Consider the following 67,068-nt stretch of genomic DNA (forward strand, 5'->3'; position numbering starts at 1 on the left):
ATGCACACACACTCGGCAGCAGAATGCACGTGAAAAACACATGCATGCGCACACACTCGGCTGCATGGAGGTGTGCGCCATCTGCGGCGATGTCCGGTTCGTCGTGCTACGGCGAAGCTCGCACACAACGGCGCCTACGCATCTCTTGCAATACCTCTTTGCCGTCGTTGATCAACGACAAGTCGGAGACAAAGACGACCGCAGCCTCGGCCTTAGAGCTTGCACCGATGCAAAAACTCGCACGCTGCATGCACACGAGCATGTACGGAGTGCCCACGACGTGGTGCGTCCCCAGTCGCCTCTACTCCTTCTTGGCCCAACATATCTATATACCGAAAAGGAGGGAGTAGTAACATAGACTAGTGTCATATGCAGAGTATGGGAGCACATGATATTTCCCCATCCGGACCGATCCCAAGTTGGCTTCTCACCTTCTTGGCCCAACAAAAAACCCTCCCCCCTCCCGCGCACGCTTCCCGCCCGGCGCCAGCTGAGCCCGCCGCTCCACATTGATGGCAAGTCAGGGCGACGCGACCTCTCACTGCTTCCGCCGTTGAAGCGGCACGCCGACCGAGGGCACCGCCTGCTGCATGCCCGGCATTTCAGACTACACAGTGGAGAGTAACTTTAGGGAAAGTACTACAATTAGATGACATAAGCAGGCTATAAGGATTTAAATATAGTATTTGTGCTTAGTTGAAGGAGAGAGAAGAGGAGAGAGAAGAGAAGCGGATTGTAAACTTGTAGCCGGTTGTAGCAGGAGCCCCAACATACTTTGTGAGACAAAAGGTGGGGCCATTATTAATGGTATAGTATTTATACTAAAGGGACTAACGGATGCCTTAATTACTCAATTGTTTTGAGACAAACCTTGGTGGGGCTATTATTAACTTGGATGTGGGGTTTGGGGGCCAAAGGCCTACTATTATACTTGGACTTACTCGCACGACCGACCTGTCATGCTCTACCCTAGCCGCCGCTGTATCATATGGTTTCGCACCATTCCAGATCTTAGTGCCGCCACGCAATTCTTCTCCAGCCCTCCTTTCGGCGTGCACCGCGAGAAGGGACAGCAGTCCTCCGAACCTCGCCTTTCGTGATACTGTACGGGAGAGGGGCGATAAGGTTTTTGGGGAGCACACTCCTGTGACTGCTGCCAGCGACGCCTTCCTCAGCGACAGCCTTCTTCCCCGACCTCGGTAACCTCTTCATCAACGACATGAGTGACAACATCAACCACAGCGGTTCTGCTCCTGCTATACAGTATGTGATTCTATGCTCCTAGTTTAGTCCGCATCATAACTTTGATGTTTGCAATTGTCGTCATGATCTATTTACTGTTGATTCGGATTAAATCTCATAGTAAATTGCTCATATATTCAACAATCCAATCCAAAAACCTGATTATAGGCAATTTACTCCGATCTGTTTGGCTGCGCTTTTGAAGCCGCCTACTTTTAAGGCGGTGCAATATAAAAGGTGGCACACAAGAGCAGTATATTGGTTTCAGATCATGTACTGCTATGACGCCACTAAGGTTAAGCCTGAGGGCGATCTTAATCCTACACAGCAGGAAGCTTTTGAGAACATGGATACCCTCTTCAAAGCTGCCCTGCTGAGTGTTCTTGAGGATTCCATTGTGGATTCATATATGTCGTTTGACAGCGGCAAATACATGTGGGCTGCGCTCGAGGCCACATTTGGGCCCTCGGGCGCTGGCAACGAGTTGTACGTCATGGGGCAATTCTGTGAGTACAAGATGACTGATGAGCGCTCTATTGTTCATAAGACTCATGAGATACAGTCACTCTCTAAGGAACTTGAGTACTTTAAGTGTGTGTTGCCAGACGAATTTGTTGCTGGGACCATCATTGCCAAGCTTCCACCGCCGTGGAACGATTTTGCCACTCCTCTGAAAAACAAGAGACATGATTTTTCTATTTTGGATCTCATTAGCACTGTTGATTTTGAGGAGAAGGTGAGAGCAAAAGACACACGTGCTCGGGTTGCTGAGGGAGCTTCTAGTGCCCACATGGTACACGAGAAGAACTTCCAGCCCAACCAGCCCCAAAACAACAAGACCAAATCTTAGGGGAAAGGCAAGTTTGATGCAAAGAACAAGCCATCACATTCTACCAACTTCAAGAAGAATTCTCATAACGGGAAGGGATACAAAGCTCAATTTTGGTAGCACCGTTTATATGGCTGCATCTACTTGCTGTCAGCTAACCTCATGGTGCTCCAGGTATTCCTACATTCGTAACTAGGTACAATGACCACCGCAAGATGAAATTAGCTTATTCGTATGTTGACTTGCTGACTGCAGTGCGGAACGATCCTGTCATGTGTGGAGGAGCAAAGAAGCAGTGCAGCCGAACGTGGAAATCAACCAAGGACTTATGAAATTATATATAATCTTCCTTAGGCAGGTCAGTATCCCCTTCGTCCAAACGATCGTGTTTTGTCATGCCGAGCTATTGACATGTGCTACTGTTTTGCAACACCGTTTAAGTATCGCTACTGTTTTCCTATCTTCTCAGATTCAGGACAATGAAGATGATTTCAGGGGAACTGCACAATATGGACCCATGTTGAGTCATCTCTATTGCCTCATGTGTTTGCTGCAAATGTGTCAGCATCAATTGCAACGCAAAAGAAGAGAGCGGTTCTTGGGAATAAGCGAGTAGTTAGTGCATCGGGCCTTATAAACACGAACAGCTCACTCTCCCGCTTCCGTCTCAGCCCAATTCCCCCCGCTCCCCAATCTTCCTCACTCGTCCAGAAAACCCCCGCTCACCTTCTTCCTCACTCATACAGAAAACGCCTGCTCCTCTTCTTCCACTCCTACAGAAATCCCCAACCCTCCTTCTTCCCCACTCGCACTGCCACTATGCTCCTCTCTGGCTACTCTGCTCAAACTCGTGAGCTCGGCGCGACGCCCACAAGGAAAATGGAGTCGGCTGGCCCCAGCGCCAAGAAGATGAGGCTCCCGCCAGCGGCGACGCCGGTTGTAGATCCTGCACCCGTTAGCGCTGGGAGAAGCGGCGAGCACCCCCACCCGGATCTGAGGAACCGGTAGAATCTCCGGTGGACCGCATCAGCGATCTCCCGGAAGTCATCCTTGAGGAGATCATCTCGCTTCTCCTCACCAAGGATTGCTGCCGCACACATGTCCTCTCAACTCGGTGGCGCCCTCTGTGGCGCACCGCGCCCCTCAATCTCGACTGTCGTCAGATATTTGTCCTTCCTGAATTTGATCTCCTTAGAGCCATCATCTCTTCTCACCAGCAGGGCCCCATTCAATGCCTCTGCATCCCGACACGCTACCTGCTATCCATACCCGGCATGGTGGATGCTTGGCTGACATCCCCTGATTTCGGAAAACTCCAGCAGTTTGAGTTGTACCATTACCACAAAAGTTCCAGACCACGAACACACCAAGAATTCGTGCCCACACCACCGTTGTCCATCTCGCGGTTTTCCTCCTCTCTCCACACCGCCACCTTCGCCCGGTGCCATCTACCAGACGATCTGGTACAAATGCTTCGACTCCCACTGCTAAAAAAACTTTCGCTTGTGGTGGTTTATCTGTTGGAGGCCTGACTGCACAGCATCATCCACTCCAGTTTCCCTGCCCTGGAGCGCTTGCTGATTGTTTTGGGAATAAAAATCTGTATCAGTTTCTCCAAATAAAGTCGCCTCACCTTAAAAGCATTGGAATTTGTTTTGAAGGACAACAACTCATCATCGAAGATTCCCATTCACTTAAAAGGTTGCTCCTTGATAATTGTTATAGACCTTCACAAATAATTGTCGTCTCTGCGCCCAAACTGGAGACCTTGGGTGTCATTCGTGACCCGTTTAATGATCACAAGGAGTTGGTGTTTGGCTCCTCACTTTTTCAGGTACCGTATATTATCATCTACACATTTGTAATCATAAGCTGCATTTTTCATTTGTGCACATAAGTTTTATATCATCTTGGAGTACACTTTGGGTACTAATATTACGTTATATGCTCAATGAAGAGTTCGTCCATTGATAGCCTATCAATGCTGCTGGATTCTGTCAAGATCATATATATCAGAATGTTTAGTTTTGATCTGAACATAATTATTGGCTTGCTGTGATGCTTTCGATCTCTGGAGAACTTATATATAGAGATGGTGATTTCATACACATTGAGAGCCCGTATATATTGTACTAGAATTAACTGTTCAGTTGTCGTTCTTTCGACATACTCTTTTTTCAGACCTTAACTGTTTTCAATCTTCATGTCTACTTAGGCAGAACCACATGGAGCAAAACATATAACCAATCGGTGGCCTAATAAGCACCAGGATCTTCTCAGTTCTCATGACATTCGTTTGAGGAGAATAACGATGGAAGGATATGCATCCAACCAGGAAAACAGAAGCTTTGTCACATTCTTCCTCTTGAATGCGAGGTTATAATTGTCCATGAGGCTTAATTTTTACTGCAAGAGATTTCTCACGGACGGACATGTTGAACAGCAAAAAAAGAAGTTTCATGTGGACAAATGGGCTTCTAAACGTTCTCGGCTTCTATTTACAACAAGTTGTAGTCATTCTGAAATAATTTTTTTTTGCACACGATATTGATTTTATGGATCAGACCGATCCATTTGTTTGTGACTGCAAAAAAGAGTGGTTGGGTTAGATGTTACTGCCATGTTCAATCTGGGTTTTGTCTAAAAATTTGATGAACAATTAATCCTTGGGCTTTTTGTACCATTTGTATGCTTCAGTTGCATGTTGTTGCCCTCGTACTCCCCTCCACCTGCCACTACACTGCCGCATCTTCCACGGCTGTTGTTCGTTTCCGTCTAAGGCCTCGCCGTCGTTCTCCGCGTTGGTTCGCTCGCTGTGCCCGCCGCCGTCTGGCGTTGTCAACATGGTCAACAACCAAGAGGAATCAGGAGATGACTGTACGTGGAGAGGCTGATGGTAGGGACCCACCAGGGTCATTGCATTTTGCAAGCAGGTGCCTCGTTATTACAAGCCAAAAAAATACTTCCTCCTAATTGTTTCACAACTAGGTCCCACGCCATTGTCAATGTAGCCAATAAACGAGAAAATTACACTACGAGCGGATAACACCAGGGACCCAGCAGCTCGCCCAGTTGTTTTTTAGTTTCAGAGACAGAGCTCAACTGCGCGCTGTGCGGGGGCTATGGCCCGTCTAGCCCACGCTTATGCTTTTATTAAGCACATGACGAGCCCAGTTGATATTTTTTTTCTTTCTGAAAATGGCTAGCCCAGTTCTTTTTTTTTTGGAGAATAGCAAAACCGAGGCCTACTTGATTTTCTCAGCTCTGCTGGGCTGCAAATCTTTCAAGACGAGGAGGGATGTAAGTAGTAAGAAATGGGCCTCCCTAGAAAATGGGCTATAAGTTGTAAGAAATGGGCTGTAAATTTTTAAACCAAAGCCGACCGGCAATTGCATTAAAATATCATTTTTTCAGGATTTCTCTGCTCTCTACTCTTATAAAAACCAAAGCCAACTGGCAATTACATTAAAATATCATCTTTTCTCCCACAAGATAAACTACTCATACAAATGCATCTTCATGTTCCGTGCAACGAACGGGCATCTTGCTAGTCAAGATTCTAAATTTCATTCATTTTTTTGCAGAGAATTGTTTTTTTGAATTTTATTCTTTAAAAATATTTTTAACATGACTCGAAATTTCGTGATTAAAATAGTTCGGACCCCACCGAAATATGCAAAATTTCGTTGAATTTTTTAGCAGTGCCCAGAATATATGGTCTGTAATGCTAATAAAAAGAATATGGGCTTCAAATATCCTTAAGAATTAGCAAATTGGTTGTAAATTATTGAAAATAATGGCTAATGGGCTGTATGCTGTTTTCCACAGATTTGGAGGCTGACTTCCGGGCCTACCAGGTTGACGATGACGCTGTCCTAAATTTTTTTTGACGCGTACGCAAGGCTTTGTCAACTTAGTCAACACACAGCAGTGACTGTTGGATGTCCATCCAACGGCCGCCGTGCTTCTTCAATCTCTGATCTTCTTGCTCCAGCCACCCAAACCAGCGCCGACGGGACTGCCTGCTCCCTCCTCCCGTGGCCGGCTGTGCCGCCGCCAGGCCATCCCTCTAACTACCCACACATCCTCTTATTTTCCGGCGATGTCAGCCTCACCCCGCAGCCGACCAGTCAGCGCTCGTACTCCCCTCAGCGTGGGCATCCGCTGCGGTGGCTTCGCCGGCTCTGGGTGGTTCCCTTCCTGGGCCTCGCCCTCGTCCACCGCGTTTGTGCTCTCGGCATGGCGAGGTCAACATAGTCAACAAACAACACCCATCGGAAGAGGCTGACAGTAGGGGCCCACACAGGGAAATACCTCCTTATTACGTGCAAAATAATGATTCCTCCACCTGATAGCTGGGACCCACCGAAAGGGCCTCTATATTTCGTGAAAAAATGTTCCCCTCGCTATCAGCTCGGACCCACCGGAAATGCCTCCTGATTACGCACAAAAAAATGAATACTCCCCCTGCTAGCTGGGACCCACCTTGGTGGGACGCTAACTTGTGGGCCTACTAAGTTGACAGGGACGGAGGGCTTTGTCAACTTAGTCAATATGAACGATTCTAGCGCCAGTGATCGTACGATGTCCATCCAACGGCCGTAGTGCTTCTTCAACCTCTGATCTTCGTGCTCCAGCCGCCCAAAGCACCGCCGGTCGTGCCGCATGCTCCTGCCTCCCGTGGTCGGCTGTGCTGCCGCGGAGGCCTCACCGCACCTACTATTCCCACCGCTGGCCAGGCCCTGCGGTAACGGCAGCCTCACACCGCAGCTGAACCAGTGAACCCTCGTACTCCTCTTCGCGCGGGCTTCCTCTGTCGCGTCTTCCCCGGCTCCGCGTCGTCCCCTTCCTAGGCCTCGCCGTCGTCCACCGCCCTGGTGCTCTCGGCGCTGCGTGGTCAATGTGGTCAAGGAATGACTTCCATCTGAAGAGTACTGTACGTGGAGACGCTGATAGTTGGGTCCATGGTGGCCGCAGGGAAGTGCCTCCTTATTACGCGCAAAATAATTATTCCTCCACCTGACAGCGGGGACCCACCGGACGGGCCACCATATTTTGCAAAAAAAACATTTCCCCCCTGACTGCTGGGACCCACCAGCACCATCTTCGCACGCAAGGAAGTGTGTCCGGGCAAAAAAAACGATTCGCCCCTGACTGCTGGGACCCACCAGCTACATCTTCGCACGTAAGGAAGTGCCTAATAGTCAGGACTCACATGGTCGAAGCGTACGTAGTGTTGTCATTCTGGTCTCGAACATGTACGTACATACTGGTCGATGTAGAGGTGCGCACGTGTTGTAGTAGAGGCGTGCACGTGTCGTAGTAGAGGCGCGCATGTAGCATGTACACGTACGTACAGCGGCCAGTGTGCAAGAAAGAAAATACGGCCACATACGTACCTACAGGCGGGGTCTCGAACGCCTACTCGCGCATACGTACGGCCAGGGCTCGTGTACATGGCTGGGTCGGAACGGAGAAACTGCATCATCGTCATGTTCATGGGGAGGCAACGGAATGCGTCGTGTTCATCGGGAGGCAACGGAATGCGTCGTGTTCATCGGGAGGCAACGGAACGCGTGGGAGCCAACTGGCTTGGACGGAACAGGCGATGGAAACGAGGCCTGGCATATCGCAGAATGGAGGAAACGGCCTTGTGTTCGACCGGCCACGTTCGAAACGGGATCCTGTTCATCGGGAGGGGTCTGGCGTACCGCAAAACGGAGGAAACGGACTTGTGTTGGACCTCCTAGAGTCGAAACGGGGTCCTGTTGAGCGGGAGGGGTGTGGCGTACCGCAAAATGGAGGAAACGGACTTGTGTTGGAGCGCTACGGTCGAAACGGGGGTCCTGTTCATCGGGAGGGGTGTGGCATACCGCAAAACGGGACTCCACGGGATACTGTTCATCTCCATCGTCGACCTCCTCCAGCCTCCACGGGATACTGTTCATCCACCATCGACCTCCTCTATCCTCCACCTGCGACTGTTCATCCACGGGCTCCTGTTCATCCAGCCTCCACCGCGCGCTACTCCACCGGCTACTGTTCAGCCAGCCCTCTCCACGGGCTCCTGTTCAACCACCCCTCCACGGGCTACTGTTCATCCACCCCTCCACCGTCTACTGTTCATCCAGCAGTCCACGGGGTCGTCCTGTTCATCCAGCCCTCCACGGGGTCCTGTTCATCCAGCCCCAACCGGCTCAATTGATCGGGGTCCTGTTCATCCAGAGGCAACACAACAGGGTCCTGTTCATCCACCCCCACCGGGAATTGTTCATCCAAACCCCCCAGCAACGCTCACTGTTCATCCAGAGGCAGCATCAACCAGCTTCAGTTAGCAGCAGTAGCGAAGGAATCACTCGATCGGGTTCAGTTAACAGCCATTGATCGATCGCTCAGGTTCCGTAACGCGTAGCCTGCAGTACAATCGCTCGGGTTCAGTAGGCGAACGCCTCGCTCGGGTTCAGTTAGAGCCCAACGCCTCGCACCCACGCATGTGCATGTACGAGAGAAACGCGCAAACCTCCGTGCATCGCTCGGCCCCGACCACGCACCGTAACCGGGAACACCCCGATATTTTCCTCACCCTCGCTTCTACCACGGTTTTTTCTGTCATGGACGGCCCAAAGAATGTCATGCAGCTACGTCTACGGCCCGCCCAGGACGAAAAGCCCATTTTCTGTCATGATTTTTTGCCATAGAAGTAGGAGCCCACCACATCTATGATGATACCGGGTTTTGTCACAATTATCGTCATAGAAGTTTCATTAGTATGACAAAAAATTTCGTTCGGCCCAAAATGTCACGGATGTGTCTTTTTTTGTAGTGTTGTTCAAACCGAGAGGACTGTGTTCTCAGATTGTTACTAGAATTGCAACTGCTCATTTTGTATTAAAGCTAGGATTTATGGACAAATCTTGCTATTTCGGATGCATGATATTAATCTACCGAAATGCTGCCATGGCCATGCTGTTATGTTAACTTGATGATGTTAATTCATTGCTACCATGCTGCTATGTCGACAAAAGTTAATTTGCCCATGCCCATTGCCATGCCTTCCTTTTGTTAACTTAATTTCAGTTTACTTGATCGTGCAGGTGGTCGTGCTGAAGGTGTCCCTTCACTGCAAAGTGTGCGCCGGCAAGGTGAAGAAGCACCTCGCGAAGATGGAAGGTGAGCACCAACATCTCTGAAAGTTTGGTGACAAAATAATGCATCTTGAATCCCGGGAACACCAGTTACTTACTAATAATCTTTCATTGAAGGATATGGTACAACAATGTAGCAATTTGAATTGATATTCACATTCAATTAATGACTTGTCTTGTTGTATGCAATTGAAACATACCCATATAAAAGAAGTCTGTTCCCTGCTGCATTTTTACCGTTTTACTCAACTTGTTTTCTTTGTTACTTGATACATACTACCTCCGTCCCATAATAAACCATCAAATGTACTCCTGGGAGGGATAAACATCTTTTTTAGAACATGGGTTGAAGCAGACTGTACTTGCTTACTGAGAATATGAAAATGAGATATTCTGTTTGCTAATATGAAGATAGCATTGTGTTCAATCCAGTACTGATGATTGTTTTCATTCCCATATAAACTAGTTAATGATGGTGATTTTGTACTAGCATATAAACTTGTTTTTGTTGTCACTTGATACATACTTAGCTTGTACTTGAAGTTGTGGGTTAATGCTGACAATTTTGTTCTAGTTGTATGCATTGGTACCAGCATCATCGAGCGCACGGATGCAATAGTGGCAAGAAGATCATGGTCGTGTGCATCATCAAGCACACCATGGTGAGCATCCACCTCCTCACAATGGCAAGAAGAGCAGGTGCCTAGTTTGTAATCGCTGTCGAAGGAGCTCCATCCTGAAGAACATGACACTTGTAGAGATTGTAAAGTACCATGTTATTGAACTTGTGGAGCATGTAACTATGATTGCCATACTGTTGTTACACTTGTAGAGCTTGCAAAGTGTATGTTAGATCTTATTACGTGTTATTTGTACAACAGCAGCTCTGTACTAACTCTAGTTGATAATATTTGAAGTATTTTGTGTGTTTTCTATGTGCCAATTTAAATATTGTGTATTTATTTACGTTAAATTGGAAAATGAAGAATGTGACACTGACAGCAAGGACCCACCTGACTAGTGAACCCATTTTATAAAAAAAAGTGAACTGAAACTATTGAGACAAAAAGCCCACGACCCAAAAATAAAAAGGCTGCAATGTTGGGCTTGGTCCATGAAGCTGACAAAAAATTCATAGGAAAAAAAATATAAATGGGCTGAATTAATGGGCTCGGCCCATATAGGCATCAAATTGGACTAGGCTGATTCTTATCCACGTCAGCTTGCCACGCTGGATCCTACGTGGCCTGGGGAGGCTGCTAGTGACCAAAAATTTGGTCAAAGAACCAACGACCTTTTACATATCACAAAGAAGGTCGTGAATTTCAGTTTACGACCGTCAGCTTTTGACCATCTGTTTTTGGTCACAAAAAAGTCACAAATGAAAAACAATGACCTTTCAGCGACCAATAGTGATGGTCGCAAGTTGACATATTTCTTGTAGTGAGTTCTCGTACAACAACAGTTACCAAGCCAGTTTGAAGATGGCCCCTTTCGAAGCCTTATATGGAAGGAGGTGCAGGACACCATTGATGTGGGATAAACTTGGAGACCGACAACTGTTCAGGCTAGACTTAATCAGAGAGTCTGAGGAGAAGGTCAAGTTGATTCGAGATAGACTCAAGGTAGCTCTTTCCATGCAAAAGAGTTATGCCGATAGTAAACGCAAGGAGGTAGCCTACAAAGTCGGAGACAGAGCATATCTTCGTGTGTCACCACTTCAAGGAGTTAAACGGTTTGGAGTCAAAGGAAAGTTAGCCCCATGATTTGTAGGACCATACCGAGTTTTGAAACGTATGGTTGAAGTTGCCTACAAGTTGGAGTTACCCGAAGGTTTGTCAGGAGTTCATGAGGTGTTTCACATTTCCCACCTGAAGAAATGCCATGCAGAGATGGACGATATTCCTCTGAGAGATACAGTGCCCCTGGAAGCAATTCAGTTGGAGAGTGACCTAACCTATGAGGAGAAACCCGTCAAGATTCTCGAGTTTGCCAACCGAGTTACACGCAGCAAGGTCATCAAGTTTTGCAAAGTTCAGTGGATCCACCATACCGAGGAGGAAGCCACCTGGGAGCGAGAAGAAGACCTCCGAAAATACCACCCACACCTTTATACTAGCCAACCCAAATCTCGAGGGCTAGATTCATCTTAAGGGGGGTAGGTTTGTAACATCCCAATTTTCAAGATGGATGTTATTCGTTAGGTCATCATATGCATTCATAATTTATGCATCTTTGAATTCGTTTTATTTGGAGTTTTGGTCCTAGAAACCTTAAGCAACTCAAGGACCAATTGAGAGAGTTGGAGGTTTTCACAAAAATCAATTTTTTAATTTTCAAATTTGGCAAATTGGATCAAAGAGATTTTATTCAAAATTATTTTTCCAATTATTTTGAAATAAATAAAATAATGAGAGAAGATAATATGACTTCTTCAAAACAGCGGGAAATATTGGAAATTTAATTTTTAAGAAAATATATTTTATTTGAGTTTTATTTGAATTTTTATTCGGTTGCATTTTACTAAATTAGGTTAAAATGTGCATTTTTAAAAATTGCATTTAGCCTAGAAAAATGTTCACGTTGTCCCAAATATAAGGAGGGGATGGTGAAGTTTATTTCTGCAATTTTTAGGAAATATATTTTATTTTATTTGGATTTTCTTTGCGGCACGATTACAAAAGAATTTCTCCGAACCGAACTGGGCCGAAGGCCGAGCCGGCCCGTTGCGCCGCCGCCTTTCCTGCCGTGCGGGAGCCGGACTCGCCGGAGTCCGAGCCGCCGTCACGCACCCCGACCCCCTCCCCAAGTCGGATGCCGCCCCCCTCCTAATAAGCCGCCATCCCGCCACTCTTTCCCCCTCATCAGCCGCCGCCGGCCCACGCAGCAGCACCCCGCCGCTGCCGCCGCAAGCACCGCCACCTGCCGCGCCGCTCGTCACCGCCTTTCATCGCGTCGCCTGCGGCGCCACCCCGCCCCGCAGCCGCCGTCGGCCGTTGCGCCTCACGCCGGAGCCCGATCTGCCGCTGCAACTTTTTCTCACCGAACCGGTATAAATCGGCAAAACCCGACCCGGGTTTTTTAGTTTTAGGTTTTTCTTTTTAGATCGGTCTATTTTATTAGTTTAGTTTAATTAGCAAACGTTCGTTCGTTTAGATCTGTTAGTGAATGTTTTCGTTCGTTAGTCTCTGTTAGCAAACGTCCGTTCGTTAGATTTTTCTTTTTTAGTTTATTTTCAGCCAGGAACCCGTTCGTAATTATTTTCTTCGTAGTTTAATCCCTGATCTTCAAACCCTCACAACTTTTTGCTCGTTTATCCAAATTCAATGAAACCAACGCCGAATTCTTCGTTACGATACCCTCTGTCCAGATAATCAACTTGAACATATTTTTGAAAAATTAAAATTTGGTTTCAAATAGATTTGTATTTGAACTTCTTTTGATTGTAATTCGAGTTTCGTAGTTTCGATTTGATCGATTCTTTTTGCAAATCGAAGCCCTTCGCTTGAACTTTCTGTTTAGACCTTTTATTTGGTTTTACCTTTGCATTTTTGCTTGAGTGCGAAGCTTGCTACTATAAATCTCTAGGGTTTTTCGATCATCAACAAGGCAAGTTACACTTTGATCATATCCCTTTATTACCCAGTTTTTATGCATTAGTTTCAACCCTCAAACATTGCATGAGTAAGATTGGTAACATGTGGTATGTCTATAGTCTATGAGGTAGGAACCTATTACCTTTGATCACCCCGGGAATATACGCTTTGTTACTTATTGCTTAGCCATGCTCGTAGGCGTGAATTGGTATGAGAGAATCATGCAAGTTGTGAGAGATAATAACTAAGGGAAACTTAAGGTGGCTACTCTAATACACATCTAGGTGGATTGGTTGTGGGCACCTGGAGAATCCAGTGTTGTCCTAGGATATCCCGGAGTACCCGTGTGATCATCCTATGGAATGCCACCCAGGCTCAAAGGGATCCTAAGATTATTCATGCTAGAAACTTTCGTGTGATCCACAAGACATTATGGGCTCTGGCATAATTGAGTATGTTGTGTGACCTCTTTCAGTGGTAGGCTAGCAGATGTAGGGGAAAGTAGGTGGTACTGTCTAACTAGAGTAATGAGTTAATGCTTCGGAAAGACTGTGTCTCAGTCATCCATTTCTCAAACATCATGTAGTGCGAGAAATTCAACGGAGGAGATCGAGTCTTGTGGGGAAAAGTGCGCAAACCTCTGCAGAGTGTACAAACTAATCATGATTAGCCATGTCCCCGCTTATGGACATCTTGAGTATCTGGTACTTGAATTATTGTTTGATATCATCACTTACTTAATAAACTTGTTGGGTTATTAATATTCTTTTGGGATTGAGTTGGAGGAACCTTCTCATTAATGACATAAAACTAGTAGATAAATAAAATCTATTCCATTTGTTGTAGGAAAAAAATTGTCTTTATGCAAATGATAAACTAAGAGCCTCCACCAGCCATATACTACATGTAGTGATAGCTGTTATTTGTTCATTGCTCTATAGTGTTATCTTGCCATCATATTCCATGTGCTGACCTGCACGGCTGCTATGTATCATGTTGCAGAATTTTCAGACGAAGAGTAAAAGGTGCGCTAGGTCGTTGTCGTGCACTCAGATTTGCCATGGAGTTGGATGGACTCATTTATCTTCGAAGTTTCCGCAATTATCTTATTTTAGATGGCCTTCAGCCATATTATTGTAATAAGTTCTCTTATGAGACACTCGATGTAATAAGTGTGTGACTGAACTCTGTTATAATTCCTCGAGTATTGTGTGTGTCAGCAATACCGATCCAGGGATGACACTTAAGCACAGAGACTTCGATCCATTGGGATCGGGTCGCTACAGTAGGAGTATCGAACCCAACGAGGAGCAGAAGGAAATGACAATTGGTTTTCAGCAAGGTAGTGTCTACAAGTGCTGAAATTGTAAGTAGCGAGTAGTTTGATAGCAAAATAATTTGTAACGAGCAAGTAACGGTAACGGTAACAAAAGTGCAGCAAGGTAGCCCAGTCCTTTTGAGGCAAAGGACAGGCCAAAATGGTCTCTTATGATAAGCAAAGCGCTCTTGAGGGTACATGGGAATTTCATCTAGTCACTTTCATCATGTTGATTCGATTCGTGTTCGCTACTTTGATAATTTGATTTGTGGGTGGACTGCTGCTTAGGTGCTGCTCTTACTTGAAAAAGCCTCCTACTTATGATTAACCCCCTCTCAAGCATCCGCAACTAGGAGAAAAATATTAAGAATAAGTTCTAACCATATCATTAAACTTTTGGATCCAATCAGTCCCTTACGAAATAGCGCATAAACTAGGGTTTAAGCTTCTGTCACTTTCGCAACCCATCATCTAATAACTACTCCACAATGCATTCCCTTAGTCCCAAATATGGTGTAGTTGACGTTCACATGACACCACTAAGGGAATCTCAACATACATACTATCAAAATATCGAACACATATCAAGTTCACATGATTACTTGCAACATGATTTCACCCGTGACCTCAAGAACAAAAGTAACTACTCACAAGTGATAAACATGCTCAAGATCAGAGGGGTATTAAATATCATATTGGATCTGAACATATAATCTTCCACCAAATAAACCATATAGTAATCAACTACAAGATATAACCAACACTACTAGTCACCCACGAGTACCAATCTATAGTTCTGGTACACAAATTGAACACAAGAGACGAACTAGGGTTTGAGAGGAGATGGTGCTGCTGAAGATGTTCATGGAGATTTCCCCTACCCAAGATGGGAGAGTTGTTGGTGATGATGATGATGATGATTTCGCCCTCCGGGAGGGAAGTTCCCCCGGCGGAATCGCTCCGCCGGAGGGCAAAAGTTCTCCTGCCCAAGTTCCGCCTCGAGACGGCGGCGCTTCGTCCCGAAAGTCCACCTCCGATTTTTTTTCTAGGTCAAAATGACTTATATACCAGAAGATTGGCACCTGAGGTGGGCCCGACTGAGCACTACCCACCAGGGCGCGCCTGACGGGCCTGGCGTGCCCTGGTGTCTTGTGCTCACCAGGTGGCCTCCCTCCGGTGGTTATTTGCTCCAGTATTTCTTAAATATTCCATAAAACATCCTCGTAAAGTTTCAGCTCATTTGTAGTTGTGGAGAATAGGTGGCCTTACGTAGCTTTTTCAGGTCCAGATTTCCTGCTGCCGGAATTCTCCCTCCTTGAGTGTACCTTGCATATTATGAGAGAAAAGGCATTAGAATTACTCCAAAACGCATTATTATGCATCAAAACATTACAAATAACAGTAGGTAAACATGGTACAAAATGGACGTATCAACTCCCCCAAGCTTAGACCTCGCTTGTCCTCAAGCGAAAACAGAAATCTAAAAACATGTCCACATGCTTAGAGAGAGAGGTGTCGATAAAAACAAAATACGGACATAGAAGCATCATGTGAATTATTATAACAACAACAAACTTTAACATAAAACTTTTATCATAGAACTTTTATCACATACTTCTCGTGAATAAGTAGCAATTCATCACATTATCGAAGTATAAAGCATAAACTCTATTGGAAACCAACAAACTATGTTCTCAGTCAACTCTGAACTACAATTCATCATCTTTTCAGGAACGTTCACATATCGGAGACTTTAGGCAAGTCCACATACTCAACCATCATATAGTCTTCTATGATTGTTAACACTCACTGCATACACATGAGCAAAACATTTCAACCGGACACATAGAAAGATAGGGGCTTATAGTTTTGCCTCCCAACATACTCACCTCAAGGGTGATGTCAACAATAATAACTCATGCTACACATATTCAACTGGATATATGTGCCTAGATCTTTCCTCACCACATGATGCTTGCCAAAGGAGAAAAATAGGAAGGAATAGAGAGAACACTTTGACTCTTGCATAAAAGTAAATACATAAAACTAAAAGATAGGCCCTTCACAGAGGGAAGTAGAGGTTGTCATGCGCTTAATTGTTTGTATGCTCAACTCCTTAGTGCAAAAGAACGTCACATTATATTGCCCCTTGTGATGGCAACCTTTATTATGTAGTCTATCGCTTTTATTCTTTGATATAACAAGTCCGTAAAATGCTCAATTTTCTCTTAACTAAATGATCTCACACTTTTAGAAGCAATTTTTATTGCCTTATTGCGCCGATGACAACTTAATTGAAGGATCTTACTCAATCCTTAGGTAGGTATGGTGGACTCTCGAAAATAAGATTTGGGTTTAAGGGTTTTTGGATGCACAAGTAGTATCTCTACTTAGTGCATAATTTTTGGCTAGCAAAGATGGGGGGCAAGCACCACATGTTGAAGGATCTATGACAATATAACTTCTATGTGAATATGAACAAACATAAATCATTACGTTGTCTTCCTTGTCCAATGTCAACAATTTTGGCATATAATATTTTAACTGGGGCTCACAATGTAACATCCCAAATTTTCAATTTGGAATGTTATACACTAGATCATCATTGCATAGCATATTTATTTGCATTTTGGCAAATCCTCGATAAATCCTAAGCAACTCAAGGACCCTCGGAGAGAGTTGGGGATTTTCCAGGTTTTTCATATTTGATTTTTATCAAATAATAAAACGAGGATTTTGGTTTTAATTATTTTTCTCTCCGAAAAATATTTCGTATTAAAATAAATGAGAGGAGAAAATATGACTTCTCCAAAATAACTGAAATATTGGAGGAAAATATTAAAATCAAATATTTGATTTTATTCGGATTTTATTTGCAATTTTAATTGCATTAAAAAAATTGCACGTTTTAAAACTGCATTTTTGGGCCAAGGAAATGTTCACCTCGTTCTAATTATTTTAATTAGACGGGAAAAATTTGTTTTATCATTTTTGGATTTTTATTTATTTTTCTGTGATTTTTTTAGATTCGGCGAATTAAAAAAAAATGCCGAGCGCGCCGACTGGGCCGAAGCCCAGCCGACGGCCCAGCCTGCCCCGCGCCCGTCTCCCTCCCGAGCACGGCTGCCGCCGCCGCCGAGTCCGGCTCGAGCACGCCGCCCGCCGCCGCCTTGCCCGGTCCCCACGGCACCCCCTCCCCCTCCTATAAGTACCCCCTACCCCGCCACCTCTCCTCACCCCGCCGCCCCGACCCGCATCCGCCGCTGCCGCCAGGAGCGCCCGCGTCGCCGCCGAAGACGCCGCCGCCCGGGAGCCCGTGCGTCGCCGCCTGAGCCCCGCCACCTCGCCGCCCCTCGCCCGATCCGCCGGAAGCCCCGCCGGAGCTGCTCGCCGAGGTAGCCACGCCGTCGCCGTGCCTGGTTTCTAAAAAAAAACGGCCCGGTTTATTTTTTTTTAAAACCCTAGTTTTTTTATATAGATCGGTTTATTTTTTTGGTTTATTACATAGTGAACGTTCACCGATCCGTTCATTTTAATGAACGCGTTCATCGGTTCAACGCTGTTAACGAACGTCCGTTCGTTTAACTGTTCGTCATTTTTCTTTTTCGTCGGATTTTCCGCGATTATTCCAGATCACGATTTTTGATCAGATTTTCGTTCTGGTTTAACTTTTCGCTCGTTTATCGGAATCAGGTGATTCAAGCGCCTAGAGTTTCATCTCGAAATTCTCTTTCTGTTTAACCTACTCAAACAAGTTTTTGCTACTGTAAAATTTGACTTAGATCTAGATTAGTAAATGAAGCTTGTTTCTTTCGCCGTTTGACCTTCGTTGCTTCGTTTGAGTTGAATCTTTTTGCAAGCCGGAATTCTTAAGTTGAACTTTCTGGTTAGATCTTTATTTGAGTTTTACTTGTGCATTAGATGAGTACTTATTGTTTTCTTGTTTGTTCGCGATAGAGTACCCGGAGTGCGCCGCTTGCTACTTCGAATCTCTAGGTTTCACGGATCATCAGCAAGGCAAGTAACACTTTGATCATACCTTTTCACTACCCAGTTTTATTGCATTAGATCAATCCTCAAACATTGCATGGTTAGGATCTAATTAAATTGTGGGTATTGGGAAGTAGTTGAGGTAGTACCTATTACCTGTTTATTATCAAACCCTTGGGAGTTACTTCTACGTTGCTTATATTGCCATGCTATGCTTGTAGACGTGGATTGGGTTTGAGAGATATTCATGACAGATGTGAGATTGTTATTAATGGTTTACTTAAGGTGGCAACTAAAACTCACATCTGGGTGGATTGAGGTACCTGGGTATTCCAGGATTGCCTGTTTTTCTTTTGGACCGCCACCAGGTTCAAAGGGATCATGAGATTATTCATGCTAGAACTTCCGTGTGCAGCCGCAAGCTATTATGGGCTCTAGCATAGTTGATTAAGTTGTGTGAACTCTTACAGTGGTAGACTAGCAGATGTAGGGGATGTAGGTGGTACGGTCTATCACATCGTAAGGTGCAAACGCTTCTGAAAGACTATGTCTCGGTCATCCGTTTCTCAAACATCATGTAGTGCGAGAATCCAAGCGGAGGCGATCGAGTCTTGTGGGGAAAAGTGCACAAACCTCTGCAGAGTGTATAAACTAATCATGGTTAGCCGTGTCCCCGGTTATGGACAACTTGAGTATCTAGTACTTGGATTATCATATGAATCTCATCACCATGTTACTTTAATTAATTTTGTTGGGTTAATGATGATACTTAATTGGGATTGAGATGCTGTCAACCATCTCAATGTTTAACAACCACCATGATAGTTAAATAAAATTTATTCCTTTGAAGTAGGGAAAAATTGGCTTTTCGCAAAACTGTAACCATAGAGCTTTCTACCAGCCATATATGCATGTAGTATATTATTATTCTGTTCATTACTCTCTATGTGTTACATTGCCAGCATATTCCATGTGCTGACCCGTTTTCGGGCTGCAACGTTTCATGTTGCAGACTTTTCAGACGACGAGTAAGGTGCCTTAGGTCGTGGTCTTATACTCAGTGATGCCGTTGGAGTTGATGGACTCACTTATCTTCCAAGCCTTCCGCTGTTATCGTATTAGATGGCCTTAAGCCATATTTATCATACTTATTCTCTTTGAGATATTCGTTGTAATAAGTGTGTGATTGCCACTCTGTTATAAATCCTCCATTTGTACTGTGCGTGTTAGCATTACTGATCCAGGGATGACACTAGTGCACAGCAGCACAGATTGTTTTAGGTCTGGTCGCTACAAAGGTGGTATCAGAGCACACGCTGACTGTAGGACACGACCACTAAGTTTAAACCCTAGAACACTACTCTCTTCTCATTTCTGACTCCTCTCCACTTTCTACTCTTTTAGGAATGGCGGATGCAAGGAACAAGTTCATGCAACCAGATGAAGATACGCCTTTTGGACGACACTTGAAGGAAGTCACTAAGTACTTGAACATTGGAATACCAAGCATCACCGGAACCTACAACGCCACATTACCAGAAGAGGATAGCTGGAAGATTCAAGTTCAAGTTCCAGGAAGGACGTTTACGCCAGTCACTGAGCCTATAAAGTTGTCTTTTGAAGCACCAACCTGGAGTTTAGGGAAGAGCATGGCAGCCCACATCTCTATGGGACGCATTGGAGAAGTCTACCACAGGGAGCTTAAGGATACTATTTATCAGATTTGTGGACGCCGAGACGAGCAATGGGAGATGATTAGCACCAAGAAGGATGGATCAATTGCAGCTTTCATCCAGGAGCAAAACCAACACATTCGTCGCCAGGAGAACCAGATGTGCTCAGACAAGATAGATCTGAAGAAGGCATTGACGAAGATCAAGGAGTTGGAGGAAGAACTCAAGGCTACACGCGAGGATTATTTGGAGGAAATCGTCGCACTAGTAGGGAAGAATGACGACCTGGAGAAGAAGATTGGAGTATTCATGGGAAATCCAGTATCAAAAGCAGAAGATGATGAATGCGCTTGCCCGGATAACTACATCATCATCGACGACACCGACTCGGACCCCAGTGAAGATGACTTTGTTGATGAAGCTGGAGCAGATATCATGGAGTCTTCGACTGATCAAAATTTCTAGTAGACCACCATATCAGTAGTAGTATTCCCCATATATATAGTATAGTTCGAGCACTTTTGTAACGCTAGTTAGATCGATTGTATGCCTTGTTTGAATTGATTGAGTGATATTGATTGTGTTTGTCTCATGAGCATATGGGTAGTGTTTTCTCTCTAGACCTCATTCTATTCTAAACTCTCATCTTTTCTAACCTATCAGATGCCTCCGAGACGCGACACCGGATTTGTTTTCCCACCGGAGATCACACAGTTGATTCAGCAACAGAATGCCCTGATGCAAGTGTTAGTACAGAACCAAGGCAACAACAACAACAACAACCCACCACCACCACCTGTTGATCACCTAGCCCGTTTCTTGAGGCTAAATCCGCCGGTGTTTTCCAGCAGCACCGAGCCGATTGTTGCAGATGATTGGCTCCGCAAAGTTGGAAGGGAGTTGACCACTGCAGGATGCACAGATGCGGAAAGAGTGCGTTTTGCCGCACATCAGCTTGATGGACCCGCAGCATCATGGTGGGAGAATTACACAGCCACACACCCTATTGACACTGTCACATGGGACCAGTTTCAGCAAGCTTTCCGTACAGCCCATGTTTCAGCAGGAGCTATGGCTATGAAGAAGCGTGAGTTTCGCAACCTACGCCAAGGAGGACGCACCGTAGGCCAGTATGTGGAGGATTTCAGTAAGTTAGCACGTTATGCACCAGATGACGTTGCTACAGATGCAGCCAAGCAGGAGAAGTTTTTGGAAGGACTGAATGATGAGCTGAGCATGCAGCTAATGGTAGCAACCTTCAACAACTACCAGGAGTTGGTAGATAGAGCACTCATGATTGAAGGGAAGCAGCAGCAGATTGAAAACCGTAAGAGGAAGTATGGACAAGGGAAGTATAATTCTAGAGCCCAGCAGAAGCCACGTTTTACCCCGAAATCGGGAGGACAGTTTCAGCATACCCATGGAGGAGGTAGTTCGCACAACCATAATGGCTCCAAGAATGGAAATGGGAACGGAGGAAGCAACGGACAGAACCGTACCAACCCTTCAACCCCAGCTAAGAGAGACCTGAGTCAAGTCACTTGCTTTAAATGTCAGAAGACTGGATATTATGCCAATGAATGTCCTGAAGCCCAGAATGGTAATGGAAATGGAAGCTCTGGGAAGAAGCCGAACCCTTTCAGCAAAGGACATGTCAACCACGTTAGCGTGGAAGAGGTTGAAGCACAGCCTGATGCAGTAATAGGTAAGTTTTTGGTTAAGTCATTTACTGCACTCGTTCTTTTTGATACTGGTGCATCGCATTCATACATATCAAGGGGATTTGTGGATAAGTATAAACTGCCAATCCCAGCCCTTAGGCCACCCATGTTAGTAACCTCGCCAGGAGCAGAGTATATGGCTAGTTTATGGTGTGATCGGTTACCATTAAGGATTGGTAACTACGTGTTTCCCTCAGACCTAATAATATTGGAATCGCAAGGATTGGATGTGATATTAGGCATGGATTGGTTATCAAAGTATGGAGGGAACATCGATTGTGCCAGTAAGTCGATTTTGCTTACCACCCCAGAAGGAAGAAGGATTAAGTATGTATCCCGGCATGTGCCGAAGAGGACTCAAGTGAATTCCTTATCAGGAGTTGTACAGGAGGAAGTACCAGTGGTGAAGGATTACCCGGATGTATTTCCAGAAGAGTTGCCAGGCATGCCACCGGATAGAGACATTGAGTTTCTGATTGAACTTTTGCCAGGCACAGGACCGATATCTAAGAGACCGTACAGGATGCCCGCAAAAGATTTGGAGGAAATTAAGAAGCAGATTAAGGAGTTACTGGATAAAGGCTATATTCGCCCAAGTTCGTCACCTTGGGGATCGCCTGTACTTCTAGTGGAGAAGAAGGATGGATCGTTAAGGATGGTCGTTGATTATCGTGGATTGAATGAAGTGACCATCAAGAACAAGTACCCACTGCCGATGATTAATGATTTGTTTGACCGCTTACAAGGAGCTAAGGTATTTTCCAAGATCGATCTACGATCAGGATACCACCAGTTGAAGATTCGAGAGCAGGATATACCTAAGACGGCTTTTACCACCAGGTATGGGCTGTATGAGTATACCGTTATGTCATTTGGTCTGACTAACGCACCTGCCTATTTGATGAACTTGATGAACAAGGTGTTTATGGAGTTTTTGGATAAGTTTGTCGTAGTGTTCATTGATGATATTTTGATCTACTCAAAGAATGAAGAGGAACATAAGGAGCATTTGCGTTTGGTACTTGAGAAACTCAGAGAACACCAGTTGTACGCCAAGTTCAGCAAATGTGAGTTTTGGCTGAAGGAAGTTGGATTCCTCGGACATGTTATATCCAGAGAAGGAATAGCAGTAGACCCCGCCAAAGTTGACACAGTAACAAGTTGGGAATCACCCACGTCAGTTGGAGAGATCCGGAGTTTCCTTGGACTCGCAGGATACTACCGGAGATTCAGTGAGAATTTCTCAAAGATTGCAAAACCCATGACTGAGCTATTGAAGAAGGACACCAAATTCTATTGGACTGAGGAATGTGAAGCTAGTTTCCAAGAGTTGAAGAAACGATTGGTTACATCACCAGTGTTGATTCTGCCAGATCAACGCAAGGATTATGAAGTTTATTGCGACGCTTCTCGTCGAGGACTTGGAGCAGTGCTTATGCAGGAAGGAAGAGTTGTGTCATATGCTTCACGACAACTTAAACCCCATGAGAAGAATTATGCCACGCATGATTTGGAATTAGCAGCCGTAGTGCATGCGTTGAAGACATGGAGACATTTTCTCATCGGAAACCATTGTGAGGTGTACACGGATCACAAGAGTTTGAAGTACATTTTCACGCAGAAGGAGTTGAATCTCAGGCAGAGGAGATGGTTGGAGCTTATTAAGGACTATGATATGAGATTGCATTATCACCCAGGGAAGGCTAACGTAGTAGCAGATGCGTTGAGCCGCAAGAGCCATGTCAACACACTCATGACAGGAGAGTTACCCCAGGAGTTAGCCGAGGATCTTCGCGAGCTATGTTTGGAGATAGTTCCAAGAGGCTATTTAGCAACATTGGAGATTCAGTCTACCCTGATGGAAAAGATCAGAGAAGCTCAGAAGACAGACAAGGAAATTAACGAGATAAAGGAAAAGATGAGCAAAGGAAAAGCCAAGGGATTTCGTGAGGATGAGCACGATACCTTATGGTTTGAGGACCGCGTTTACGTGCCCAATGATCCGGAGATCAGGAAATTGATCTTGCAAGAGGCCCATGATTCACCGTACTCGATTCACCCAGGAAATACCAAGATGTATTTGGATTTGAAGGATACTTTCTGGTGGACCGGTATGAAGAAGGATATTGCGGAGTATGTAGCAGTTTGTGATGTATGTCAGAGAGTGAAGGCAGAACATCAGAAGCCAGCGGGATTGCTACAACCATTGCCGATACCCGAATGGAAGTGGGATAAACTAGGCATGGATTTTATCACGGGATTGCCCAGGACTCGTTCAGGCTATGACTCAATATGGGTTGTAGTCGACCGTTTGACGAAAGTAGCTCATTTCATCCCAGTGAAGACCACTTACACCAGTGCTAAGTTGGCAAAGATATACATGACCAGAATCGTATGTTTGCATGGAGTTCCGAGGACCATTGTATCAGATAGAGGAACCCAGTTTACCTCGAAGTTTTGGAATCAGTTACATGAAACCTTGGGAACCAGGCTAGAATTCAGTACAGCCTTTCACCCACAGACAGATGGACAGACCGAGAGAGTCAATCAGATTTTGGAAGACATGTTGAGAGCTTGTGCGCTAGATTATGGATCTAGTTGGGACGAAAATTTGCCATATGCAGAGTTTTCTTACAACAACAGTTATCAAACCAGTTTGAAGATGGCCCCTTTCGAAGCTTTGTACGGAAGGAGGTGTAGAACACCATTGTTATGGGACGAAGTTGGGGACCGTCAGTTGTTTGGACCAGATTTGATTAAAGAGTCTGAACAGAAAGTGAGGTTGATTCGCGATAGGCTCAAGGTAGCCCAGTCCAGGCAGAAGAGTTATGCGGATTCTAAACGTAAGGAGACAGTTCACGAAGTCGGAGACAGAGTTTATCTTCGAGTATCACCACTTCGAGGAGTGAAGCGCTTTGGAGTTAAGGGAAAGTTAGCGCCTCGTTTTGTAGGACCATACAGAGTTTTGGAGCGTATGGGAGAAGTTGCCTACAAGCTGGAATTGCCTGAAGGATTGTCAGGAGTTCATGATGTATTTCACGTTTCCCAGTTGAAGAAGTGCCACGCAGAGATGGCTGAGATACCACTGAGAGATACAGTGCCACTGGAAGCGATTCAGCTGGAAAGTGATTTGACCTATGAGGAGAAACCAGTTAAGATTCTTGAGTATGCCAGCCGAGTCACCCGCAGTAAGGTTATCAAGTTTTGCAAAGTCCAGTGGAGTCACCATACTGAAGATGAAGCCACCTGGGAGCGAGAGGAAGATCTACGGAAGAACCACTCTCACCTATTTTCTAGCCAACCCGAATCTCGAGGGCGAGATTCATCTTAAGGGGGTAGGTTTGTAACATCCCAAATTTTCAATTTGGAATGTTATACACTAGATCATCATTGCATAGCATATTTATTTGCGTTTTGGCAAATCCTCGATAAATCCTAAGCAACTCAAGGACCCTCAGAGAGAGTTGGGGATTTTCCCGGTTTTTCATATTTGATATTTATCAAATAATAAAACGAGGATTTTGGTTTTAATTATTTTTCTCTCGAAAAATATTTCGTATTAAAATAAATGAGAGGAGAAAATATGACTTCTCCAAAATAACTGAAATATTGGAGGTAAAATATTAAAATCAAATATTTGATTTTATTCGGATTTTATTTGCAATTTTCATTGCATTAAAAAATTGCACGTTTTAAAAACTGCATTTTTGGGCCAAGGAAATGTTCACCTCGTTCTAATTATTTTAATTAGACGGAAAAAATTTGTTTTATCATTTTTGGATTTTTTATTTATTTTTCTGCGATTTTTTTAGATTCGGTGAATTAAAAAAAAAAGCCGAGCGCGCCGACTGGGCCGAACCCCAGCCGACGGCCCAGCCTGCCCCGCGCCCGTCTCCCTCCCGAGCACGGCTCCCGCCGCCGCCGAGTCGGGCTCGAGCACGCCGCCCGCCGCCGCCTTGCCCCCTCCCCCACGGCACCCCCTCCCCCTCCTATAAGTACCCCCTGCCCCGCCACCTCTCTCTCCCCGCCGCCCCGACCCGCATCCGCCGCCGCCGCCAGGAGCACCCGCGCCGCCGCCGAAGACGCCGCCGCCCCGGAGCCCGTGCGCCGCCGCCCGTCGTCGCCGCCCGAGCCCCGCCACCTCGCCGCCCCTCGCCCGATCCGCCGGAAGACCCGCCGGAGCTGCTCGCCGAGGTAGCCACGCCGTCGCCGTGCCCAGTTTCTAAAAAAAACGCCCCGGTTTTTTTTTAAACCCTAGTTTTTTATATAGATCGGTTTATTTTTTTCGGTTTTATTACTTAGTGAACGTTCACCGATCCGTTTGTTTTAATGAACGTGTTCGTCGGTTTGACGCTGTTAACGAACGTCCGTTCGTTTAACTGTTCGTCAGTTTTCTTTTTGTCGGATTTTCCGCGATTATTCCAGATCGCGATTTCTGATCAGATTTTCGTTCTGGTTTAACTTTTCGCTCGTTTATCGGAATCAGGCGATTCAAGCGCCTAGAGTTTCATCTCGAAATTCTCTTTCCGTTTAACCTACTCAAACAAGTTTTTGCTACTGTAAAATTTGACTTAGATCCAGATTAGTAAACGAAGCTTGTTTCTTTCGCCGTTTGACTTTCGTTGCTTCGTTTGAGTTGATTCTTTTTGCAAACCGGAGTTCTTAAGTTGAACTTTCTGGTTGGATCTTTATTTGAGTTTTACTTATGCATTAGATGAGTACTTATTGTTTGCTTGTTTGTTTGCGATAGAGTACCCGGAGTGCGCCGCTTGCTACTTCGAATCTCTAGGTTTCACGGATCATCAGCAAGGCAAGTAACACTTTGATCATACCTTTTCACTACCCAGTTTTATTGCATTAGATCAACCCTCAAACATTGCATGGTTAGGATCTAATTAAACTGTGGGAATTGGGAAGTAGATGAGGTAGTACCTATCACCTGTTTATTATCAAACCCTTGGGAGTTACTTCTACGTTGCTTATATTGCTATGCTATGCTTGTAGACGTGGATTGGGTTTGAGAGATATTCACGACAGATGTGAGATTGTTAATTAATGGTTTACTTAAGGTGGCAACTAAAACTCACATCTGGGTGGATTGAGGTACCTGGGTATTCCAGGATTGCCTGTTTTTCTTTTGGACCGCCACCCAGGTTCAAAGGGATCATGAGATTATTCATGCTAGAAACTTCCGTGTGCAGCCGCAAGCTATTATGGGCTCTAGCATAGTTGATTAAGTTGTGTGAACTCTTACAGTGGTAGACTAGCAGATGTAGGGGATGTAGGTGGTACGGTCTATCACATCGTAAGGTGCAAACGCTTCTGAAAGACTATGTCTCGATCATCCATTTCTCAAACATCATGTAGTGCGAAAATCAAGGGAGGCGATCGAGTGTTGTGGGAAAAGTGCACAAACCTATGCAGAGTGTATAAACTAATCATGGTTAGCCGTGTCCCCGGTTATGGACAACTTGAGTATCTAGTACTTGGATTATCATATGAATCTCATCACCATGTTACTTTAATAATTTTGTTGGGTTAATGATGATACTTAATTGGGATTGAGATGCTGTCAACCATCTCAATGTTTAACAACCACCATGATAGTTAAATAAAATTTATTCCTTTGAAGTAGGGAAAAACTGGCTTTTCGCAAAACTGTAACCATAGAGCTTTCTACCAGCCATATATGCATGTAGTATATTATTATTTGTTCATTACTCTCTATGTGTTACATTGCCAGCATATTCCATGTGCTGACCCGTTTTCGGGCTGCAACGTTTCATGTTGCAGACTTTTCAGACGACGAGTAAGGTGCCTTAGGTCGTGGTCTTATACTCAGTGATGCAGTTGGAGTTGATGGACTCACTTATCTTCCAAGCCTTCCGCTGTTATCGTATTAGATGGCCTTAAGCCATATTTATCATACTTATTCTCTTTTGAGATATTCGTTGTAATAAGTGTGTGATTGCTACTCTGTTATAAATCCTCCATTTGTACTGTGCGTGTCAGCATTACTTATCCAGGGATAACACTGGTGCACAGCAGCACAGACTGTTTGAGGTCTGGTCGCTACAAAGGCAATCACAAAATATTCCCAGGATAGTGTATTTATATGTGAATCTTCTCTTGCCTTATTAATTCTTTCATGAATTGCATCATTGACCAATGCTATGTTTGTCAATCTCTAATAAAATTTTCTACTTATACTTTTCATTATGTGATGTCATTACTTACCATAAGATTAGCATATGATCTTTTTCATTTATTTCCTTTCTTTTTATTGGAACATGAAAGTAGAGAAAGCAAAAGCTCAAACTAAACTTTATTATATATCTCACACACGATTACAAGGATATATCACTAGGCAAACTCTCAAAAAGAAAGGATCAAACTAAACTTTTATTCATCTAAAGCAAATGATAACTAAGGATCGCACTAAAATAAGTAAAGGTAGAAGATAATGGAGGGGATACGATACCGGGGCAGCTCCCCCAAGCTTGGTGGAAGCCAAGGGGAGTTCCCATACCCGATAATCAATTTTCTTTTGGTGATGAAGAAGATGGTGGTGGTGAAGTAGAGGCAGCGATCATGTCCTTCATGATAAAGAGATTATCCAATCTACGGATGACGCTCCGGAGGAAGATGATGTGCTCTTGATGCAGAATATTTTCACGAGTGAGATATTTATTTTGCACTCGAACCGTTTCAATGATCTGAAAGGCTTCAATCTCAGTAGGTGTAAGATAAGCATAGTAAGGTTTAAGGATATCTTCTTCTTCCTCCTGAGCAGGCCAGGCCAGCTCAACCACCGGTGTTTGATCTCCGATGGCCTCCTTGCTCTTGTCCCCTTTGACCGATTCTACAGGCTCTTCTTTCTTCAGCTCAATCTTCATCAACCAGGCATCCTCTTCCACGTTATTGGAGGAAGAACAAGACATGATGTCTCGCTCAGCAGATCTTACCAAAAAAAACAAGAGAAGAAACCGAAGATTTCTCCGTGATACGGTGGTCAATAGGTTCGGGGGGTATATAAAGATATTTTATCTTGGGAAACAAGCAAACGGAAGAAAAACGGAGTCCGGAAGGTACCCGAGGTGGGCACAACCGACATGGGCGCGCCTGGCAAGCCAGGCGCCAGGCGCGCCCTGGTGTCTTGTGCCCACCAGGTTCACCTTCCCGGTAGTTTCTTATTTTCCTAATTTTTAAATATTCTAAGACTGACAACAAATATTTTTGCGGATTTTTCATAGTTCGTTTACTTACCGTATCACGTACCCCCTCTTTTTCACAAATCTGGAGTGTTCTGGAAGGTCTCTTTTATGTGTTCTTCCGCTGTCATAGTTTGGATAATATTTCTTTCAACATTAATGGGCATACTTGAGATATAATGTTTTATTCGTTGCCCAGTAACAACCGTAGGGTTAGTACATTCGGCATTATTTATTTTGATAGATCTAGACCGATAAACCTCCTCGATAACATAGGGTCCTTCCCATTTGGAGAGGAGTTTGCATGCAAAGAATTTGAAACGAGAGTTGTACAAAAGAACATATTCTCCAACTTTGAACTCACGCTTTTGAATTGTTTTATCATGCCATCTTTTAACTTTTTCTTTAAATAACTTGGTATTTTCATAAGCTTGGGTTCTCCGTTCTTTTAATGAGCTAATATCGAATAACCTGTTCTCACCAGCAAGTTTAAAATCATAGTTCAGTTCTTTGATTGCTCAGTAAGCTTTATGATCTAACTCAAGAGGCAAATGACAAGATTTTCCATAAACCATTTTATAAGGAGACATAACCATGTGATTTTTATATGCTGCTCTACAATCCCAAAGTGCATCATCTAATTTCGTAGACCAATTCTTTCGGGACCTATTGACAGTCTTTTGCAAGATTAATTTTATTTCTCTATCGCTAAGTTCAACTTGACCACTAGACTGAGGATGATAGGGTGATGGAATTCTATGGTTAACATCATACTTAGCAAGCATTTACCGGAAAGCACCATGAATAAAGTGTGAACCACCATCAATCATTAAATATCTAGGGACTCCAAACCATGGGAAAATAACTTCCTTAAGCATTTTAATAGAGGTGTTGTAATCATCACTACTAGTTGGAATAGCTTCTAGCCACTTAGTAAAATAATCAACAGCAACCAAAATATGTGTATACCCATTAGAGGAAGGAAAAGGTCCCATGTAATCAAAACTCCAAACATCAAATGGTTCAACAGCAAGTGAATAATTCATAGGCATTTCTTGACGCTTACCGATATTACCTATTCTTTGACATTCATCACAATATAAGACGAACTTACGTGCATCCTTGAAAAGAGTAGGCCAATAAAACCCAGATTGCAATATCTTGTGAGCAGTTCTGTCTCCCGCATGATGCCCTCCATAAGCTTCCGAGTGACATTTCCGTAGGATTTGTCCCTGTTCATGCTCAGGTACACAACGTCTAATAATACCATCTACTCCTTTAAAAAGATGTGGGTCATCCCAAAAGTAGTGTCTTAAATCATAGAAGAATTATTTCTTTTGTTGGTATGTAAAGCTAGGTGGTAAATATTTAGCAACAATGTAATTAGCATAGTCAGCATACCAAGGAGTATTATGAGAAACATTTATTGCAGCTAACTGCTCATTAGGAAAACTATCATCAATAGGTAGTGGGTCATCAAGGACATTCTCTAACCTAGACAAGTTATCGGCTACGGGGTTCTCTGCTCCTTTCCTCTCAGTGATATGTAAATCAAATTCTTGTAGCAAGAGAACCCATCGAATAAGCCTAGGTTTAGCATCTTTCTTTTCCATAAGATATTTAATAGCAGCATGATCGGTGTGAACAGTAACTTTAGAGTCAACAATGTAGGATCTAAATTTATCACAAGCAAACACCACTGCTAAGAATTCTTTTTCAATTGTAGCATAATTTCTTTGAGCATTGTCTTGAGTTTTACTAGCATAATGAATAACATTTAGTTTCTTATCAACTCTATGTCCTAGAACAGCACCAACAGCATAATCACTAGCATCACACATAATTTCAAAAGGCGAGTTCAAGTCAGGTGGTTGAACAATAGATGCAGTAATTATGGCTTTCTTGAACAATCATCATCAAAGACGAAAGGAACATCCTTTTGCAAAAGATTTGTAAGAGGCCTAGAAATTTTAGAGAACTCTTTGATAAATATCCTATATAAATCTCCTATAGAAATCCGTGTTGTAATATAACTTTTGTTGACCATAGTTGAAACTTTAACATGTTCCTTCATCGTAACAGGGAAAGGTGGTTTCTCAATATAAGCAGTAGGAACAACTGGATCAACATTATAAATGATAGTTTCCTCTTTAGCTAGTATCGGTTCTTCAATTTCTTCTTTAATAGGTGGGTGATATTTAAACCACTTCTCCTTAGGGAGATCAACATGAGTAGCAAAAGATTCACAAAAGGAGGCTACTATCTCAGAGTCAAGTCCATATTTAGTGCTACACTTTTGAAAAGCATCGGTATTCATAAAAGATTTAACACAATAAAACTTGAGCTTAATACCTGACTCTTTACCTTCATCGAGTTCCCAATCTTCAGAGTTGCGTTTAATTCTTTCCAAAAGATCCCACCAGAATTCAATAGTCTTCTTCATAAAAGAACCAGCACAAGAACTATTAAACATGGATCGATCATTACGAGAAAGCCAAGCATACAAATTCTGCATAATTATTTCTCCTGACAGCTCATGATTGAGGCATGAATATAACATTGACTTAAGCCTCCCCAAGCTAGAGCAATACTTTTTCCTTCACGAGGCCAAAAATTATATATGTAATTCCGATCATGATGAACTAGATGCATAGGATAATTGTTTTGGTGAAACTCCAATTTCAATCGATTTCAATTCCAAGATCCAATATCATCGCATAGCCTATACCATGCCAATGGTTTTACCTTCAAAGATAAAGGGAAAACCTTCTTCTTAAATTCATCTCTGGGTAAACCTGCAATCTTAAACAATCCACAAGTTTCTTCCACATATATCAAGTGCATATTTCAGGATGTTCGGTTCCATCTCCTGCATAAGGATTAGCTAGGAGTTGTTCTATCATACCCGAAGGAATTTCATATTCAATATTTTCAGTAGGTGCGGTAGGTTGAGGAGTAACTAATTGTAGTTCCGGTCAAGGTGAAGATACCCCGAACAAACCCCTCAAAGGATTGTTTTCCATAGTAACAAGTGACAATAGATTTCAGCAAGTAGTAATAATTTTTCCTTACAAATTTCCACTTACCAAGAGCACTTCACTCTCTGACAACGGTGCCAGAAAAGAGCCTTGATGACCCACAAGTATAGGGGATCAATCGTAGTCCTTTCGATAAGTAAGAGTGTCAAACCCAATGAGGAGCTGAAGGAAATGACAAGTGGTTTTCAGCAAGGTAATGTCTGCAAGGGCTGAAATTGTAAGTAGCGAGTAGTTTGATAGCAAGATAATTTGTAACGAGCAAGTAACGGTAACGACAACAAAAGTGCAACAAGGTATACCAATCCTTTGAGGCAAAGGATAGGCCAAAAAGGTCTCTTATGATAAGCAAAGCGTTCTTCAGGGTACACGGGAATTTCATCTTGTCACTTTCATCATGTTGATTCGATTCCTGTTCACTACTTTTATAATTTTATATGTGGGTGGAGCGGTGCTTAGGTGCTCCTCTTACTTGAAAAAGCCTCCAACTTATGATTAACCCCCTCGCAAGCATCCGCATCTAGGAGAAAAAATATTGAGAATAAGTTCTAACCATAGCATTAAACTTTTGGATCCAATCAGTCACTTACGAAATAGCGCATAAACTAGGGTTTAAGCTTCTGTCACTGTCGCAACCCATCACCTAATAACTACTCCACAATTCATTCCCTTAGTCCCGAATATGGTGAAGTTTCATGTAATCGACGTTCACATGACACCACTAAGGGAATCACAACATACATACTATCAAAATATCGAACACATATCAAGTTCACATGATTACTTGCAACATGATTTCTCCCGTGACCTCAAGAACAAAAGTAACTACTCACAAGTGATAAACATGCTCAAGATCAGAGGGGTATTAAATAGCATATTGGATCTGAACATATAATCTTCCACCAAATAAACCATATAGTAATCAACTACAAGATGTAATCAACACTACTAGTCACCCATACCAATCTATAGTTCCGGTACACAAATTGAACACAAGAGATGAACTAGGGTTTGAGAGGAGATGGTGATGTTGATGGACATTGCCCTGCCCAAGATGGGAGAGTTGTTGGTGATGATGATGATGATGATTTCCCCCTCCGGGTGAGAAGTTCCCCCAGCGGAATCGCTCCGCCGGAGGGCAAATGTGCTCCTGCCCAAGTTCCATCTCGAGACGGCGGCGCTTCGTCCCGAATGTCCTCCTCTAATTTTTCCTAGGTCAAACTGACTTATATACCAGAAGATGGGCACCTGAGGTGGGCTGGGCTAAGCACAACCCACCAGGGCGCACCTGGGGGTGGTGTCTTGTGCTCACCAGGTGGCCTCCATCCGGTGGTTATTTGCTCCAGTATTTCATAAATATTCCATAAAAAATCCTCGTGAAGTTCCAGCTCATTTGGAGTTGTGCAGAATAGATGGCCTGACGTAGCTTTTTCAGGTCCAGATTTCCAGCTGGCGGAATTCTCCCTCGCAAGGCATTAGAATTACTCCAAAAAGCAGTGTTATGCATAACACATTATAAATAACAGTAGGTAAACATGATGCAAAATGGACGTATCACTTCAAGAATTTTATTTCCATATCACTGATAGAAAAGGAGCAGAGAACCCCGTAGCTGATAACTTGTATAGGTTGGAGAATGTTCTTGATGACCCACTACCTATTGATGATAGTTTTCCGGATGAGCAGTTAGCTGCAATAAATGTTTCTCATAATACTCCGTGGTATGCTGACTATGCTAATTACATTGTTGCTAAATATTTACCACCTAGCTTTACATACCAACAAAAGAAATAATTCTTCTATGATTTAAGACACTACTTTTGGGATGACCCACATCTTTATAAAGAAGGAGTAGATGGTATTATTAGACGTTGTGTACCTGAGCATGAATAGGGACAAATCCTACGGAAATGTCACTCCGAAGCTTATGGAGGGCATCATGCGGGAGACAGAACTGCTCACAAGGTATTGCAGTCTGGGTTTTATTGGCCTAATCTTTTCAAGGATGCTCATAAGTTCATCTTATCTTGTGATAAATGTCAAAGAATAGGTAATATCGGTAAGCATCAAGAAATTCCTATGAATTATTCACTTGCTGTTGAACCATTTGATGTTTGGAGTTTTGATTACATGGGACCTTTTCCTTCCTCTAATGGGTATACACGTATTTTGGTTGATGTTGATTACGTTACTAAGTGGGTAGAAGCTATTCCAACTGGTACTGCTGATCACAACACCTCTATTAAAATGCTTAAGGAAGTTATTTTCCCAAGGTTTGAAGTCCCTAGACATTTAATGACTGATGGTGGTTCACACTTTATTCATGGTGCTTTCTGTAAAATGCTTGCTAAGTATGATGTTGACCATAGAATTGCATCACCCTATCATCCTCAGTCTAGTGGTCAAGTTGAACTTAGCAATAGGTCCCGGAAGAATTGGTCTAAGAAATTTGATGATGCACTTTGGGCGTATAGAACAGCATATAAAAATCCTATGGGTATGTCTCCTTACAAAATGGTTTATGGAAAATCTTGTCATTTGCCTCTTGAGTTAGAACATAAAGCTTACTGGGCAATCAAAGAACTGAACTATGATTTTAAACTTGCTGGTGAAAAGAGGTTATTTGATATTAGCTCATTAGATGAATGGAGAACCCAAGCTTACGAAAATGCCAAGTTATTTGAAGAAAAAGTAAAAAGATGGCATGATAAAAGAATCCAAAAGTTTGAGTTCAAAGTTGGAGAATATGTTCTTTTGTACAAATCTCCTTTCAGATTCTTTACATGAAAACTCCTCTCCAAATGGGAAGGACCCTATGTTATCGAGGAGGTTTATCAGTCTAGAGCTATCAAAATAAATAATACCAAAGGTACTAACCCGAGGGTTGTTCATGGGCAACGAATAAAACATTATATCTCAGGTACGCCCATTAATGTTGAAAGCAATATTATCCAAACTATGACACCGGAAGAACACATCAAAGAGACCTTCCAGAACACTCCAGAATCGTCAAAAAGAGGAGGTACGTGATACGGTAAGTAAACGGACTCCAAAAATCCGCAAAAATATATTTTGTCAGTTTTGGAATATTTAAAAATTAGGAAAATAAGAAACTACCAGTAAGGTGACCCAGGTGGGCCCAAGACAGGTGCGCCCAAGACTACCTTCTGGAATCTGTTTTTCTTCCGTTTGCTTGTTTCCCAAGATAAAAGATCTTTACATACCCCCCGAACCTATTGACCACCATATCGCGGAGAAATCTTTTGTTTTCTTTTCTTGCTCTTTTCGGTCAGATCTGTTGAGCCAGACATCATGTCTTCTTCTTCCTCCAACAACGTGGAAGAGGATGTCTGGTTGATGAAGATCGAGCTGAAGAAAGAAGAGCCCGTAGAAGCCATCAAAGGGGACAAGATGAAGGAGGCCATCGGAGATCAAACACCGGTGGTTGAGACGGCCTGGCCTGCCGAGGAGGAAGAAGAAGATATACTTAAACCTTACTATGCTCATCTTACCCCTACTAAGATTGAAGCCTTTCAGATCATTGAAATGGTTCGTGTGCAAAATAAATATCTCAGTCCTGAAAATATTCTGCATCAAGAGCACATCATCTTCCTCCGGAGTGTCATCCGTAGATAGGAGAATCTCTTGATCATGCAGGACAGGATCGTTGCCTCTACTTCACCACCACCATCTTCTTCATCACCAAAAGAAATTTGAGTATCGGGTATGGGAACTCCCCTCCGCCAAGCTTGGGGGAGCTGCCCCGGTATCGTATCACCTCCACTATCTTTTACCTTTACTTATTTTAGTTCGATCCTTAGTTATATTTTGCTTTAGATGAATAAAAGTTTAGTTTTATCCTTTCTTTTCGAGAGTTTGCCTAGTGATCTATCCTTGTAATCGTGTGTGAATTATATAATAAAGTTTAGTTTGAGCTTTTGCTTTCTTTACTTTCATGTTCCAATAAAAAGAAAGGAAATAAATGAAAAAGATCATATGCTAATCTTATGGTAAGTAATGACATCACATAATGAAAAGTATAAGTAGAAAATTTTATTAGAGATTGACAAACATAGCATTGGTCAATGATGCAACTCATGAAAGAATTAATAAGGGAAAAGAAGATTCACATACAAATACACTATCTTGGAAATCTTTTGTGATTGTGAGCGCCCATTAAAATATTATATGCCAAAATTGTTGACGCTGGACAAGGAAGACAATGAAATGATTTATGTTTGTTCATATTCACATAGAAGTTATATTGTCATAGATCCTTCAACATGTGGTGCTTGACCCCATCTTTACTAGCCAAAAATTCCGCACTAAGTAGAGATACTACTTGTGCATCCAAAAACCCTTAAACCCAAATCTTATTTTCGAGAGTCCACCATACCAACCTAAGGATTGAGTAAGATCCTTCAAGTAAGTTTTCATCGGTGCAATAAGGCAATAAAAATTGCTTCTAAAAGTGTGAGATCATTTAGTGTAAGAGAAAATTGAGCGTTGTACGAACGTGTGATAGCAAAGAATAAAAGCGACAGACTGCATAATAAAGGTTGCCATCACAAGGGGCAATATAACGTGACATTATTTTGCATTAAGGGGTTGAGCATACAAACAAATAAGCGCATGAAAACCTCGGTTTCCCTCTGTGAAGGGCCTATCTTTTACTTCTATGTATTTACTTTTATGCAAGAGTCAAAGTTTCTCTCTCTATTGCTTTTTACTTTTCTCCTTTGGCAAGCATGGTGTGGTGAGGAAAGATCTAGGCACATATGTCCAATTGAATATGGGTGGCATGATTTATTATTGTTGACATCACCCTTGAGGTGAATACGTTGGGAAGTGAAACTATAAGCCCCTATATTTCTATGCGTCCGGTTGAAATGTTTTGCTCATGTGTATGCGATGAGTGTTAGCAATCATAGAAGACTATATGAAGGTTGAGGATGTGGACTTGCCTAAAGGCTCAGTTACGTGACCCTTCCTGAAAAGATGATGAATTGTAGTTGCAAAGTTGACTGATAACATAGTTTGTTGGTTCCCAATAGAGTTTTGCCTGTATACTTTGATAGTGTGATGAATTGCTACTTATTCATGAGAAATCTATGATAAAAGTTCTATGATAAGATTTTATGTTAAAGTTTGTTGCTGTTCTAATAATTCACATGATGCTTCTATGTCCGTATTTTTTTTATCGACACCTCTCTCTCGCATGTGGACATGTTTTTCGATTTTGGTTTTCGCTTGAGGACAAGCGAGGTCTAAGCTTGGGGGAGTTGATACGTCCATTTTGCATCATGTTTACCTACTGTTATTTATAGTGTCTTTATGCATAATAATGCTTTTTTGAGTAATTCTAATGCCTTTTCTATCATAATATGCAAGGTTTACACAAGGAGGGAGAATTCCGGTAGCTGGAAATCTGGACCAGAAAAAGCTATGACAGGCCACCTATTCTACACAACTCCAAATGAGCTAAAACTTCATGAGGATTTTTATGGAATAAATAAGAAATACTGGAGCAAATAACCACCGAAGGAGGGCCACCTGGTGAGCACAAGACACCAGGGCGCGCCAGGGCCCCCAGGCGCGCCCTGGTGGGTTGTGCTCAGCCCGGCCCACCTCCGGTGCCCATCTTCTGGTATATAAGTCATTTTGACCTAGAAAAAACTAGAGGAGGACTTTTGGGATGAAGCACCACCGTCTCGAGGCGGAACTTGGGCAGGAGCACTTTTGCCCTTCGGTGGAGCGATTTCGCCGGAGGAACTTCCCTCCCGGAGGGGGAAATCATCGTCATCATCATCACCAACAACTCTCCCATCTTGGGGAGGGAAATCTCCATCAACATCTTCAACAGAACCAACTCCTCTCAAACCCTAGTTCATCTCTTGTGTTCAATCTATATACCGGAACTATAGATTGGTACTTGTGGGTGACTAGTAGTGTTGATTACATCTTGTAGTTGATTACTATATGGTTTATTTGGTGGAAGATTATATGTTTAGATCCAATATGCTATTCAATACCCCTCTGATCTTGAGCATGTTTATCACTTGTGAGTAGTTAGTTTTGTTCTTGAGGTCATGGGAGAAATCTTGTTGCAAGTAATCATGTGACTTGATATGTGTTCGATATTTTGATAGTATGTATGTTGTGGTTCCCTTAGTGGTGTCATGTGAACGTCGACTACATGACACTTCACCATATTTGGTCCTAAGGGAATGCATTGTGGAGTAGTTATTAGATGATGGGTTGCGAGAGTGATAGAAGCTTAAACCCTAGTTTATTCGCTATTCCGCAAGGGACCGATTGGATCCAAAAAGTTTAATGCTATGGTTAGAATTTATTCTTAATACTTTTCTCGTAGTTGCGGATGCATGCGACGGGGTTAATCATAAGTAGAAGGCTTGTTCAAGTAAGAGAAGCACCTAAGCACCTAGCGAACACAAATCGAATCAACATGATGAAAGTAACTAGATGAAATTCCCGTGTACCCTCAAGAATGCTTTGCTTATCATCAGAGACCGTTTTGGCCTGTCCTTTGCCTCAAAAGGATTGGTCTACCTTGATGCACTTTTGTTATCGTTACCGTTACTCGCTCGTTACAAATTACCTTGCTATCAAACTACTAGCTACTTACAATTTCAGCGCTTGCACACATTACCTTGCTGAAAACCACTTGTCATTTCCTTCTGCTCCTTGTTGGGTTTGACACTCTTACTTATCGAAAGGACTACAATTGGTCCCCTATACTTGTGGGTCATCAATTAGCGCGGGGCACCATGCTACTGATAAGGCGCTACAACTAACGTTTAGCGGTAGCATGTTTTGATTCGCGATACTGCTATATCTACTTAGCAGTAGCGCTGTCCATTCCAACGCTACTGCTAAGTGGCTTAGCAGTAGCGTTTTCCTATCCAGCGCTAAAGAGTGATACTACTATATTTTCACTTATCTTTTTTTGGTACGTATTTGTGATGTTTTTGTACAGGTTTTATACAGTATTCTAATCATATCATAAACATGCAATATGCTCATCATATCATACACATAATTGTCTCATCATATCATTGAACACAAATCATGTCATCACAGCATAACCACGATATAGCGATACAAGTTAACTCACATTTCTCATCATACATAATGTAGTACTTCTTGAGGCGCAGGTTCGGATCCCTCTCACACACTAGCGTGAACCTAAACTAACTATTTACCGCTTCGACTCTTCTGTCGAACCCTCTCTAGCTGTCGCTCGAAAACTGGTACACTTGGGCCTGACACTCAGGCCACTCATCGTATATTCCTGGCGTAGCACTTCTTCGCCATCGATGATCTATGTACCTACATCGTCACATTAGTCGATAATATGCAACATATATAGTTGAGCAACAGAAAGAGACAGAGTTGGCAAAAATAGAAGTAACATATCATAAGTATAAATAACAAAGTTCATCATACCCAAAATGCCCTAAATAGAGTGATCTTCGCTAGTTGAGGAGGAAGGTTTAATTACATCACAAAGTTTCGTCGTGCATAACTCAAAGTTTCGTCATAGAGAAAGTATGGACTAAACGGACACATTGTCATATATCGTCAATCACTCCAACATGTCGTGCCATCCATCCAAATAAGGGAGATAGTCCCCAAGCGCAGTGAAAGGCTTTAGGTCGAGACGTTGAGCGGCTACGCGTGTTTGGACGTCTTCCCGCGACATTTTCCCTTCTTCATAGAACAACCCTGTTTGTTCGAGGACCTCCTTCATGATGATTTGGGCAAGTTCACGCTGTATGTGAAAGAAATCAGCTCGGAGTCGATGATCCGGGACATCTCCTAGTTTCTTGGCCCATTGTAGAATATTGGCATCGCCAGATCTAGGTGACATGCGAAGGTGCTGGTGATCCTGTCGGTACTCCAGCATGTGGTGGAAGACCTATAATCCATCACTGAGAGTACCACTCGGTTGCTGGATGTAGCAGAAGTCGGTCTTATGGCCGAACGCGGGCGCGCGGTTCCTTGTCTTCTTGACCGTGAACTCTCCACCCCGTAGGTCGTAGCTTAAGATAGCACTGTCGAGAACACACTTGATGTGGGTGTAATCCTTTTTCTTCATGTTCTTTGACGATTCCAAGTAAAGAGCATGGGAGAATCGAGGGTAAAGGATGATGAGGACGGCACGCCCGTCGCTGTGCAAAATAATTGCACCTCAAATTATCCTCCACGCATGCAAATGAATGATTGAAATTGAAGGAATGATAAGGCATGAGAATCGTCTCCTTGTCCTTATTGCCGACCATGAAATCGGTGATGTACTTACTCGGGTATTCACGGTGCTCTGGGCAGACTGCCAAGAAGCCCTCGTGCATGAAGTATGGGTCAGCAACACAGATATAAGGTATCTGCTCAATCCTGATGATGTACTTCATGTACAAGGAAAAAAGGCAGACAAACGTAAAATCTAGCTTTTTCAAGTGAAACATGTACTGGCCCCCTTTGGAAGAGAAGGGAGCTGGACCCCACACATCTGAATGTGCTAAATCAAAAGGGCGCTGAGACACTGACTCGCTAGCAGGATAAGGTAACTGAACTTGTTTACCAAGCCTACAACCCTGACACTGTAAGGAGACATCTCCTGAGACAGGCCCCAGAAGACCACGACGAACTAAAGACGATAGTCGAGAACCACAAAGGTGACCAAGTCGATGATGCCACTGCTGGAAGGAGCTGGTAGCTCAAGCGACGAAGGTAGATGAACTGGCGAGTGTGGTGGTAGCGGAAGGAACATTAAGACAGTCCAACTCCCAAAGCCCGTGAGAATCATGGCGGCGCGGGCCAGCCCCAACCAGAGCCTTCATGTGGCGATCCTGGATAGTGCAAGAATCAACATCAAGAATGACACGACAACCAGAATCAGTAAGCTGAACCGCAGAAAATAGGTTCATGGTGAGGCGAGGCACATCAGAAACATCTGGAACATAAAAAGAAGAAGTGGCAAGAATGACTCGACTAGCAACAGGAAGAGGAGTACCATCGGCAGTAAGAACATTAATAGGAAAATAGAGAGATCTATGAGAGGACAAGATAGAAGAATCAAAGGACATATGAAATGAAGCTCCAGAATCCAAAACCCATGGGGATGTACCTGACTGTGTAAACAGTGGTCGCTCAGCACAAGAAGCACCAGTCACAGAGCCTGCAGTACCTGTCGAAGAACCTGAAGCAGCAAGTAGACGCTTGAGCTTCACAACATCTTGCTCAATCAAGGAGAGAGTAGACAACGTCGAGGAAGAAGCACGAGTCCCAGAAGAAGAATTGTGCTCCCTATTACGCATATCACCACTACTGGAAACAGAGATTTTGCCGTCAGCTTGCTAACGGCAAAGAAGGTCGTTGCCGTCAGCTCACAAATAGCGGACGATAAAGATCTGGCGAACGGCAAAGAGGCAGCTTGCCGTCAGCTAGTTCTTTGCCATCCGCTAGCTGACGGCAAAGATACCGGTGGGCCCAGTGGAGAGCGGCCACTCTGACGGCCCGTCCCCCCACCTCTTTGCCGTCCGCTAGCTAATGACAAAGATACATTGCAATCAGCTAGCGGACAACAAAGAAAAATCTTCCTAACGTCGCTAACGCGCTGCCCCGCCGCCCCCACCCCCTTTCCTCTCTCTCTTATCTCTCTCTGTCTACCACCTCTCTCCTCTCTCTGTTTCCCACCCCCTTCTCTCTCTCCCCGACCGGAACCTGCCTCCGCCCCTACCCCACACCACCCTGCCCCGCCACCCGCCGCCACCGACGCCCCACCGCCCGCTGCCACCGACGCCCCGCCACTAAGGCCCCGCCGCCTGGTGTCCCACGCACACATAGTCTAAATTAAAACTTAGATATATATATATTTATATATTTAGATTGCATTTTCATTCCACATAGTCCAAATTAAAACTTAGGTAGATATATTGTACATAGATAGATATATTTTACATAGTCCAAACTTAAAGTTAGCGACGATGCTAATCGTCATCACTAGGGGCCTGCAGGTCGATCACGACGGCGACATCGCCCTCCATCGCGGCCTCCTCGTCCTCCGTCGGCGCCATCGCGGCCTCCTCTGCCGCCATGGCCGCGGCGGCTTCGATGGCAGCTCCAACCTCGGCAGCCTCCCTCGCCGCCGCTTTCCACGCCCGTAGGGCGATGTGCCAGCCCGGAATGTCGTCCGGGTCGCCGTCCTCGCGGAGGACAACCTGCTCCGGCGGCAGCTCCACGATGGCTCTAGGCCAGGCCGGCCACCGGTGCCGGGGCGCGAAGGCGACCGCTCGCGCTCGTGAGGTCGGGGGTGACGCCGGCCGCCGCCAGCCGGAAGGCGGCAATGATCTCGTCATACACCTTCCCCTTCCATTAGGCGTGACGGCCGACGATGTTGTGGCGGACGCCGATGTGGGTCCGAAGCTCCTCCACCGTCGCGCCGGGACCGAGCTTCGGGTACCCGTCGGTGGAGATGTGCCACTGCCGGGGAAGACGGTAGCCCGGCGGCACGAGCAGGCAGTATCAGCAGAGCTCCGCCGTCTCCGGGTTGCCGAGGCTCGACGGCCAGGAGCTCGGGGCGTTGTCGTCGCCACCAGCACTGCTGCAGCCATGGTGGTAGCCCATCACCGGCGCTGGTTCTCGTCGGCGGCAGGAGTCGGGTTGTGAGGTCGGGTGTGGGGGGACGGCGGCCGGGGTGGGTTCTTATAGCCGTCCGGGCGACGGGTGTCGGGCGGTTGGGCCGGCGCTGGCATTACTGCTCATTAATGCCGGCGCCTTACGACGGGACGGGGCGGCGGGGGGGAGGGTGGAAGGCGAGGCAGCTGTCGACGGGACAGGTCATCAAGGGGGTGGCAGACGCTGTAGTTTGACCGGGCAACGCGCATCTGTTTCACCGAGCGACGCAGCTGGATGGCACATGTCATGCCAGGCACGTGGGGTGACGTGTCGGAGCATGTTTTGTCGTCAGCTGGCAAAGGGAAAAGGCTATCGTTAGCCACCTGACGTGGCTAACGCACGGTTTTTGCCGTCCATATTCTTTGCCGTCCACCACCGACGGCAAAGTGCCTTTGCCTTTTGCTTTAAGGAAGCAGACGGCAAATAACCTGGTTACAGTCGCTCTCTTTGCCGGGCAGGTTTGCCGTCGGTGACAGACGGCAAAGGCCTTTGCCGTCCGCTTTTGGGGCCTTTGGCGTCTACCATGGCAGACGGCAAATAAGCAGATTCCCGTAGTGCACGCTTCTTCTTGAAGCAGTCAGACTCGAGGTGACCATCCCTGTTGCAGTAGTCACTATGAGTACGAGTATGAGAGCGGCCTTCACAAGAGCGGGCCTCACTACCCGAAGGAGTGGGCAGTAACGGCGGAGCACTGGAGCGAGAAGACACTGGTGGAGTAGCAGCTCGAGCAGCGAGCACAAAGGGAATATGAAGCTAACAAGCACCACGGAGGCGAGTCTCCTCAACATGAAGCTGAGAAAACACCTCGGAAATAGGAACACGGCCACGAGCAAACAACTGAGCACGTCGAGGCTCAAACTCCCCACGGAGCCGTGACAAGAACTCATAGACGCGCTGAAACTCCAAGTCTGACCTCATAGTCTGGCAACACGAGCAAGTGCCACAAATAGTAGTGCGAAGCGAGTCAAGCTGGCGCCAGAAGCAGAACTCTGAGTGTAGACCTCATCAATAGTGGAGTCTCCCTGCTGAAGAGCATGCTCCTGAAGGACCACACACAAGTAGAGAGCATCACCAAAGGGCTTATAGCGCTGACAAAGATGAGTCCACATCTGAAAGACAGTACCGAGGCCTATAAACTCAGAAGCAAACTAAGGCAAAACACTGGAAGTGAGAACAGTCGCAGCACGAGCGTCATCATCACGCCATTCAGTGTAAGAAGCCAGATCGTCACGATAAACATAAAGAGCATTTGAATAATCCAAGACCTCCTGGTCATAAGCGGCAGTCGCATCATCAACAGCAACCCTGGTTGTAGCCCTATCAGCATCAGAAGCGTCTGCGTCAAGAGCTGGTGGCGTCGGCGGTGGGGTAGGAGCCACAGGAGGTACTGGGCGCGGAGGACGGGGGACCTCACCAGAAAGAACACCCGAGAGATGAATGCCATGCATGTGAATGCACATAAAGGCAACGAACTCAACATAGTTAGCCCCATCGAATATCACCGGGCAGCGCGGGATGGCAACATAGCCCGATGACGCCAAAGACATGGTGCTCCTTTTTTGTCTTTTTTTAGAATAGCAAAGGTCACCCAAGACTTATCTGGCCAAGATGAGAGCGGCCAGAACCAGCAGCAGATCAATCAGACGAAAAGCCAGCCGAACGAGGACCAAATCGATTAGACAGAGTCGCGATCTGGAGCAGTAGACACCCGGACAAGAAACGACAGCAGCCACTCACGTAACCACGTGAGCGCCCCGCAGGCAGCCGCGGAAGACAGCAGCGCCGCGGACGGGGCCGGCGGCCGGTAGCAGCAGCGCAAAGGGGGCCGGCGACCGGTGGCGCTGCAGAAGGCAGCAGTGGCACGGACGAGGCCGGCGGTCGGCAGCAGCGGCGCAGACGGGGTCGACTACTGGTGGCCACAGAAGGCAGCGGCGGCGCGCGGACGAGGCCGGTGGCCGGCAGCCACAGAAAGCAGCGGCGGCGCGGACGAGGCCCACGGCCGGCAGCGTCCTTGGAGGAGGACGAGCGGCCAGCGGCTGGATCGATTGAGACCAAGTCCGATCGGATCCAATATTATCCAGCCGATTCCACGCGAGAATTTTTGTTCAAAAAGACTACCCGACGACTGCAATAGACAAAAAAGACCATCACTGGATCAAAATGGCACAAAAAACCAGCTAAGTCGTGGCGGCAAGCCCACGTGCGACACGTGTCACCCCATATATCACAAGATTTGAAATGATGCGGGAACGGAAAACGGGAAATGGGTATAGACATGGCACCTGCCGCCGGAGGCTGTGGCAGCAGGCCTGTTGCTGCATGCTGCGATGTGTGTGAGTGAGAAGGTATGTGCTAGGAAAGAAAGAGGAATGCGCATGTAGCAAGAGAGAGAGGAAAGTATGCATGATAGGACTAGACATACACGAGGCAGACTGCACATGCATGCATGCTATAGGACTGGACGTGTATGCGCTTCATGACGTACAACATGCAGCAACCTGCCGCCACATGCCTAGCCGGCAGGTGCAATGACAACGCCCATTCCCGTTTTCCGTTCCCGCATCACTTCAAAACCTGTGACATAAGTGGTGCCGCTACACGCTGCAGCGGCAGGCCCTGCCGCTTTTGGCTGTGGCGGCAAGTGACACGTGTCGCTTGTCGGGCCTGCTGCCACGGCTCAACTGGTCTTTTGTGCTATTTTGATTCAGAGGTGGTCATTCTTGTCAATTGTACTTGCCAGGGCCAAATCGATCGGGACCAAATTGATTAACAATGGATTCCGCGTGAGGGCAACAACTAGCCAGCTGCTGGATCAACAAGCTAACTTGGATGGGAAGTTCCTGTAGCTGAAGATGGACGCAGGCAAAAACAAAATCACGACCGGAAGGAATGAGAACAACGGCGGCCGTGTAGGAGTTTGGATCGGGAGCAGCACGAGTTGCGTGTGCGGAAAAATAATACTTAGAGCTCTAATACCATGTTGGGAATAGCAACTTATATTATTTGTTTTTGCGGGATAAACTTCCAATCTATTCATCATCTTCAAAGCAGTACAAAGAACACTAGAATTACATCCAAGTCCATAGACCACCTAGCAACGACTAAAAGCACTGGAGCGAGCCGAAGGCGCGCCGCCATCATCGCCCCTCCCTCACTGGAGCCGGGCAAACCTTGTTGTGGTAGATAGTCGGGAAATCGTCGTACTAAGGCCCAAGAGGACCAACGCACCAGAACAACAATCGCCGCCGATGAAGAGAAGAGTAGAACAGAAGGATCCAATCTAAAGACACAAGAACACATACTAACTAAGGCCAGATCCATGTGGATCCACTGAAGACAAACACCGACCGAATCCTGTGATATCCGTCGGAGACACATCTCCACATGCCCTCCGATGATGCTAGACGCGCCACCAGAACGGGGACTAGGCGGGAAGAATCTTATTCCAACTTCAGGAAGCCGCCGCCGTCTCGTCTTTATAGAAAAACACAAACCCTAAACGCACACAGAAAAACCTCCAAAAACAAATGAGCCAACATATATACACATACATGAGGATGCCAAAAGGCTACAAGAGGATGCCAAGAGACTAGAATGCAATAGGCCAAAAGACATCACTTAATATAACTCTAACAAAGAAAACACTTACATTATTGTTTCCTGTGCCCGCAAAGTCTCCCATTGGCCTTATTATAGATGGATCGAAGAAGTTGAAACCTCCTGCGGCTAGTCCGCTAAGGGCATCTACAACGGGGGCGCTTAGGCTAGGCGTCTGGGTTCTATTCCGGGCAGTTTTGGGCTAATCCTATTCGATCCAGGGATTGGGGCTGGCATCGATGCTAGTTCGGTCGTCGGGCGCTTGTTTCCTTTCTGTTCGTATGACCCCCTTTAACCAGCGATAAGGATATTCTTTCCAAGAAAAATAAATTCTATTAGCGCTCAGTTAGGCGCTCGTGCGTTGGCCCAACAGACGCCTGCATCAACTCAACTTTAGTAATTATATTTTCCTATTACTAAGCGCCTAAATAGGCGCCTCTCCATTAAAGATGCCCTAACAAGGGCACCACAAGAATACGAGGACTCTGATCACACTAGAAGAAAAACGAAAAACATAAAAAACGGCACGGCAAGGCGCGTGTATTCTTCTAGTCCTAATGATTACTAACTACGTCTCAGGACACAAACTTCGCTAATTAATAAATAAACAGCTCTGTTTCTTCTCTTTCGATTACACAAGGCCTGGTTGCTCGTGTGAAGCCGCCTTGAGCTGGTCCAAGGCATCGCTCTTGAGATTCTTTTTTTGCGGGTATCGGTCTTGAGATTCTGAAACGATTGCACCGCATTTTGAGGTTCAAACGACAGCGTCGTTTCATTCATTTGTGTGCCTATTGCGTCAGGTGTAGACGTTGAAGTCTGGGCACCTTTTCTACTCCGTCAGTGTCTCGCCAGGTTTTTTTTTGCCTCATAAGGATGTTCGTCGCCAAGATAACGCGCGTTTTAGTGGGTTTTTCCTAGCATTATTGGAGGCTTCTGATTTCCCATTTGTTGCGTTTTGTGTGTGTGTGGTGTTGTTTCCATTAACAGTGTCAAATGGAAGCTGGACGAGCCCCAGTTCGAAAGAAAAGAAAAACATGTTTCTCTTGTTCAGATGTATTGCAGAATGGAGCAACGGATTAACATATTTTGAAAATCCAAGACAATGTATGTAGATAGTGCATAACCGAATGTGTAATGAACTAGAAAATCATCATGTTGTGGGCACAGGCAATTTGTTCCCCCTAAATCACCTGAGGTTCAAATGTCAAAACTGAAAATACTCCCTGATGAAACTGCAAAGGTGAAGATATTCCCCGACTGGATGTGTGGTGCCAGGTTCTCTCTTTCTTTAGCAGAACCGAAAATATTCCCGGACGAAAGTGAGGTGCCAGGAAAATATTCCCCGCACGAGTTCTCAAAAGAACTCTTCGCTTTCTTCTTCCTCTGATCAGTTTATGCTAGAGTGAGGTGACAGAGAGGGAGAGGTAGACTCGAGGAAGAGCTAGGGCAAGGTTTTGCCCCAACAGATTTCCTCTGTGATCCTGCACAGGGTGGTGTAGGCCGACCACAAACTAAAGGGCACTTTCTTGATCCAACTCCTTCCGCTGGTCTTGAGTTGGTCGAAGGCATCAGTCTTGAGATTCTGAAATGACTGTGTTTTGAGGTTCAAACGACTGCATCATTTCATTCATTTGTTTGCCTATTGCGTCAGGTATAGACGTTGATGTTTGGGCACCTTTGCTACTCCGTCAGAGTCTCGCCAGGTTTTTTTCACCTCATAAGGATGTTTGTCGATACGATAGCGTGCGTTTCAGTGGGTTTTTCCTGTTATTAGTGGAGGCTTTTTTTCTAGACATCGCATGAATGTGTGTATCATGTGTTAAAGGAGGAGAGAAACGACCCCATCCACAATATTCTTACAAGATGGTTACATGCAAGAACTCCACATCCACACGGCCCAAAATGCTAACTACGTACTCGCTTGTACCCACCTTGCTAGCCCTCCCAGAAAGGTGTCAAAATCACCTTTTAGTAGGCCCGCGTGTGGAGGCTTCTGATTTACCATTTTGTTGCATTTTGTGTGTTTATGATGTTGTTTCCATTAACAACATCAAATGGAACCTGGATGAGCCCTGCGGGAAACGTCGTACCCTAGCTCTGGGCGACGCTTGCATGTTATATAACCTGGGGCGCCACTCCTTGGACAGCATACAAGTTGTTGGGGTTACAGACTTGGGAAGGAAGGAAGAGGTATCTAGTTACAAGAGATAACAGAGAATATAAACTACCTATATCTCTATCCCTATCTGTAGTCTTCGGTTACAAGGAGTGGAGCCGGCTATCACACGATGCAATATGTGTCGTTTGGCACCCTCCCTTAATCACAACTTGGTTAAGTTGAGATTACGCTTGAATTCCTCAAGACTCCTTGTAGGTAATGCCTTTGTGAATCCATCTGCAACCTGATCTCGTGAATGCACAAAACGAATCTCCAATTGCTTATTAGCTACCCTTTCTCGAACAAAGTGGAAGTCTATTTCAATGTGTTCCGTCCTGGCATGAAAGACTGGATTAGCAAATAGATAAGTAGCACCGAGATTATCACACCATAGACATGGAATTCGAGTGTGCTTCACACCAAGCTCTTTCAACATGGACTAAACCCATATAATCTCTATTGTCGCATTAGCTGGTGCTATATACTCAACTTCTGTACTTGACCTTGACACCATGGCTTCTTTCTTTGCACACCAGGATATCAAGTTTGGCCCAAAGAATATTGCAAAACCACCAGTGGAGCGTCTGTCATCTGGACATCCTGCCCAGTCAGAATCAGAAAAAGCACTAACAAGAGTGGAAGAGGACTTGTTGAAGGTAAGACAAAGATTCATAGTATCTTTCACATATATCACTATGCGTTTTGCAGCAGTCCAATGAGTTTTGGTGGGAGCATGAAGAAACGGACGTACTTTGTTGACAGCAAAAGAAATATCAGGCCTTGTTAAAGTTATGTACTGAAGTGCTCCCACTAAACTTCTATATCTGGTACTATATATCTTCCTCACTCAAGGGTTCTCCCTCACCAAGTGACAGTTTTTCTGTACTAGATAGTGGTGTTGGTGCATGCTTATATCCTTGCAACCCAACTCTCCTTACCAGATCAGTGGCATACTTTTCCTGAGAGAGATGAAGACTGTCTCCATGTTTTTTAACTTCAATTCCTAGAAAGAAATGTAGGTCTCCCGGATCCTTAAGGGCAAACTCAGCACTCAGATCCTTTAACAAACCTGTCACAGCTTCATCAGATGAACTTGTGACAATGATATCATCAACGTAAATAAGAACAAATATAGTGGTATTTGACTTATTGTAAATGAACACGGATGTGTCGGATTTTGAAGGAACGAACCAAGTGTTTGCAGTTTCTGACTTAATTAGTCGTGAGTACCATGCCCTGGGAGCCTGTTTCAGTCCATATAGAGCTTTGTCAAGCTTGTATGGTGTTGTTTCCATTAACAGTATCAAATGGAAGCTGGATGAGCCCCAGTTCGAAAGAAAAGAAAAACATGTGTCTCTTGTTCAGATGTATTGCAGAATGGAGCAACCGATTAACACATTCTGAAAATCCAAGACAATGGGCCGGTATAGATAGAGCATAACTGAATGTGTAATGAACTATAAAATAATAATGTTGTGGGCAGAGGCAATTTGTTCCACCTAAATCACCTCAGGTTCAAATGCCAAAGCTGAAAATACTCCCTGATGAAACTGCAAAGGTGAAGATATTCCCTGGCAGGATGTGTGGTGCCAGGTTCTCTCTTCCTTTAGCAGAAACGAAAATATTCCAAGACGGAATGTGAGGTGCCAAGTTTTCCTATTTGGTAACGGGTTCTCAAAAGAGAAAAAAATGTAACAAGAAATTTTCGCACTGGGCTACCACTTCTTTGCATAACCCTCTTGTGTAATTTTAGCGGTACAGTTGTTTTTCCCCAACCGGACTGGAAATATTCTGTTTATCCAAACCGCGGTGCATCGGTCTTGAGCCGGTCGAAAGCATCGGTCTTGAAAATAATAATAAGACTAAGCGCGATTGCCTCCGTGGCTGTGGGGATTATAGATGCCCTATTTTTTCTCAGCCACCATGTTTTCGCGTGCGAGTATTTCCTAGGAAAAACTGTTTAATTTATGTGGTTTCCTGGTGTTTTCCATTTCTTCTTTTACAACGCACAGGCAACTTACATGATGTTTTTAGGAAAACATGTGAATGCCAGGGTGATAGTTTTTTAGATATATATGAACAACATTTTCTGAAAAAAGGTGCAACAACTTGCACGGATACTTTTCTAGAATATGCGTGCCTAAATTGTTGTTGAATGTAGACGGATTGTTTTCACACATCCTCAAGTTTCCAATCCTTGTTGCATGCAGATAAAATAGGAGAATATGGCATTAAAAAGGAAGCAAGAATCTTTATTATTATGTATCCACATCAATGGAAAACCATTATACATGAGTAATCTCGACAATAAAAACAGAGAAAGGGAGTCACTGGAACAAGCATGTCGTCATAATACAAAAGACGGTCTGTTAACAAAGAGACAAAAATGAAAGAAACCAAAAAATATGGGATGCAACCGCGACAATTTAATAGTAAATAAATAAAACATCCATAGACACCATAACAGCAGCGACACTGATAGACAAAAGAGCGCGCACTCACACTCACGGGGTCACGGCTTTATCGCTGAGGACTTTGGCACGTTCTAAGTAGGTGGTAGCTTCATTCTTGAGTTTAGTGGCCTGTTCTGGAGAGGCAGTTTTGGCCTCCTTGAGTTTATCGCCAGCCATCTTAACATATTCTCCGGCTCCAGCTTGATACTTGCAAAAGTCAATGCACTTTTGGTTGCACACTTCCATTGCCATTTTTGCCTTGCAGTCCTTGAAACATTTGTCCCAGCAGTCCTCTTGGGCAGTTACTGCTGGTGTTGAGACCGCCACGACCATCACGACGAGGAGGAGAACGGCAACGATTGCATTCCTAGTATTCAGCGCCATTCTTTCTTGAGACTACTTCCACAAGGTACGTGTGACGGGTTGAGAAGGAGGTTGTTGATGAGGAGATGATGGTTTCTGGATGGAGTTCTGGCCATTGTCCGGTTAAATAGCATGCTTAGGAGAAAAAAGTGTGGCCGTGAGAGATACATGGACAACCCCACGTTGTAAGTGACATACATGTCGATCTGGGTGCACGGTGGCCATTCCTCCTTATTTTTATCCAACCACAAATTGGTGCCAAGGGATTAGCTAGAAAGCTTTATTTTCGATGGTTCAAGTAAATGTTACGAGGAATGCATGCACGGGGTCATTCCTGATAAAATTCTACTGATCTACTTCTGACATGGCCATGCATCATGGAGGACCATCAGTACTTTTCTTTTGAAAATCATCTGAACTAGAAAGGTTGGACGCGCTTTGTTACGTCATTCGTGTTGTTGGGTTTCTCAACAAATAATCACTCTCTTTAAACATATAAGGTATATTGCCTTTTTGAAAAGGCAAACCTTTTCTATTTGATTAATTTATACAAAAATATGTCAAAAACCATAATATCAAATCAGTATTTTTAGATTCATCACGAAATGAATTTATATACCTTTTTTGTTTAATATTATGGATGTCGATATTTTTTCTCTAAACTTGGTCAAAGATAAATAATTTTCACTTTCTAAAAAACTAATACCCCTTATATTTGAAACTGATGGAATATTTAGTTTGGCGGGTGCGGGAGATGATAGTGTGTTTTATTTTTATTCATAACGCGTTGATTTGGTGGGCCTTTCCTGGTGTGATTATGTGTTATACACTAACCAAGCTATATTTATGTGGGGAAATTTTTGTGTCGATGGCTGCATATATACTATATTAGTGCTACAATATCACATGATGAGGCTTCTTTTTTCCAGGTGGTGGGAAGGTGCACCGGATTATTATGTTGTTATAAGCCGGTTGCTGGTGATTGACTTGAAAAATCATTGGCACAGTTAAAATCGTAAACCAAATACAAAATTGAATACCTGAATGAAAGAGCTTCAAAATCAGGGAACATAGTGAACTAAAAGAATTGAATGGGGTAGCTTGAGAAATTGTTGACCAGGTCAAAACTGGATGACCCAAATCTAAATTGAATACCTCAATTAATTATGGGCCTTCAAAAATTAAGAAGCATAGTGTATAGAATAAAAGAATTGGATGAGAGAGCTTTGAGAAATTGTTGACTCGGTCAAAATTGGATGACGGAACAATGCACTCTAGCAGCTAGTTTTGCTTCCGGGAGCTGTGAAAGACTTAGAGCATCTCTATTAGACCCCGTATAACGCCGACACACAAAACACGTTTACAGTTCGTCGAAAAACGGCTTGCCGGCCGGGCGGGGCGCAGAGTCAGACCCCGCAAAACCGAACTGTAAAAAGGAATATTCGCTGATATTCCATTTTACAGTTCCGCTATGCGGTGTCTTACTCTATGCCCAACCGCGCCGGCTTGCAAAGTCGTTTGCGGTTTTATCTGAATTTGACACATATGCACATATTCAGAATTGCTAATTTGCAATGTAAGGAAAAATGTCAATTTGACGATACAACAATTATCCAAATTACAATAATTATTCAAATCACCGAAGCAAACTGAATAATTCAATACAAAACTTGTCCCGAATACAAATCACAAATGAATTAAATGAAAATGAATGGAAAAATGGAATGTGTTACTGGCCAGCCCTTTGCCAATGGTACTCAATGAGATCCTCCTAAAGCTAAAAGTGGGTGTTTGCATGTTCAATCTCCTTGTAGGTCTGAAGAAAAGCTCTAGTGCGGTTAGGGTCTCTAACTGGTTTGACACGGCTACCCACATTGTAGTAGAAGAACTCCAAGTTCATGCCTATCTCATCTTCGATTATCATATTGTGAAGAATAACACAACATGTCATGATGTTTTTCAAGGTTCGCTTGTCCCAAAAATGAGCAGGACCACAAACTATGGCAAAACTAGATTGCAAAACCCTGAATGCTCTTTCAATGTCTTTTCGGGTTGCCTCTTGTACCCTTGTGAATTCACATTATTTCCTAGTTTGGGCCTCTCTGATGCTCTTGACAAATGTGCACCAAAGAGGGTATATACCATCTCTAAGATAGTACCCCTTTGTGTATTCATGCCCATGGATAGTGTAGTTGCAAACAGGAGCATCACCACGAGCAAGCCTAGCAAACAAATGAGACCGTTACAACACATTGATATCATTGAGAGTACCCGGCATAACAAAAAAGCAATGCGAAATTCATAAATCCTCGGATGCTACGGTCTCTAGCAAAATTGTTGCATCACGAGACTTGTCACAATACATTCCCTGGCATGCCTTTGGGCAATTTTTACATGTCCAATGCATATAATCTATGCTACCTAGCATGCCAGGCCAACCTCTTCTATCATTAGCTGCCATCAATTTTTTTGTGTCTTCCTCGTTGGGTGCCCGAAGATATTCAAGACCAAAGACACGGATGATCACTTGGCAAACCTACGCACTGACTCAATTGTAGCATCTTCACCAATGCGAAGGTACTCATCGGCATAGTCAGCCGGAATGCCGTATGCAATTACCCACATAGCTGCCGAGATTTTTGATATGCACTAAATCCCTTCAAGCCCGCAGCTGTTGACACACGAACACGTCACGTGTACCCTCTACGCAGGGGGTGATGCACCACAACTCACGTCGAAGGAGACCCGACCGACAGCGCGATACGCAGGACAGTCGGCGGGCGCTTTTGAAGACCCGAAACCCCACAAGCCCGGGAGGGACCCCGTCAGGGAGTGCGGCGGCTATGGGCTGCCCTAGGTTGATTCGCTCGCCCCTAGAGCCTCATGGATCGCTGCCCTCCAATGCGAAGAACGAATGAAGAACGAGAAAGAAAGATACAAGGGTAGGCGATAAAGATAGATGAACACAAAAGTGTAATAGATTGATTGGTTCGATTGGTTTTGTTCAATCGACCATCACCCCAACATATATAAGAGGCGGCTGGACTTCCCGTACAAGTAAAGGATTCATCTAGGATTTCCTTACAAAAAATTACATCAATTCACGTCCTAGAGTCCTAGTTCTATTCCAACTCGGATTCAGTCTGAATCTGGCCCAACTTCTGTCTTCCTCCTTGCGCGGGCCGTCGAGCTTGCATATGATCTCCGATCAAGACGACCCAAATATCAAACTTGTGCGCCTTGACGATACGAACAACTCTCATGTTGATCACTTTTTCAAATAAGGCCATCTTGAATACTTTTCGAGGTCAACTTTACCTTCCAGTCGGACTCGGTCTTGCAGCAGACTGGATTGTCCGAGTCTCGTAGTGAATTTGCAGGCCATATACTATCTCTGATGATGATGACTCCAAAACCAAAGTTTACCGTTTTGACAATATGCACAACTTCCGTATTGAACACTTCTCCATCCGAGGTAATCTTGATAAACTTTCGGGCACATGTTCAGTTTCCCTCGGATTCGAGCTCATCCACTCGGATATTAGAGTCATTCACTCGGATCGTCCGACTGGACTTTTTCACTCGGAAGGCAAAATTTTCACTCGGAAGACAATCTTTCACTCGGATGACTATATTTTCACTCGGAAGGCAATCTCTTACTCAATCGGCAAGCTTTCATCCCGATGGTAATCTTTTCACTTGGATAACAATATTTTCACTCGGATGAAAATAAGTTCACCCAGACGGCAAACTTTCACTCGATCGGTAAGTTTTCACTCGGAATTCCCGACTGAAAACATAGCCTGATCTTGATTTGTCTCTCCAGGTCTCATACGACCTCGAATTGAGACATATTATATATGAAAATCGATCTTCTCGACGAGACGAAACTTTTCCGTGTTGAAGGATTTTCGATTCAAGGCCATCTTGAGGGCCTAATTGCTCACGCGACCCATCAGACAGGGTGTCTGGTACTTCGCGCCATATTTTCGTTTAGGTTCGGTCTGTAGTGTATTGTCTCTAACTTTTGCATATGAACTAGGATTGAGATAATTTATATATCAAAATCGATTGCCTCGACAAGACGAAGACATTTCCTTTAGAGTGCTCCTTCATCCGAGGCCGTCTTGAAAGTGTGATCGGCCGAAAACCACTCAGAACACTAAATCCTGCCACTCGGAGTACAATTTCGGTCCCTAAGATAAGGTCGGATGACGATAACCGAAACAACAAAGTTGTTCCACTCGGCGACGTGAAACTTTTCACGCTGAAAACCCTTTCACTCGACGTCATCTTATTTGCCTTTTATGTCATGCCAAAATGTGGTGTCAACAGCAGCATTTCTTCTTTGAGTAAAATACCGACAATTGGCCTCGCAAGCTTGCACAATTTTCACAAAGAGGGATCGGCGCATTCGATACCTTCTTCGGGAGAGGTGCGGCGGATATGTTGGACTGTCCGTGAAGTAGTCTTGCATCAATATCTCGTTTTCGAGATGGCGATTTTGAGGAATGCAAAGACGTCCGACGGTCGATCATCGCCGCCTCTTTCGGTTCTCATCTTCGTGCTCCTTGACAGCAAGGGCCATCACCAACATCTGCTGGCAGTAGTTGACAAGCAGCGTCTCAACATCCGAGTCGTCCGAATCAGACGAATCGTCTAGTAAAAACTTCTCGCACGGGCTCAATTCCATCTAAATTCACAAACACGCATGCCGCGTTAATTAACAACGCATACCGATCGGCACTAGCACAAGTACATACACACCGGCTGCTCGGGGCGGTGGCTCTCCGACAGGGGATGCGGAGGCGGCGGCGACGACTAGGGGTGGCTCCTGGGCAGCGGATCCCGGGTGGCGACGGCGGTTAGGGGCGACTCGGATCGGCGGATCCGGGGAGCCGGGGCAGCGGCTCGGCGGAAGAGGGTAGGGGCGCCCCCGTGGCCCGCTTGCGTCCGCAGGTTTGGCCGGAATCACCGTCGGCGGACGGGCGGAACCAATGGCGAGCGGCGGCGGAAGGGGGTGGGGAAAGAGCGCAGGCTGAAATGTCCCTCCCGCCAACCGCTTTCCTGGGATACGGGGCACCGTAGGGGCGGGGCAAAAACCTGCGTTTTCGCGGGTTGAGGATGGGATTTTGCCGCGCCCCTCAAAAAACATACGGGTCGAACGTGTTGCTGGGTCTGGTCGGGCGGGATTTTCCGCGCCGACTCGTATTTTGGCGGTTATTTTACGGTCGCGGCTTTATACGGGGTCTGCTAAAGATGTTGTTAGGACTTGGCCTTGGCGTCCGCTCTCATCCTCGGACCCCGGCATTTGGCTCCTTGCACCCAGAATAAGGTCGGTCGTTCCAAAACGGGACAGCGTTGTGTGCGAGAAATAGCGACACATTTTTATTCACAAGCAGGGGTGAACCCCGGATACACTGCTTGTACGGCAAGAAGAATGAGCCGGTGCACAATCGGAATGAGCTGGTGCAGAAGGCTTTTGTGAGTATTATTTCATACATAGACACAAAATCCTCTGCAACATGATTCACAATACAAATCAACAACACACATGTTCCCCTATGATTACAACTCGTCTACAAAGCCTAAATCACCGCCACATTATTTCAGTTTCTCATAGAAAATTTGAATCCATAAAGAACTAGCTAGGGTTTCACCCAAATTAACTTGCACAAGGATAAACAATGGCAAGGATTTTTCACATGAAAAGGAGGGATGCGGCGGAGAATACCTTGTGGTAGGGACTAGAGTTGAAATCCACGGAGAAAAAAAATTCAAATCCTGGGGAGAGATAGGAAACCGCGGCCACCCCTCTCATCCTCTTTCTTTGTGGAAGGGGTGTGCGAGCGGGCGGGAGGGCCGGCTCGCGCCGGTTACTAAGTGGCAGTATAGCGCTTGACAGAGAGGCCCCATGCGAGGTAGGATAGCGCCCGAGCCTCAGGCGCTACTTAGCCAGGGGTGGGGCCCATCCTGGCCCCGTGACGCCACGCTGGCAAAGGCGTGTATCGCCCATCAGAATAGCGCTACGGCACAAAGCATAGCATCCACGAGTTGGACGCTACCCGAAAGGGTTACCTCTGTCAAATAATTTTTGAGGAGATTTTATTATGTGAATTTGTTTCGCCTCTAGGTTATTCTTGTCCATTTTGCCCATGTGCACACTTTATTCGTAGATAAAATGTTCTTTTTGCAGGGCCTAGATAAAATGTTCGACCTAACTAATTGTAAAGAAAGGTTATATTTTGCCATTTTTGATGCAGATGAGTGACCAAAAGGTAATAAAAGGGAAGTTGTTGCAAAATTGCTCAAATTTGGGTTATTTTCTTCAAATTTTCGACCTACCAATTTTATTTTATTTCGAGAAACCAGTTGTCCTTTTTTTGAGTAACTAGAAACCAGGCATCCATGGGCCGAAACCAGACACAAAAGGGTAAAGCCCAGACCGAACTGAATTAACAACGTTTAGCCCGTTTCGTCTAATACAGTGCTTGCAGGTTTTGTCGTGGTCGAGGGAGGCCATGTTGTGAAAAAAAGAAAAACCCTAACTGACCCGATCTCCTTTGGGAAGGCCGCCGCCAGCTGAGCCCTTCTCGGCCGCCGCCGCCGCCAGCGACAACCACTCCCCGCCGGCGGCCCTTTCCTCCTCCGCCCAGTGGTAGGGTATGTCCTTGGGCTCACGGGATTCCTTCCATGTGTAATCGTGCTAGAAAGAAAAGGAATGGGCTCGGTTTCCATCTGGATTCAGATCCAAAAGGAACTCTTTTTATTTATTAGTATTAGCAAAGTTTATTTGTGTCCCTTGTGATATACAGTAGTTAGTATAAATTATTAGGATGTGATCGCGTCCTCCTATTCGTGTGTTGCCCTTGTTAGCCGTAGCAGATTTTGACTTGTTTGATCCATCTATCTATCTATCTATAATATAAGGCAGATAGGGAGACTTTGCAGACATGAAAAACAATAATGGGAGCGCCTGGAACTCATTCGAATGAGACATAAAATGGTCTTATTCAGATGACGTATGCATGACATCCCTTTTTCTTGTCCCATCCCGTTTCCCTGGCAGGCCTGCACTATCCTTATCCTAGGTAAAAAAACACAATAACGGTCCTTTTTTATTGTCATTTTTTACCTTGTTAGTTTTTTTGTCGTTGTTTGTTTTGGTTGTCATTGTTGGGCCTTTTTGAAAAAAAAAGTGTCATAAGTAATCCGGTAACCATCCCGGCTGTACTAAGTAGTACATTGTTGTGAATTGTGATGTCATCTACACAGAGAATGATGTTCCATAAAATAAGCCAATCAAAACAAGGACAACTGGGACATCTGCACATACAAGTAGCTTAGGTGCTGGTGTTTGTGCTGCAATGGCATTGAGATGGCTGAACGGCTAGTCTGTTCAAACACATTGATCACCATAAAAAGCCCCTCCTAGGGATAAACACCTAAAATCACCCCCCTTGCCACATAAGCACACTATAAAAAAGTTCAGAAATGCTATGGTACTCTGAATCTAACAAATTCAGACTTGCTGTACAATTTCTCTAGCAGATACAGACTTCAATCAAATAGAAAATCCTGGCTCAATGAATCAAAATCCTCATCCCCCTGCTGCCCAACCCCCTACTCCAACGTGACCTACACAAAATTCACCAGCAAGACGACGCATTCTACAGTTCAATTCGCGGCGCTGAGTTGAACAGAGTGGAACCAAAGTGGAACTCTGCCTACAAATGAAAAAAAAACATAATCGAGATAGCGTGATGTGGACTTGGTCTTACTCGATCGTGTGTCGCGTGCTCTGTGTCACCGGCGCAGAGATCGGGGGCCCTGCCCATGGCGGACGGCGCGTCGCCCGCGCGGAGCTCCCGGACGGTGCAGACGGTGGGGGACTTGTCGGGCACGCGGGGCTCCTGGACGTGGCAGACGGCGGGGCCTTGTCGAGCGCGCGAAGCTCCAATACGGTGTGGATGGCGGGTGGCTCGTCGGCGGCGACATCACAGGCCATCGTCTTTGATGTACACACCCCCGACTCTGCCCAGCTTCTCTCCCACCGATTCAAACAGTGGCGGCCGAAAAGAGATAGAAGCAGAGCCGCACAACCTGGTGTTATCCGTTGCAAACTTTGGACATCTTGCAGAAAAACCCTCAAAAAAAATTATAATGCAGTTGAGTTCAAAAATTGGCCTTTATGCTCCTACACAAAAGGTTGTTTGTGTAAAAAACATACACGGGATCATACCATGTAAGAATATTTGATATAAAAAATACTTTAATAATTATTATAGAATATTGATCATAGTAAAGACTAGGGATTATATTTTTTTTTACAAAATGTAGTTATATTAAAAACAAAGTAGAAAATCCTTTGATTTGTTCCATCAAAAAAGGAAAAAAATTATCAAAAAAATGGAAATAGTTGTAAAAAAAATGCGAGTCGAGCATCGACTTGGAACTGGTTGAATCGGTCCTCAACAAACACACACAGACACCGGCACCTCTCAATCGTGATTTCAGTGGTTGACATGCAAAAAAATAAGGGTTCGTACAGAAACAAAATTTCCCCTCCCCCTCCCCCTAGTTGCAAGTCGATGCTCGGCTAGCAACAGGGGCTTGTACAAACAAACTTCTCCCCCTCCTCTTCGGTTGCGGCTCGATGATAGACTCGCAAAAACTAGGGACCTTGACAAACACACGAATACACCACCCCCGTCCCGCTCCTAGTTGCGAGTCGATGGTCGGCTTGCAACTGGGACCCTCAACAAACACGCACTCCGCTACTTGCAACTTTGGACCCCTTAGTTGTGAGTCAATGGTTGAGATGCAACTGGGGACCCCTTGACAAAAAGACACACACACATCCTTAGTTGCGAGTCGATGAGCGGCTTGCAACTGGGGACCCCTTGACACACACACACACACACACACAGAGACACCCTAGTTGTGAGTCGATGGTCAAGTTGCAAACTGGGGGCCACGAATAAACACACACACCCCCCTAGTTGCAAGTCGATGGTCACCTATTCTAAAAGTGTGAGATCATTAGTGTAAGAGAAAATTGAGCGTTGTACGAACATGTGATAGCAAAGAATAAAAGCGAGAGACTGCATAATAAAAGTTGCCATCACAAGGGGCAATATAACGTGGCATTCTTTTGCATTAAGGGGTTGAGCATACAAACAAATAAGCGCATGACAACCTCTGCTTCCCTCTGCGAAGGGCCTATCTTTTACTTTTATGCAAGAGTCAAAGTTTTTCTCTCTATTCCTTTTTACTTTTCTCCTTTGGCAGGCATCATGTGGTGAGGAAAGATCTAGCCACATATGTCCAGTTGAATATGGGTGGCATGAGTTATTAAGCCTGTGCTGACTAGCTAATTGTTGCATTAATTGTTTTGGTATGTACATATATTAACTCTTCTTTCTTCTTTTATACAGCCCTCCGGATCAAGCAATACTTCAGTAAAGAAACGAGGCCCAAAGAAAAAGTTGCGCCCGGATGAAAGGTTCACGATCACAGAAATCGTGCGCGATGGCCAACCGATTAAACCCCTCCGGACCAAGGAAGCATTTTCTGCTCAGTGCGGGGTTCTTCTTAGGGACATGATCCCGATCAGCATCGAGCTATGGAATGAGCCTAAGAAGGAAGAGCTTCAAGTTTCTTTTGTCGAAGATAGACAGAAAGAAGATCTTTGGAAAGCGCTGAAGGTAAATTTCACCCTACCGGAAGAGGAGGATCTGGAGAATCCAGTTATAGAACCATTGATCAAGTCCTGTGCTCTCAAGAAGATGGCAGATCTATTCAGGAGGTGGAAGAATGAGTTGAAAACAACGTATGTCGACCAAGACAAGACTCCAGAATTCACCGGCCGATTTGAGAAGATAAGAGATCACTGGCCCGCATTTGTGGCCAACAGGACATCGGAGAGGAGTAAGAAGATGTTAGCGACTAACAAGACAAATGCTGCAAAGAAGGAGCATCACCATCGCACAGGGTCAGGTGGCTACCTCAAAGCCCGGCCGTTGTGGGACAAGGCTGAGCAGGACCTGATTGCTAAAGGAGTCGAACCAGAGACATTGCACTGGCCAGACCGTTGTAGGACTTGGTTCTTCGGGGCTGGTGGAACATTGGACCCTGAAACAGGGAAGTACTGCTGGACCAACGAGCAACTTGCAACACCCATCATGAAGCTTCGGAAAGAAATCAACGAAGTGCGGGAAGGGAAGTTCGTTCCCGACAGAGAGAACGACGAGCTCACAAGGGCCCTCAGGAATCCTGAGCACCCTGGACGAATACGAGGCACGCCAGGCTCCGTTCCGTGGAAGGCTGGGTTTCCCGACGCAGGCAGTTACAAAACCCAAGAGAGGAGGAGGAAAGTGGAGCAGAGCGAACTACAGGAGCTTAATGCAAGGGTAAGAAAGCTAGAGGAACGAGATGTTGAGAACCAGCAGCTGCGAGATCCTGCCCCAGAAGTTACCCCGCCATCTCAGCGGAGAAGCAGCGTGGCTTCCACCGAGCTTGTTCAGCAGCCTGACTTGACGGGTCCTAGCTACCCCGTGGATTTTATCACGGATTCACACTAGTGCCACCTTATGACGCAATGGCTTCAACTCAAAGTCAAGGCGGCTGTCGGCTCTGTGTTCCCTCCTTCACCCGGAGCAACTTTTCACTACAGTCCGATTCCACAAGGCTATGCTGTTGTGATGGTGGACGAAATAACGGAGGGATTTTAGGAGCTCCAGCTTGACCACCCTACAGGAGATGGGGAGACTCAGCTAGGTCTTGCTATGAAGACTCTGTGTCTATTGCGGAAGCAGCACATCAACCTTCTGAACTTCAGGGCTCCGACGAGTCAGCTGGGCACTCCGCCTCCTCCTCCTCCTCCGGCGAGTGATCACGGCCCTCCGCCTCCTGCTCCGGCGCGTGAGGGCGGCAGTCGCCTCCTTCTCCGCCTGCTCCGACGTGTCCGAGCAGCCCGCCTCCTGCTCCGGCACGTGAGGGCGGTAGTACTCCGCCACCTTCTCCGCCTGCTCCGGCGCGTCCGAGCAGTCCGCCTCCTCCTTCGCCGCCTCGTAAGCGATGACGGAACACAGACGCCGCCGCTCCGGCTGCTCTGGCGCGTCGTAGCAGTCTGCCTCCGGCTACTCCGCTTCTTTAGCAACGAAAGAAGACAACTGCAGCCGCTCCGGCTGCTCCGGCGTCTAGGAGTATAGCTCGGCAAAGGCTAGCAGAACGAAGAAGGGAAAAAATTCCCCAGCTCGGCGAACAAGCGAAGCAATCGTGCCCCTCTCTCAATGTGTCTAGCGATATCGTCGCTAATCTTTCGGGGATGTTGCCCGGTACCAATCCTAGAGATTACATGACCGACAACGATGCAATTTTTTTAAACAATGGAGGTGGACACATTAAGATTCGAGCACGGGAAGCCTCTCGTCAGACCTGGTGATGCGAAGATTCCATGATTGGTACATGGACATCTGCAGGAAGTCTGGGAAAAATACTTTGTCGCTGAGAGTTAAAGAGGAGCACGACCTCGTTGGAATTGATGTGTTGTTAGTTCCATATGAGGAGTTCTTCTAGTTTTTCAATCAAAAGGCCCTCGATAAAACAATCATCACTTGCTACTGTTTATAAGTACTACTTCTCTGTAATTAATTAAGTCTCTATATATAGCTCAGCTCTTTCATTGCATGTATATACAATTATCCTCACTATATTATGCAGATTGAAGATCGCAGAATTGAAGAACAGACAAGTAGGTGATATTGGGTTCATTAACATAAATCTCATGGATGAATGAAGTGTTAAACATTCTGCCAGAGAAACCGAGGCCAACTTGCTCGCATCGTACTTCGAAATCAAAACAAAGCTACAATACTCTTTCCTTAAGAATACAAGTGAGTGTTACTGTCTTGTGCATATTCGGTTTCCCTTATTACTCGAGGTTATGGTAATGTAATTGATGAGTTATGCATGCGTGCGTAACTTCCACTTTACTCTGCTAGAGATTAAGCTTGAGCAGGGACTGGTAACCGTCATAGACTCCAAACGAAAAAATCCGGAGGAGTATGCGACCGTGACTAAAATGCGCGAGAAGTAAGTTCAATCGATCATTATCGCACCATATCGGCAACTTTGTTCATTTCCTGATATCAAGTAATTGTTTTCTTTGTCTGGCAGGGTTTGCAAAAAGTTCACCGCACAAGCTCCGGGACTGCCGGTGCAGCTGTGATTTAACCACCCGAAAGTAAGTGCTAGCCTACCTAGTTCCGTGCATCTCCCATTGATTCTAGCTAGTTTCATCAATACCATTTAGCATGCTTGCTTATCAGTTTGATTGACCTCTATTTCTTGTAAAGTGGTTGTGGCAGGAACCCGGGAATGATTTCTGTGGACACTACATTTGCGATTTCATCCACCACACCACCTGTGAGGGGGGCTACTCTAAACAACAATATGAAGTGCGTAAGCAATAATATTCACAATTTTATTTTATTACCATGATTTGTGTTCAGTTTCATTCATATATATATATATTGACCCCCTTCTTGAAATTAGATTGGCAGATGCGGGATGAACTCCTACCACAAGATCGCATACGAGCAATTCAAGAGGAATTTGTGGGATTCTTTCTTGACCACGTCATCGACAAACACGGAGAATACCATGTGGAAGTTGAGTTCAGATGTTAGGGGACGTAAGAGATCTTATATTGTATATATATATGTAGCCAGTAGCGTCGGATAGATATACGAAAACTTGTTGTTCGACCAATCTATTGGAGAAGGAGAGATTGTTCACTTCTCTCTATGCATATGTTCATGACGATCTTCTATACTTAATGGTTTCCTTCATTTGCTTACTAGCTAGCTAGCGTGTCGAGTCCTCTCTATACGTAGCGTCGACCAAGCACGGAGATTAGACAGGACATTTCTCTCTATTTGCTAGCTAACACAATATATGAAACCCCTAAATTAACCCTACAAAACCCCCCAAACCCCCCCCCCCTTTCAGAAAAAAAGACCCAGCCCCTGAAGTGCTGACACGTGGAAGCCTTTTGGTCCTGGTTGGTGGCACTAACCGGGACAAAAGGCCCCCCTGCCTGGGCAAGCGGCAGCGGCCACATGGAGCCCCATCTGTCCCTATTCCTGGGCGAACCGGGACTAAAGGTACAGGGCTTTAGTAACGACCCTTTAGTCCCGGTTCGGTTCACATAACACCACTAGAGGAGAGACAACATAGATCTCATCAAAATATCGAACGAATACCAAAGTCACATGACTACTAATAGCAAGACTTCACGCATGTCCTCAGGAACAAACGTAACTACTCACAAAGCATATTCATGTTCATGATCAGAGGAGTATTAATATGCATTAAGGATCTGAACATATGATCTTCCACCAAGTAAACCAATTAGCATCAACTACAAGGAGTAATCAACACTACTAGCAACCCACAGGTACCAATTTGTGGTTTTGGATACAAGATTGGATACAAGAGATGAACTAGGGTTTGAGAGGAGATGGTGCTGGTGAAGATGTTGATGGAGATTGACCCCCTCCCGATGAGAGGATCGTTGGTGATGACGATGGTGATGATTTCCCCCTCCCGGAGGGAAGTTTCCCTGGCAGAACAGCTCTACCGGAGCTCTAGATTGGTTCCGCCAAGGTTCCGCCTCGTGGCGGCGGAGTTTCATCCCGTAAGCTTGCTTATGATTTTTTCCAGGGTAAAAGCCTTCATATAGCAGAAGATGGGCACCGGAGGGCCACCAGGGGGCCTAGGAGACAGGGGGCGCGCCCAGTAGGGGGCCCACCCTCCTGGCCAGGGTGTGGGCCCCCTCTAGTATTTTCTTTGCTCAATAATTCTTAATAATTCCAAAAATGACTTTCGTGGAGTTTCAGGACTTTTGGAGCTGTGCAGAATAGGTTTCCAAGATTTGCTCCTCTTCCAGCCCAGAATCCCGGCTGCCGGCATTCTCCCTCTTCATGATAAACCATGTAAAATAAGAGAGAATAGCCATAAGTATTGTAACATAACGTGTAATAACTGCCCATAATGCAATAAATATCGATATAAAAGCATGATGCAAAATGGACGTATCAACTCCCCCAAGCTTAGACCTCGCTTGTCCTCAAGCGGAAGCCGATATCGAAAAAATATGTCCACATGTTTAAAGATAGAGGTGTCGATAAAAATAAAATACGGACATGGGGGCATCATGATCATTCTCAAAACAGCAACATATATAGATTTTGTCATAGGATTTCTTATGCTCAAGTAACAATCTATTCACAATGTCATGTATGGTTCAGAAACTTCATTGAGAACTAACAAACTATAATCTCAGTCATTGAAGCAATTGCAATTTATCATAACTTCGGAAAGAGTCAACGATAGAGCTTTTCAATAAGTCCACATACTCAGCTATCATATAGTCTTCTACAATTGCTAACACTCACGCAATACTTATGGTTATGGAGTTTTAATCGGACATTGAGAAAGATAGGGGCTTATAATTTCGCCTCCTAACGTATTCACCTTTAGGTGATGTCAACAATAATAGCTCATGCTAACTTACATCCAATTGGATATATATATCAGGATCTTTCCAACACGAGGCGCTTGCCAAAGGATAAAATGAAAAAGGGAAAGGTGAGGATCACCTTGACTCTTACATAATATAAAAGACATAAAGTAAAAGATAGGCCCTTCACAGAGGGAAGCAGAGGTTGTCATGTGCTTTTAGGGTTGGATGCACAAAATCTTAATGCAAAAGAACATCACTTTATATTTCCACTTGTGATATGAACCTTTATTATGCAGTCCGTCGCTTTTATTACTTCCATATCACATGATCGTATAAAGCTTATTTTCTCCGCATTAATAAGTCACACATATTTAAAGGGCGATTTTTATTGCTTGCAACATGACAACTTACTTGAAGGATCTTACTCAATCCATAGGTAGGTATGGTGGACTCTCATGGCAAAACTGGGTTTAAGGATATTTGGAAGCACAAGTAGTATCTCTACTTGGTGCAAGGAATTTGGCTAGCATGAGGGGGAAAGGCAAGCTCAACATGTTAAGAAGATCCATGACAATATACTTTAACTGAGATGTGAGAAAACATAAACCATTACGTTGTCTTCCTTGTCCAACATCAACTCTTTAGCATGTCATACTTAATGAGTGCTCACAATCATAAAAGATGTCCAAGATAGTATATTTATATGTGAAGCTTCTCTTTCTTTATTACTTCCTATTAATTGCAACGATGACCAAAACTATGTTTGTCAACTCTCAACAACTTTTATGCCTCATACTCTTTATATGTGAGGTCATTACTATCCATAAGATCAATATGAACTCTTTTATTTCTTTTTATTCTTTCTATTTTCTCAAGATCATAGCAAGATAGCAAAGCCCTTGACTCAACACTAATCTTTATTATAGATAGCTCACGGACTCGATTACATAAAGAGATCACAAAGCAAAACTCAAAAACTAATTCATACCAAAACTTTATTCTACCAGATCAAGATATTACTAAAAGGACTGAACTAAGTAAAACGGTAAAGATAGGAGTGTAATGGTGATACGATACCGGGGCACCTCCCCCAAGCTTGGCAGTTGCCAAGGGGAGTGCCCATACCCATGTGATTATGTCATCGGAGGTGCTGAAGAAGGAGTTGTTGATGATGTAGGCTTCTTCCTCAATTTACGCTCGAGGATAGTATTTTGCTCCTTTAGATCATCGATCTCCTGCTCAAGGCTTAATATTCTTTTGCATAATTCCTGTTTATTTTCCTGCAAGAGACGAAAAGGGATAAACTCGATCTTTGGCTTCTTTGCTCTATCAGGGAGGCTTGACTTTTTAAACTGCACATGCATGTCCCCAGGTTGAGGTAATGGGGCTTCGTCTTCGTCTGAGCTCGTATCCTCCTTTCACTTAGGCTCATAGTCTCCCTCTTCCTCAGTGGTCCAGCCACCATGCTCCAAGTCCCCGTAGACCTTAGGGTCTGCAAGGAAATCAGCA

General features: G+C 44.7%; 1 protein-coding gene and 1 long non-coding RNA gene across 2 annotated transcripts; both read right to left on the bottom strand.

Moving 5' to 3' along the window:
• Positions 1–50,444: 50,444 nt before the first annotated feature.
• LOC123124027 (uncharacterized) lies at positions 50,445–51,115 on the bottom strand. Its single transcript, XM_044544730.1, has one exon. It carries the CDS (start codon positions 51,048–51,050, stop codon positions 50,718–50,720), a length of 333 nt encoding a protein of 110 aa, XP_044400665.1. The 5' UTR covers positions 51,051–51,115; the 3' UTR covers positions 50,445–50,717.
• Positions 51,116–58,336: 7,221 nt separating this feature from the next.
• On the bottom strand, positions 58,337–59,107 carry LOC123124028 (uncharacterized). Its single transcript, XR_006460940.1, has 2 exons — positions 58,811–59,107; positions 58,337–58,667 (listed from the first exon to the last, which is right to left on the bottom strand). It is a non-coding gene; the product is annotated as an uncharacterized lncRNA (long non-coding RNA).
• Positions 59,108–67,068: the final 7,961 nt, after the last annotated feature.

The sequence above is a fragment of the Triticum aestivum genome, chromosome 5D (genome assembly GCF_018294505.1).
Source record: "Triticum aestivum cultivar Chinese Spring chromosome 5D, IWGSC CS RefSeq v2.1, whole genome shotgun sequence".
Classification (NCBI taxonomy): domain Eukaryota; kingdom Viridiplantae; phylum Streptophyta; class Magnoliopsida; order Poales; family Poaceae; genus Triticum; species Triticum aestivum.

What these genes read in the sequence shown, in the direction of transcription:
- LOC123124027 (XM_044544730.1), bottom strand. Translation starts at nt 51,050, where the DNA reads ATGGCGCTGAATACTAGGAATGCAATCGTTGCCGTTCTCCTCCTCGTC.